General features: G+C 44.6%; 1 protein-coding gene and 2 pseudogenes across 1 annotated transcript; 1 reads left to right on the top strand and 2 right to left on the bottom strand.

Annotated features, from left to right (window-relative positions):
- Positions 1–42,098: 42,098 nt before the first annotated feature.
- On the top strand, positions 42,099–43,973 carry LOC136463518 (U-box domain-containing protein 26-like). The gene has a single exon (XM_066462506.1). The coding sequence runs from the start codon at positions 42,523–42,525 to the stop codon at positions 43,759–43,761; it is 1,239 nt and encodes a 412-aa protein (XP_066318603.1). The 5' UTR covers positions 42,099–42,522; the 3' UTR covers positions 43,762–43,973.
- Positions 43,974–49,010: 5,037 nt separating this feature from the next.
- On the bottom strand, positions 49,011–63,916 carry LOC136465690 (uncharacterized; annotated as a pseudogene).
- A 7,309-nt stretch (positions 63,917–71,225) lies between these two features.
- The window catches only part of LOC136465689 (uncharacterized), a 5,668-nt pseudogene continuing 4,804 nt past the window's right edge, over positions 71,226–72,089 (bottom strand).

Here is a 72,089-nt window from a genome sequence, read left to right as displayed (position 1 = left end):
TATCACCAGCCGTCCCTACTGTTTCATTTGTAGGGGTGGCTTGTATCACCAGTTGCCTCTACTATTCCATTTGTAGGGGCGGCTGGCCTCGTGGGTCCTGAGCACGCCCACTGTAGGGGCGGTTCCATCACCAGCCACCCCTACAAAAAAAATGATCCGTTGCTACAAACGTTTTTTATAGTAGTGAAACATATGAAACAACTGAAATACTTGAAACATGGACTTGCAACATGTCTGAAAAAGCGTCCAACAACACTTGAAACACAGCATCGCCGCGCGGCCATGACCTACCCGGTGGGCAACTGCGGTGGCGTAGGCTTGCTGGATGGTGCGCGCTTGCACGCCCCCGCCACTCCTGCCGTTAGCCGAGGGAGAGGAGACGCTGTTGGATCTAGGGAGGGCGCTGCCGGCTAGGGTAGGGGAAGGTCAGCAGCTTTGCTTGAGCCCGCTGGCCACACGCCAACAGCTTGCTCGAGCCCGCTGGCCAGATCCAGTGGGACGTGGGTGCAGGATGAGACACGGCGCGTGGCACGCGGCGAGCTGGAGCGGGCGGGTGGGGGATGGAGCATGGCGCGGTGACGAAGGGCGCGCGACGCTGGATGGGGGAGCCGCGCAACGTGAGATGGGGTGCACGGCAGGGAAGACGGCAGCAGCCGAGCAGCGAGCGCACGCGTAGCCACACGTGAATAGGCGAGCACATGAGTGGGAGATATTTTGCCGGTCGTTTGAGAGAGAGATGGGGAGACGCAAGGAAGCAGGCCTGTTGGGCCGCGCAGGCCCAGAAAGCGGTGCCCGGCCTGACGGACGCCCGCTCCCAAGCATTATCGTTTCTGTTATCAACGTTGTATATAGGCCCCGTTCGGCTGGTAGAATTTTAGCTGAAACTGGCTGAAAAACACTATTCTGGCTGAATTGTTGTGAGAGAAAAACACTGTTCCGGCTGAAAAAAGAAGTCGAACAAGCCGAATATGGGGTAAGCCGAACGGGGCCATATGTTTTTGAAACTAGGTTATCAATATATTAGGATCCAATTGTGAATCAAATTTTTGGTTTTTATTCCTGCAACCATTTTTTAGGCAAACGACGAACAACTTATTTAATATCGTCGACTCAATTTTCTTACAATCTTGTGTCAATTTTTTTTGGACCCACAACAACACGTTGTGTACCACCTAGTTGTTATACACTTTGATGGCATATAAGGAATCTTCTCGATCATTTATGGCCCATGCCAAATCAGTAAAACATTGTTATCTTGGAGATTTGGTAGCTCCAAGTCCCCTAACCCACCTCAATGAGAAAAAAAAAGTTTCTGAATCCCTCAAATCATAGGATCCCACGCCTCAAATGAAAGGAAGATCTCTCCTCCCAGAATTCACTGTTTTTTTCTCGCGGCTGCTTCAACTACCACTTGCCGCTCCTCCTCTACGTGGCGAATCGAGGTCAACCAACTACATATCAAGATTAAGCACCCACAGATTGATGCGTCAACGAACTGAGTGCCATGGCTGCCCTCTCCTCCAAGGCAACAAATGGGGGCCGAGAGAGATTTGTAGATGGGGAGAGGGAGATACCGATGTGGTTGAGCTCATGCTGCCTTGAGCTTCCTTGTCCTCATGGCCAGCCGTCAGCAAACCAAGTGCCATGACACAGATTAGCTATCGGACAACAAGGCGAGGCAGGGGAAAGTGTATGTGGGTAGCGGAGTGGCATAGGAGGCTATGAGAGGCGTCAGCACCACCGTAAGCGGAGGAGGATGGGACGCCTGAGCGGAGGAGTAGCGACGCGGGAACAGAGGAGGATGGGGTGGAGCCAGCAGTGAAGCTAAAAAAAAATTGGAGGGGGCACCTTAGCCTTATAGATGCTCTACTCAATGGTATTCTATTTCTTCTTGGGTCCATCTGCACCCACAATGTTCTATATAGATTCGCCACTAGGTGGAGCCGTTCATGAGCAATGGGCGGTACATCGGGTGAATAGGCGGCAATACTTGGCAAGAGAAAGAAACGAGGAGGGCAAACAGAAGAGTAAGGTTTTATTCATTGACATATGGAGCCCCTTGTCGAAGAGACATTTGGGGATAAGTTTTCTCGATTTGCTCCAGAGGACACCTTTAAAATCCCAAAAGAAAACTTATTATTTGAAATGAGTATGGAGGGAGTAATTTTTATTATTATTAGTATATGCTACATCATTTTAGTCTAGCTATAGGGCTATTAGTGTGTTGTTTGGGTCCTCAAAATTGTAGAGACGGGACTGGTGGAGTGGCGCGCTCGTGAGCACCTTGTTGCTGTTCCGGTCGATCAGACGGGTCCTTGTGAGTTGTTACCTACTGAGACCGAGCACCGACCGAGGAGAGGACGGGACGAGAGGAGACCGCAGATCAGAAGCGAGCACCTGAAACCGAAAGTGAGCAGAGGCGAGCATCGAACAGCGGCACACCTGCGGGCTGCGGGGGGCGGACCGGCCCGTTCGCGTGGCGTGGACAGAGAGGCACAGAGCTCTTGATTGCGCTGCGCGCGGTTCGCAGTGGAGAGCCGGAGAGCCCAATCTGGCGCATTGACGCTGATCTGAGAGCAGCAGCCTGAGCCGCTGGGCCCAGCACAGGAAGTGGCCGCAACTGTTATTCTATGGGCTATATCTATATGGCACAAAGAGAGGTTGCACGTCACGTCATAAAAACTCAAAAACTTACTACCTCCACGCCAAAATAAGTCTCTATATCACGTCTCAAGAAGTCAAACGATGTCAACTTTGACTAACTATATATAAAAAATATTAATATTTATAATAACAAATAAGCAATATATATTAGATTAATCATGTCATATGTTTGTAGTAAACTTAATTGAAGATACAATGTTTGATATTATTTTCTATAAATTTAGTTAAATTTGAGATTAGTTGGCTTCTCATATTGCTAGGTGGCAACTTATTTTAGGACGGATGGAGTATGCTTGTGTGCGGTAGAGTGGTCCGCACAAATATCTATACTTATTCGTTGCTACAGCATCGAAAAATAGACCAAGCTAATACACAGGTTTGCCCGTGTGATGTACAGTAACAAAAGATATAAGACCAAAGTAGTTCAAGGCTTGTAGCATGATAAAATGTCATGTTTCGAGTTTGATTTTGTAAACATTTGTTTGCAGCCAATGAAACTTTTATATGCACATTAATACCCACGTCTGCAACGTCAACTAGATACATGTTATTATGGTATAATAGATCCAATGACGCTTTTGTCAAACAAGTTTGTTCCAATTGCATAACCATGCTTTGTAGGCAAAAAAAATTTAGATAATGGAAAGAGTTTCCAGCTTCGGACTTTTTATAAAAGAAGCATTTATCAACACCGAGTCATTTCTTAATTGTGAGCTAGATTACCCAATTAACATAGAGCTATATATGGCTCTTATATCAATAGCAAGTGGTTGTGCTTAGCACCACGTAATTAATTTTCACCAATTGTTAGACAAATGAAGAATATGTATCAGTGGTTTAATTCTAGAACACGTAGGGTTGTTTGGTTCCCAGCCATAGTTTACCACAACTAACCTTAGGCAAGTATAGCAAGCCATAAAAAGTGTCACTAGAAAATTTAGAGCCACACTTTGCCATGTGTAAGGAAAATGTCGCTACATGTTTTTACTCCATGATATATGGGGGCCAAAAGAATATTTACTCAAGTTTAGTTGTCAACCAAGCACTCGCTAACTTGGTTAAAGTTGCCTACGGTGAAGTGTGGAAAAGTGTAGTTAGCAACCAAACAACCCCATGATACACAACGCGCCAAAAAATAAATGTGGGTTGCTTCAGATTTGATACAGAAGCATCATGTCTTGTTTACCATTTCAATTTGTCCTAGTAAGGTTGTCTTTTGTGCAATGACGAGCTATATCGTTGGTTATTTCTAGTCTTTTGTTGTTTGTGACGATTGTTCTTAGGGTAAGCAATCGTTTGAGTGCAGTGATATATAGCTTGTAATGTTTTTTCTGGTAAGATAATGTCTCTATTCCAAATTATAAGTCGTTCTTACTTTTCTAAATGCATAGTTTTTTTTATTACGTATACAGACATAATATATATCTATGTGCATAATAAAAACTATGTACCTAGGAAACTCAGAACGACTTGCAGTTTAGAACAGAGGAAGTACCTTGTAAGCTGGTGTTGGAGACTTTTTGTTTGTTTATTACTTTGCCGTTTTGCTTTGGAGAGTTTGCTTTCTATAAAAATTAGCTTACCTTGGTCATTCAAGTAGAAAAAAAAAGAAGCCAAGAATTCCGTAAGAGCTCATTATTTGTGACCACTAATCATAAATCATACAGTGTCATTAATCACGAAAATCAAATTAGAGGTATAAGTGCGTGCAACGAGTCAATATCATCCTGCCTCAGCTCGATTTTGATCTATGATTCCATGTACGGACCTCTCCTCTATGCTGTGCCACGCACATTTTCCAGCAGCTGCAAAAGTAGGTACCCCTAGAGTAGATCGGGGAAGCGAGGCCACATGGTAGACGCGTGTGCTCTCCTGAGAGGAGCGATTGAGCCGTTGAGCCCCCTCCTCTGGTGGAGGGTGGGGAGTGGGCACGTACTACGCTGGCGCGCATGCGCTCGTGAACGCAGTCCCGATCAGACGACGACGAGACGCCATGAGACCGCGGAGCAGCGCTTGAAAGCCAGCAGTCAGCAGAGGCCGCGCATCGAACAGGACGCGGGGGCAGCGCCAAGCATGCGGTTCAGAGCCCCGGCAGGCAAGTACCGCGGCGGCCGCAGGCGAGCGCGACGACCGTCAAAGCCTCATCAAAGGCAGGGAAGGGGGGGCCGGGACCGCCGGACCGGGACGCTTGCTTTCTTTGCTTTCCGCGGCCCCGCGAGCCTCTGCCGGCCCAAAACGGAGGCGGCACGCCCGCTGCCTGTTCAATTCCGCCGTGCCCGCGTTGCCATGCCACGGTCAGGTCCACCACCACGCCGCTGCTTTTTCCCGGGGGCGAGGGGCGATCGCCGATCGGCGATGCTCCTCGCCTAGTCGCCTGTCGCCTCGGTCCCACACGCCACGGGTCTCCGCTGCCTGCCTCCCGTCCCGGTCCCGCGCAGAGGCAAAGGCAGAGCAGAGCTCTGGTGCCTGAAGCCTGATCGGCGCGCAGACGTACGCGTGCGGTACAGCGCGGCCTGACGTGATCGGCGATCTGATGGCCAAGTCGATGCCGCGCGCGACCGTGATGTGAGAGCCACCAGGCCCCCCCGAGTGTTTTGTGTTTATTCATCCGTGCCACGACACGGGCACACACGACAGAGTTCGCGCTCTCTGGAGCCACCGCTGCCTCACAATTGCTCGGAAAACCAAACCTGCCCAGGCTTGCAGTCAAGGTTCACAGGCCGCTACCACTGTATCCATTAGAAAACCATTTCCTCGATCGCTCGTCCAGCAGCAAGCCCCCGGTGGATAGGTGGCCGGCGTCGGTCTATTTATATATGCAATGCAACGCCAGCCTTGCCAGGCGCCTTTAAAATCTCCCAGACCCAGGGCTTATCAGCCAACCAACAATACTTTTCTCTCACAACAAACCAGCATCGATCGGACTTATCAATTCAGAAACCAACTAGTGAACAGACCGTATGCATCCAGAATACCGTAGGGTGGACGTGGACCGGACTGCCACGAGCCCACACGGGGTACGACGACGACGACCTGATGAGTACCAAAAGCTGAAGTAATCCCCAGAGGTTATTTATCTGCACCAGGCACCCCGGGCTGTCCATGCATGCAGATGCAGGCCGTGCGCCAGTGCCATGCATGTGACGTGAAACTGTAAAAGCTCCAGGCCTCAGCAGTCCCGCCAGTCCGTCCACGACGCTGCAGGCCTCAGCAAGACCACTGTCGGCGCTTCACTGCTTGGGATTGGATCGCTCCGTGTCGTCTACTAGCACCTGCCACCTGCACTCGGTGTTGGACCAAGCTGCTAAGACTACGCTATTGGCTGGCACGGCTGATAAACATGTGTCGCACGCCTGATGGGTACGCAGGTTCCAGTTTGATCACTGCACGAGCATAGTTACGTTGCCCGCGCTATGTTCACACCGTGGTCGCTGGTCGGCATACGCGGACACATGCTTATCCTAACGCTGTTTCTTTCTTAGGCTTTGTTATGCCATCCAAATTTCAAGTTTTTTCACTCTCTCTCCATCACATCAATTTTTAGCTGTTTGTATGGAGTATTAAATATAGGTAAAAAAAATAACTAATTACACAGTTTAGTTGGAAATCACAAGATGAATCTTTTGAGCCTAGTTGGTCCACGATTAGACAATATTTGCCAAATAAAACGAAAGTGGTACTATTTATCGGGTTCACTTTTTTTTGCAAGTGAACGAGGCCTTAATTCTTTCTCTAAATTAATGAGTTTTACTACTCCAGTAGCGCTCTGCTCCTGACAACTGCTGAATTTGTCTTTTTTATCAGGTGTATAGAAGATGGTGATTAAATAGTACTGGAGTACGTGTGCTTCGAAGTTGGGATGGCACATATGTCGTCCCTACTACGTCTTTCGATCAAAGAATGAGTACTCAACTCGAGGGTGTATATCTAGTATGGATTCTGTGTTACAACTAGATCAAAGCTAGTTTCGCAGGGTTTTCTCCTCCTCGCAAACATCCCCGAATCTAGTTTCTTTAAGGAAGTATAGCTTCTCTAGCAGCTGAAACTTTAGACCCGTTTGCCACGGCTTCTCTATCAGCTTAAGAAGCTGTTTGGAGCCGTTTTGTGCCACATGGGTAAAACAGCTTCACTCAGGACGCCCCTTAAATCGTGCTCTCACAGAGGTTTGAGGTGGCATGAAGCCAAAAATAGTGGTTTCACCCGGCTTCACCTTGTCCTGGTAGGCCATGTATAGGGTTCTGTGGGAGTATGTTTTATGAGTTTTACATGTGGAGCTGTTTTGCCAAACGATTTACCAAAACGGCTTCAGCTCCACCGATGAAACTGTTCATGAAGCTGAAGCAAAAAAAAACCCGGCTTCACTAGCAAGGGGAGCCATGCCAAACATAGCCTTTTTAGAAAATATATGGCAAAATAGTTTTTTTTCTATATTGTTCGGGATGAATGGAAAGCGCCCAGGGTGTTCTGCTATTTTGCACCACAACTGCGGGGAGATGCTAGCACAAAAGGTGTTATGGGAACAAAGAAAAATGTTCTAAAAAAAAGAAAAAAATCACTCGTGTTTGCTTACTAGAGATTGCATTCTTGGCGAGATTGTAGTGATTCTAGTGCTTTGTGCTTCGAGAGATTACATTGAGTGACACTGGAGATCAAGTTTGTTGTGGATTTGTTTTGTTACTCTTGTGGTTGCCAATACCTAGACGATATGATGCAGCGGGAGTTCGTCGTCAAAGCACTCAATAGAATATTGTGAGATTCTCCGAAAGTGATTTGTGAGGAGTTATTGGGTCCATCCTTGTCGGAAGAGGCAAATAAATCACTCTAGTAGAAAAAGTCCTTGCAGAGCTCCTTGCGATTGAGTCGGCTCAACACTACTGGAAACCAAAAAATTCCTATCGGTAAAAAACCGACAGAAAAAAGCAAAAAACCGATAGAAAAATAAAAAAATAAATTTTCTGTCGGTGTACCGATAGGAAAATTCCGACAGAACTAAAGTGACAGGGAAATAACTTTTTTCTGTCGGTTGGATTATTTTCCTCTCAGTTTACCATTTTTCTTGTCGGTGGGGCATCGACACAAAAATTATGGGTCGCCGGGTCTAAAATTTAGTTCTGTCAGTAAATGACGACAGGAAAATATGTGTACCGACAGGGATTAAAATTTCCTATCAGCGTTGGACCGCCAAAAAATAAATTTGTATCGACAGGAAATATTGCTTTTCTGTTGACGGCGCCGCGACAGGAGAATTACAGTTTTTCCGTTATCCTCTCCCGACAGTATAATTATATAGTACCGACAGGAAATAATTGCAGTCGCCAAGCCACAAAAGAACCTCATTTATTTATAATTCATACAATATTCATGATAACAGTACAGGCACAAACATGACATCTGATTCTATAAGGTTTTCAACTAGAAGACAAATATATTGCACCAATTTATCATCATATCCACGTGCCATACATATAGATTAGATACCCACAGTTGGCATCAACAGCCACAAATAAAGATGTCCATAGGTCTTGCATCAACAACTACATAATTAAGATGTCCATAGGTCTTGCATCCAACATAATTAAGATGTCCATAGGTCTTGCATCCACATCTACATAAGTAATTTCACAAAAGCATCCACTAGTTGATTTGTCTTTCTCAAAAGATGGTATCAACTTCTTGACTGCACCTTTACTATTGAAGGGTCGAGATGGTGGACTAGAGGGGGTTGAATAGTCTTTTCTAAATTTAATCGCGTCGGTTTACCGAAACAAGTGCGGAATTATAACTATCGGTCTAGCCAAGACTACACCCCTCTATCTATGTTCTCTAGCACCTTCCAAAGATACTAATCAAGCAACAAAGGTGCCGGGCTAGCTAGAGCTCACCTAACCAATTCTAGGAGCAAGGTTACATAAACCTATGCCACTAGTACTTTAAGCAACAAGGGATCTCCTACACATGCTAGTAAGCAAGAGCACAAAGCTAACTAAGCTCACTAGCAATGCTCAATAACAAGGCAACCAATGCCTAATTAGAGAGCGCAAAGACTTAGCTACACAAACTAAGCAATGTGACTAACAAGGTTACTAAAACCAAATTAGCCACGCAAGGGAGCTACTTCTATGCTACACAAGCAAGAAGGTAATTAGCAAGCTCCACAAGCTATCTAATTACAAAAGCAACTACACAAGCTTAATATGTATAAAAGTAATGGCAAGCTTGTGTAATGGGGATGCAAACCAACGGGAAGAACAAGGTTGACACGATGATTTTTCTCCCGAGGTTCACGTGTTTGCCAACACGCTAGTCCCCGTTGTGTCGACCGCTCACTTGGTGGTTCGGCGGCTAATTAGCATCACCCGCTAAGCCCGCACGTCGGGCGCCGCAAGAACCTACCCCTTAAGTGAGGGTAGCTCAATGACACGCTTTACTAGAGTTGCTCTTCGCGGCTCCCGCGGGACGAGCACAATGCCCCTCACAAGCACTTCTCCGGAGCGCCGCACAAGCTTCTTGCGGGCTTCCACGGAGACCACCACCAAGCCGTCTAGGAGGTGGCAACCTCCAAGAGTAACAAGCACCACCGGCTTATAACTCAATCACCTAGTACCACTCGATGCAACCTCACGATGCAATCGCACTAGAATCGCTCACTCACACAATCGAATGATCACTATCATGTATATATGTGATGGAGGGCTCCCAAGCACTCACAAGCATGGACACTAAGTCCCCTTTGGTGCTCCACACCAGCCATGGCCGAAGGCCACTTCTATTTATAGCCCCAAGGGCTAAACTAGCCATTACCCCTTCACTGGGCAACGGTCGGGCCGACCGAACGCTCTGGTCGTGTTGACCGGACGCTGGACCTCAGCGTCCGGTCGCCCGCAGACGGCCACGTGTCCTGGTTCCAACGGTCACTTGACTTGACCGGACGCAGCAGCTTTCAACAGACCGGACGCTGAATCCCCAGCGTCCGGTCGTTTCCAGTAAGGTACCGACCTCGACCGGACGCGTCCAGTCACACTTGATCGGACGCAGCCAGTGTCCGGTCACACTCCAGCTTCTGCGTCATCATACGTCAGCCTGACTGGACGCAGCCTGCCAGCGTCCGATGCATTCAGATCCAGCGTCCGGTCAGTTGACCGACGCCAGCATCTTCGCGACCAACTCGTTTTCACTTCTAACTTCATCACCCTTGCTCCAATGTGCCAACCACAAGAACTTGCATCCGGCGCAATAGAAAATAGGCATTCCATTTTTCCGAAAGCGCCGAATCCCGCCTCGCAAGCTCGGGACCCAAACCCATCTCACCCCTGCAAACACCACCTCCTTTGTAAATGTGCCAACACCACCATGTGTAAGTGTGTTAGCATTTTCACAATCATTTCCCAAAGGATGTTAGCCACTCAACTTGCCACGCCACTCGATCCTAGCGACAATGCAAAGTTAGATCGCTCGAGTGGCACTAGATGACCGATATGCAAACAAGTTTGCCCCTCTTGATAGTACGGCCATCTATCCTAAACCCGGTCATAAACTTCTCTACACACCTATGACCGGTGAAATGAAATACCCTAGGTTATACCTTTGCCTTGCGCATTCCATTCCATCTCCTTCAATGTCGATGCAACACATGCACCAACACAATCAACAATGATATGATCCACTTCATATCATCACGTGATCATATTGGTTCATCGATCTTGACTTTACTTGCTCTTTACCGTTGCCATCGTCCATCGGCGCCAAGTCTTGCTCAAGCTTCACCGCCACGCGGTCCATCACTCCAAAGCCTTTGACTTGCTCTTCACGCTTGCAACCGGTCCATCAAGCCAAGTCTTGTCTTGATCTTCTCCACCTTGATCACATGACTCAATGTCATGTCTCATGTGCATTTAAGCTCCTTCATCATCACATGTGTGAGCTTTGCAACATTTCCAAGCCATCTTCACCTTCATGGCATATGTTGCTCACACACATATACATGTGGACTAATCACCTGTGTATCTCACATAAACACAATTAGTCCACCTAAGTTGTCACTCAATTACCAAAACCAAACAAGGACCCTTCAACTATCTAAAGGTCAGAAGTGGCCACTACCAACAGCTTCTACTACGAACCCAAAATGGCATTATCTATTTGTGATGACTCCCACCTTCGTGCATGGTTTCCACTATGGCCGTTCAGTGTTTCCAATGCAGCTCTGGCGGCATTGAGATTGTCTTCATTGTGGCCATCTGCAGCATTGTCATTTGTCGATTCCGAGCCAACATGAGAAGATCCAGTGGCCTATATATATGAAGAGAAATATTAGTTAGATTGGTACAGGGTAGTAGTAGTAATCATAAGTCATGTAGAACAGAACAGTGCTAACTATTTTTAGGGAATCAGATCTATGAAAATTATTAGGCAGTAATTATAAGTGCATGATAACAACATTGGTTCAAAAATCAGTTGGGAGGAGAAATCTGGAGTGATGTCAACTGATGTCAGCTGTGGGCCCTGTTAAAAAAAACGTACCAATGTGGGCCTCTTTTTTTTCCTTTTGGTGCTGGAGGCTACACCAGATTCCTTTTGGGTTTTCGCTTGGTGCCGGATGTTTGGACTGGCGGCAAATTTTGGCGCGTTGGTTTTTTTCTCATAATTTTCCTGTGTGTTAGAAAAATACCGACAGAAAATATATAAATTTTCTTGTGTGTATCAAATATACCGATAGGATATTTACAATTTTTCTGTCGGTTATACCGACAGGGAATTTTGAGTTTCCAGTAGTGCAAGATCTATTGCTCACAATGGAGCCAACCTTGCAAGGTTGTTATGATAGAGGAGTGGTGATCCTAGGACTTGCCTCAACATGGATGTAGGTGTAGCCAACAAGTTTCTAAACCACAGTTCATGAGGATATAACTTTGTGTCTCTCCTTTGTGTGGTACTGGTATCTACTCTTGTGCACATTACTTTGTGATATTTCAATTCCTATAGTAGAGATATTAACATTTGTCATCCTAGGAAACAAAACCTATTTAATCAATTCTAGTGACATGTTTTAGTTTACATTCTTGATAGAAGAATTTGTGTAGGTTGCTCTCACCTCATGCTTGTAACATCATATATATATAGCTAGTGGTAGATATATTAGGGAAACCTTTGTATCTAAGCGTTTTGCCTGATGTTTGTGTGCTTGCACAAATTTTGAATTATAGGCTATTTACTTGCCCCCTTTAGCATCCGAAGATCCTTTCATAGTGGTGAGAATGGGCCAGCTACATCGACAGGCAACCCTACTCTGTCCGGTCAGCACGCGAGGCTGGTCTCATGTAAACCCTTGCCTATTGGCTATATAAGGTAAGGCCGGTCTCATGAAACCTTGCCTACTCTGTGGCAGGCGTGGGATCATTATCATGTTTAAGCCCGCTTACGGATCTAATCTATAACGGGTATGAGTGTCTCTTGGACATATTACCAACGTAGAGTAAATATGATGATGTCACATTTTTTTTGTTGTTTATTACTAGCCAGCGGCGGAGGGAGGGAGGCGCTGAGGGGGGCCTGGCACCCCCAACACGGTGCCTCCATAATGCTTCCTCCTCAATTAGCTAGTTAATTATTCAATTAGCAATATAATGATGCTAATTAGTGCTTTGATTGTTTGTCCTTCTTCCGTAATATATAGGATTAGTCTTTTCTATGCCTTTTAATTTCATCTCTTTTGTTTCTGTTATTATCATGATATTTTTCTGGCCTAAGAATTGGACGGAACGAGTGAAAGTTAGATACCCAATGCTAATTAAATCTTGTCCCCTTCTTCTTTGTAACATGCACTGGCTTTCTTTTAGCTTTTATGTATATCGCAAAATAAACTTTTATTTGGATAGTATCTGCGCTGTTGTCTTGATTGCTGTCGGCTTATATGCTCCCCCTGCGAGTCTAGCCACACAAATCATGCGTTCATGTGGTTGGCGTTTGCGAGTGTCGTGGGATTAGCCTTACAGCTTGGAGCACGAGGACCTGACGCGCCGTGCGTCCGACTATCTCCAGTCCAGCTGGTTCAGTAAAAACCAAGGCGAGAGGACAGGATACAAGAGAGATGCAAGGATAAGATAGCATCGCCATCACAGGCACACAATAAACGAGTAGTAGGAGTAGGAGTAACCCGCACTGGGCCCATTGTGCAGCGGTACGTACGACCACCAATTCAAGTCCAAAGCCGAGCCGAGCCCCCCCCACGCCGCGGTCAAAACTGGAAGCACCCGCGGCAGCTGTCCCACACGTGCGCCCCAGCCCAGCCCTTCCTCCGACCGTCCGCTCGACGCTCCGACCCGGCGCGCTGCCCGGTTGACCGGGGACAACACGAGCCCCACTCATAGGCGCCCCAGGCCCCGCACGCACGCCCGAGCGCGCGACCTCCCGTCGACACGTTGCCCCCGGCCGCGGCTACGGATGAGGAGCGCGGGGCCCGCGGCGGCGAGGCCGGAGGACCGACGACGGAGGGGAGGCGCGCGGAAACCCACGCCCGTGCGGCTGTCCTGTCCGGGCAGAGCTGACGAGCACGCCGGGACCGAGGGGGGCGGCCGGGACGGGAGATGTTGCCATTTGGATAATCTTGGGCACCGCTAGGAGTCTGGGACAATGGGCCGAGCCGACGGCTCTGACAACCGTTGTTTATTTATGCAGTCCTAGTAGGAGATGCTGTGATAGACATTCACTGCGTGCTTGCTCGACTCGATTGGTGCGTTGAACCTGCAGTGTTAATGTAGCTTGGTCAAACACAAACAGGATCCCTTTTTACGATCCTGAACCACCGAAAGACAGCTGTGTTGAACACTGTCGTTGTGTTGCAACTGAGCGAAAATCTGAGGGAAACCACCGAAAGATTACTGTACTAGCATGCTCAACAACAACGAACGAGAGAAAATCTGAGGGAAACCGATTGAAGCGGACAAATAAAAAACTGAATACTGCTCCATTCGTTCTAAATTACGAGACGTCTTTATTTTTCTAGGCTACTACACGCTTAGATATAAACTATATCTAAATATATAGAAAAGCAATATATCTAGAAAAATTAAAACATCTTACAGTATTATTTATATTTAGAATAAATAGAGTAACAGTACAATTAAGGTACAAGTCTATGGATAGACCAAATGCTAGTAAAGGTGCAATGTGGTACTCCATTGGTTTAAAGGCGTACAGTATATCCTAAAAATATTAGGGAATTTTAGTTGTTCTAGGTTAAAATTTCACTAACTTTACTAGAATTGTAAAAACAAATAATAATATTTATAATATTAAATCAAACTCATTAGATATAATATGAAATGTATTTTCGTTATTTATTTGTTTATATAGTAGATGTTAAAACTTTTTAAGTCCTTGTTAAAGTTAAGGTAGTCTAACTTAGGTCAACTAAAAATACATGATATTTTATAACAGAATGAGTATTTTATTTTAGTTTTATACTAAATGACCGATTTATCTATTGTTATTTAAGTTTACAAAAAAAAATACACCTGTATCAATAACAGATTACTTTAACTACATTAACTATTCAATATTACTTTAAAAGGAACAATAGTATGTCTTATCGTGTACTATATCTTTCTAAAATGAGCATTCAGGTTTTCATGACAAATATTAATTTAAGAATTATGACAAAACTTTTAAGGAAACCTAACTGCCACATAGCCACTAAAAGCCTTATCATCTAGTTCAATTTCCCAGCTCTCTTCTATGTTTGTCCGTTTCCATATTTCCGTAGATTTTGTTCTCATTCTCGGCACTCTAAGTCCAAGTCTTGTTTTTTTTATCAAATGAGGAAATGGGAAGGCGACCCTAGCAACCCCACCTCCAACCGGTTCAAAGGTACATCTTGTATTTTTGTTGGTTCAATCTTTTAAGGTCGACTTTGAACATTTTTTCTCAAATGGTAACAATTATAGATGTGCAAACCAACATAGAATAAATCCATTTGGGTAGTTGGACATAGTTATATAACTTTTAGACACTGAAGATACTTATACCATTATTTGACTAAATATTGAAATTAAAGCAAAGATTGACTTTTCTAAATGGACTTGCATTTTTAGACAGATATAATTGTTCGAAAAAAAATATTAATAAACATTCATAGTTCAAGGCAGGATATTGAAGCGCACAACGAGACCAGTTTTTTGTATGTCAAAATCATGCCTTGTATTCTCTCTAGTACAAAACAGAAGATGATCTAGTCCTAGACAAGCCAAATATACGTCTATAATAACTTCAAAGCATCCTTTTGCTCCTTTTCATTTATAACCCTAATTAAATTCATAACAGTAGTCAAATTAATACATTTACCACATATAGCAGTATCTTAACTCTACTATCAATGATTAATAGGCAATATGCATTCTTATGACCAAGTTCAAATGACCTTTTTATTTTGGTTCACGGAGAGTAATTAAATGAAAAACCATACTCCATCCTGAAATTAAGCTATCGAACGTTTAAAATTTGTCCCAAATTATAAGGTAGTATTTTGAACTGCTAAACCTCACCCATGTGGGCTTTCCTTTTAAACCCTATCCATACATAGTTCCATACATACCGTTTAGACATCATCTTGTACAAAAAAAGACTAATGTAGTTGGTAGCCGAAATCAATGTCATGCATGCCTGCCTTTTTAAACTATGCCTTACTAGAAAATCAAGCGCATTAACAACCAAACTAACTAACTGGTGAGGGACAAGTTAGTCTTTTACTAGAATCCTTATTTAGCTGTAAAATTACTTGGATCCCTTGTATTTCAGAATGGAGGGAGTATGTGTCGAATTCTAGCTTTTGTTTTTTAGTCTTTTTTTTGTTTTGCTATATCATGTCCAAGTGAAATACTTTTCTCGTGCATCCGAATTTTATGAGTATGTTACAAGAAAAAAAATAAAGTGTTTTAGAGGACTTTCACACCATATTAAAGGTGTCTTATAATAATTTTGTAAAATATTCGTACCCACACTCGAGTTTTTAGTTACTACCTAGAAATTACATGAAGATAATCATCATAACTTTAGTAGAAGTCAAGTGTAAATCCTCAGCATAAGTGGAGGTGCTAAGCGCTAGGGTCCAATTTCACTCAATACCGAGGGGTCAGGCTCGGTATTGGGATAGGCCCATTCTAGTTAAAAGTCCAATACCAAAGAAATAGGTTTCCAATGCCAAATCTCAATTCTGTGTATACCCAAACAACAACATTGAAGAAATCTAATTCCAATTGCCAATTATAGGCTCCAATGTCGATATTCAAACGGGGTGTAGAGAAAATATATGCGACTAACAAATGGATCGCATAAAAGAGATACTGGTTTAAGCGTTATTGATGGAGTTGAGCTTATAAAAATAAAACACCTAAAAGTAAAGCCCTAAAATGAAAAGTATGACCCCCTGATTTTCAGCTCCTGCTGCTAGAGCTGCTCTTATAATAGTCTGATGATTGAGTAGTAACTCAAATTCGTGTGTTAATTTGACGATTGGAGTAGCAAGCAACAACTCAAATTCGTGCGTTAATCTGTCCACAGATACATGCATAAAATGTGCAGAAACTACTGCAGGCAATGCTGCTCCGATCCGTCCAGCACCACCAATGCACAACAGCCTGTTCGCTTGGTCGTATTTGACTTATAAGTCATGGCTTATCAGCCAACGAATAATATCTTTTTCTCACACTAAACCAGCCAACAGTATTTTCAGCCATGGCTTATAAACTAAACCAGCCCAAACGAATAGGGTGATAGTTGTTGCTTGATCGGTAATTGGCACTACCTATCGATTGAGGCCGGGAAATCAAGGGCCTTGTTTAGATGCCATCCAAATTCACTCTCTCTCCATCACATCAATTTTTAGCCGCTTGCATGGAGTATTAAATATAGGTAAAAAAATAACTAATTGCACAGTTTAGTTCGAAATCACGAGATGAATCTTTTGAGCCTAGTTGGTCCACGATTGGATAATATTTGTCAAATAAGACGAAAGTGCTTCTATTCATCAGCTTGAAATTTTTTCGCAATCTAAACTAGGCCCAAAATTAAGGGAGTAGCTCGTAGGCGCCCAATGTGAACCGGGCAAGGCGGCGACCGACACTTTTCCATTGACTGAAGAAATATCGGTCAAGTGGAGGTGATGCGATGCCGGAACATGCCGTTGATTCTAATTGACTCGTGCATGGTTAATGTACGTAGGAGCATAATCCGCCCACATAAACCGGTACACGTACGAGTCATATATCATGAGCAGCGTACCTTGCTACTGCAGTCGGAGACGAAATCGCAGAGGGCACTGTGGACTGTGGTACATTTCAAGGTACTCCGCCATTTGCCATGGATCGGCATCTACCTGATGTGTATGGGTGTGGAGTGGACTAGTACCTAGCTAGCTGACTAGTGACCACTCTAGTCTAAGCGATGCCCAAACAGGCTAAGCCCGTAGGCTATCCTGTTTCCTATCCTCTTCGTTCCTTGCTGTGCTCTGTTTCTGTAGAACCACCCAAAGCAGCAGGGCACGATCGTTTTTCTAGCGGCAAGCGTAAGGGGAGGAGAAGGAGAAGCCGCCCGTGTGGCCTTGCTAGCGAACGAGGCGCCTGATTTTTTTTATTTTTTAGTCTTTTTTTCTAAAAATTTTCACAAATATGCTTCTGGAAGTATGATTTCAAAATCTGGATCCTTAGTTCGGCGCCATCGTTGCTGACGCCGAGGTCTTGGGCTCGACGCAGACGTGGCGCTAACTTGCCAGGCAGCTCAGCGCTATAGATCCTAGCGGCAAGCTCGGCGTCGTAGATCCTAGCGCCGAGCTTGGCGCCGTAGATCTTGACGCCAATATCTATGGCGTCGAGGTGGTGTTTTAACCCGCCCCCAACCTTTCTGCCCGAGCCATCTTCTTCTTCTTTCTCCTCCCTCTCGGTTTTTTTCTCTCCCCACTTCGCCCTACCTCACGAATCGGCATATTGGACCTTGAAAACTTTGATTTGATCCGTAGATCTTCGAGAGCAAGGTATCATCGCTGTCCTTCTAGTTTTTTTTCGCATCGATTCGGTATATATTAGTCGGATTTTTCAACCTAAGAATCGTCATTACTTATGATTTCGTGTAATTTTTAATATTTGTATTATACAACCGTAGGATGCCAAGGCGTGAAAAAGTTAGCAAACCAAGATAACCTCAGCACATGTTGTTATGTTATGGGTTTATTGTTGTGCATCAAATGAGAAACCTATGTTTAGGATTTAATATTAATTGATTTTGGTTCTTAGAATGAAATGAGTTGGATTGTAATTATGGCCAGATGACCGGAAATGCCTTCGACCCATTGCCTCTACCTAGTGGTGTTCCAGTGCACATGTGCTTTTGCGGCGATTCTTGCAAGGTAGCCAAGTCCGATGAAGAGGACACATATAGGCAGAGGTATTGGATGTGTTCCAATTTTGCGTTTGAGCCTACACTTCGTCAGCGCCACATTAACAAGATGGTGGGGAATTGATGTTTGTGTCATATGGCATCATGCATGATTTTTTTGTTTTATAACAATTATATTTTTTGCAGACCCCTTCACCGCTCTGTGATTTTGAGTAGTGGATCGACACTGAGATCAAGCCTGAAGACAAGGAATGGATGCAGAACTGTTGCAGTGGGAGGCAGAGGACAATGAGATGATGGAGAAGACATGCGGAGAGAAGGCTGCAAAAAAGGAGCACAAGAAAGAGGAGGAAAGGAGGCGTGTTGCTGCGTACAAGGAGGAGAGGGAGAAGAAACTTAAGCGTGCACGCCGAACGAAAGAAGCGATGGAGGAGAATCCCGATGCCCTGAAAAAGAGAAAGTGGTCTCGTTGCACTCAGTAGTCTCCATGACTTGCTAGTTCTATGGTTTATTCATGGACAATGTTGTCTAATATCGGCACGTACTTCTAGTATTATTGTGTTGTTTAATGTGGTATAGTATTGGACTTTTTATTATGTAGTTGTTTTCATTATTTGTGGTCATAATATTCAATATAATAATACAGATGTAGTGAAATATGATTACGTGCTGCAAATAAAATCTAACGAAGTAGGGCATTATATAATTCAACACACAAAACACATGAAATGGCATATGAGAAGATATACCGAACTAGGGTGCAGAGTTCCTTCGACTAAACCTAACATGCATTAGGTAATTAAACCAAGCAACAAACACATGGATGTGCCTAGTGAATAAGATATGGCCGTCCTAGTAGTGTGGCCACATAGCAAATTATGTTGCACCTTCTCCACAGTAGCCTCCTATTGTTGGTGGTGGTGGTGGCGGGGGTGACAGCGGAGGCCCATTGTTCTTGTGGTTAGGGCAGGTGCAATATGGATCATTGCAGAGTGTCTCCTATGAATCGACACCATTATTGTTGTTGTCCTATTCGTCGTCCTTATAACCGCTGCTAACTTCCCTTTCTAGATCGAAGATACGGTCCTACAGGTAGTAGATGTACTCCGCATACGGATAAATAGGTCGAGGATCGACCCACCTAGTGAACCCATATTTTTCTTCGGCCAAGGAAGACTGCAATAAGTATGTCATGTAAGTAGTATAGAAGATGAACATATTGAAGAAACAAATAGTAATAGCAATTACCCATGCTCGTGGGCATTTGAAGAAACAATGACCTCCATCTATTCCCTCGGTGAACATCTACACTAGGCAGTCCTCACCATGCATGTATTTTGACCACTCTTCTTTCCATTCATCATATCCTCTTAGTGGTGCCTCTTTGGTGAAATCACTTTTGCTCTCAACTGGGAACCTCTCATAAAGAGCTTTCTTAAAGAAATTAGGACCAAGAGAACCCTCCCACATAATGGTAATTCCCTTCCCCTTTTCTCTCCCTCTGGATGACCCTCTAGACATTGGTACAGCAACGAAAGAAAATACTGAGGAGTGCTCTTCTTCCTTGTTGTGTGCGTGAATAAGAGGGAGTGAGGGGTTATTTATAGGTTGAGAGGAGAAATGGAGGCCTCTCAATATGCCATGTCAACGATCCGTGTGCCTCTTCACCTCAGCCCTTGGATCAAACATTCATAAGATGGATGGTGGAGATGGAGTGGAGTTGTGCTTCCTTGCATGCCTTCCTATCTTGACCAAACCGCCATTTTTCTGTGAAGGGGACCGTGACACCTAAGAGGGGGGTGAATTAGGTAACTTAAAAATCTAACTCCTAAACTATGGTCTCTTTTTCTAACCCTAGTCAAACCTATACAAAAGATAAACTATCTAAATGTGCAACTACGGTTTTGCTAGTGTGTTGCTATCTCTACCGCAAAAGGAGTAATACAATAAATGTAAATGCAGAAGCTAAAGAGCAAGGTAGAGATATGCAAACTCCCATCGATGACTCTGATATTTTTACCGAGGTATCGAGAAGCGCGCAAGCTTTCCCCTAGTCCTCGTTGGAGCCCTTCGCAAGGAATCCCTCGCAAGAGACAAGCTCCCGGCTGGGTAACTCCTTGGATAGCCTCGGGCCTTCCCCACGCGCAAGTGGGTCTCCGATGTGTCTTTCGGCAAGCCTGTCTCGGATGCTCCTCGCCATCTTCACTATCAAGCTTCCGGCTAAAACGCCGCGGGCCTTGTTCCCTCTGATACACGGTGGCGGCCACACCACAAACTCGGTTGGTGTGATCTTGCAAGACTATAAGCCCCTCCGATGTACAACAATAATGCTCGCAAGAACCGAGTGGTAAGAGGTATGCAAACCTTACTAAACACTAGACCTAAACCTAGAGCAAGCGTATAAGTGGAGGTCTAATCAACCTAAGCACTTCGCAAAGCACCTACGCTAATCACCTAATAAAACACTAAGCACTAAGCAAGTGGAGATCACTAAAATGGTGTATCAACACCCTTGATATGTTTCCTTAGTGCCACACTTACCAAATGGCCGGTTGGGGGTTGTATTTATAAGCCCCACTGAGAAAATAGCCATTGGGGACGAAATCCTGCTTTTCTGCTACTGACCGGACGCTAGAGTCATCCTGATTAGACGCGTCTGGTCGTCCTGACCGTTGGAGGCACGAACAACTGATCGAACGCTGCCAGCGTCCGATCACTTGCCATAGGACGTGTCCGGTCGCAAGTTCGCCGCTCTAGAACCTCTCTGTACTCGATCGGACGTTGTTGTCCTACGTCCTGTCGGTTTGCCGCCAACATCCGGTCCAGCGTCTGGTCGCTGTTGCCATTGCCGAGCCTCTAATCGAAGCATCCGGTCGCTTTTCGTCAGCGTCCGATCTAGTATTCGGTCGTTGCTGCTATTGTTGAGCCTCTTGATCAGAGCGTCCAGTCGCTTTCCTCTAGCGTCCGATCGCTTCTGTGAGCTCGTTTCTTCGTGACCTTGCGTGCGACTTGGTTCCTATCTTCATGCTTGGACTTTGCTTGATATCTTGGGTCTTCTCTTGTGATCCTAAGGTCTTGCTTAAGGTGTTGATCATCGAATCATCATGTCGCCTCTGTCCAAGTCACGTCTTGCATCCTATTGAACTACAAAACAATCACTTGCAAATTCATTAGTCTAATTTGGTTGTTGAAAGCTCTAGTTTGGTTTTGGTTAATTGATAAAACCCTAAGTGCTAACCTAGTTTATCAAAGTGATTATGAGATAGGTAGCACTACTCCATGTGATGAAGCAATGACGAAGATCATGACAATGGTGATGGCATGGTGATGATCAAATGCTTAAACTTGGAAAAGAAGAAAGAAAAACAAAAGGCTCAAGGCAAAGGTAAAATTATAGGAGCCATTTTGTTTCGGTGATCAAGACACTTAGCGAGTGTGATCACATTTAGGATAGATAGCCATACTATTAAGAGGAGTGAAACTCGTATCGAAATGCGGTAATCAAAGTGCCACTAGATGCTCTAATTCATTGCATATGCATTTAGGATCTAGTGGAGTACTAACACCCTTGAAAATGTTCGTGAAAATATGGTAACACATGTGCACAAGATGATACACTTGGTCGTTAGCACACTTGAGAAAGGGTGAAGAAGATAGAGGAGAAAGGAACTCAGTCTCACTGTTTTCACTGTGAGCAGACGCTGGTCTTGGGTGGACCAGTGCGTCTGGTCAGGCGTAGTAGTGAAGATGCCAGCGTCGGTCTATTGACCGGACGCTGGGTCTAAATTGACCGAACACTGGTAGTCTGGGTCCGGTCGAACTGACGGGTCAGCACAGTATCTAGGGTTTTGCACCGAACGCTGAGGTGTGTCTGGTCGAGGTGGACCGGACACGTCCGGTTGAAGAAAACCTAGTTTGGAACCTTACTGTAAATGATCGAACGCTGGGGGTCCAGCGTCCGGTCACTTGTGCCGGAGTGTCCGGTCGCCACTTAGCTGTTGCGATCGGGTGGTTCCTGTTGAATGGATAATAACACATGGCTTACATCAGTTGACCGGACGCTGGGTCTAGAGTCCGGTCAGTCTGACCGGAGCGTCCGATCAGCTCGCATTATGCCTAGTGAAGGGGTACAACGGCTCTATTTGATGGGGGCTTCTATTTAAGCCCCATGGCTGGCTGTAGCTCGCTACTCTTGCACATTTCATTGACATAGCAACCTTGTGAGCTTAGCTAAAGCACTCCCACTCATCTCTATCATTGATCCATCATCTTTGTGAGATTGGGAGAGAAACCAAGTGTATTGCTTGAGTGATTGCATCTAGAGGCACTTAGTATTCGTGTTGCGCTGCGGATTTCGCTTGTTTCTCTTGGTGGTTGCCACCACCTAGACGGTTGGAGCAGCGGTGCAGGATTGGCACGAGTTGGTGATTGTTCGTGGCCATCTCTGGTGATTGTAAGGGGAGTTGTACCTTCCCCGGCGGAGTGCCGAAAGGTAACTCTAGTAAATTGCTTGTATCATTGAGTTACCTCACTTGTGGGTCGGTTCTTGTAGTGTCTTATCGTGTGGACGAGGTTTGTGAAACACCTCTTAGCCGCCGAACCACCAAGTGTTGGTCGACACAACGGGGACGTAGCGTGTTGGCAAGCACGAGAACCTTGGGAGAAAATCGATTGTCTCTTGTCTTTGGCATTCTCCCGATAATTGGCTATATATTCATCTTGTGATTGGTTCATCCCCTACACGGCGGTATAATCACCCTACTCACTTATTTATATTCTTGCAAACTAGTTGATACAAGCTCTTTAGTGTAATTAGAATTGAGAACTTGCTTTATTATTTACATTCAGCTAGTTGAGCTATTTAGAGTAGCAAGTTTGTGTGCCTAAGTAATCATTGCAACTAGAATTGTTGGATAGGTGGCTTGCAACTCTTGTAGAGCTAGAGCAAGTTTGCATTACGCTATTTGTCATACTAATCAAATTGCTCTAGTTGATTTGTAGAATTTTAAATAGGCTATTCACCCCCCTCTAGCCATATTAGGACCTTTCAAGTGGTATCAGAGCCGTGGTCACCGTTTGATTGAAGGCTTAACAACCTCGGTGTTAAATTATGGCTCAAGTTGTGTTCAACCATGTGGGGGGCAAACCACTGTTCTTTGATGGCACATGCTATGGTTATTAGAAGAGAAAGATGAGGATGTATCTTGGTTCAATCAATGATCAAGTATGGGAAGTGACCGAGAATGACTATGCTATCATTGATCCCGATGATCCAACCAATCAAGATAAGATCAACAAGCAATGCAATACAATAGCTCTCAACACCATATACAATGCCATTGATTCCAAGGTGTTTGAGCAAATCAAGGATTGTGATAGAGCAAATGAGGTGTGGAAGAGATTGGAGAAAACATATGAGGGCACACCGACAATGAAGAGTGCTAAGTTGTATATCCTCAAGGATAAATTGACAAGCTTCAAGATGAAGGAAGATGAGAGCATTCCGGAGATATTCCATCGATTGCAAGTCATTGTCAATGACTTGAAGGTATTGGGAGAGAAGATCAAGGATGATGATGTCTCCCATCGATTCTTGATGTGCTTACCTCCAAGATTTGAGATGCTAAGATTACTCATCATAAGAGGAGGATTAAAGGACATTAGCTCGAACCAAGTACTAGGTGATGTCATGACATAAGAGACATACCGTGTGGAAAGGAAGGGGGATGACAAGGATGACAAGAGGGAAGAAGAAGAGGACAACAAGAAGAAGAAGAGTATAACATTCAAGGCTAGCTCATCATCATCCAAGAACAAGGGCAAGTCCAAGAAAGAATCAAGTGACGATGATGATCTTAGTGACATTGATGATGAAGCCATGGCCCTATTTGTACGCAAGATGGGCAAATTCATAAAGAAGAAGGGCTATGGTGCAAAAAAGAGAAGAGATCACACCAAGAGCAAAGAATATGTGAGAAGATGCTACAATTGCAAGAGCCCTGATCATGTTGTAGCAAATTATCCCTACAATAGTGATAATGATGAAGATGAAAAGAAGAAGCATAAGAAAGATAAGAAGGAGAAGAGAATGACCTTCCAAAAGAAGAAGAAGGGTGGAGGCTATGTAGTCACTTGGGATAGTGATGGCTCATCGGATAGTGATGACTCTAGTGATGATGGCAAGAAATCTATCAAGAAAGCACTAGCAAGTATCGCCATCAACAACAAGCCCTCCATCTTTGATACTTCATCGACATGTCTCATGGCAAAGCCTACCAAGGTAAAATATGATGAGAGTCATGATGATGAATGTGAAAGTGACTCTTGTAGGAATGATAATGATGATGAGGAGTACTCCAAGGAGGAGCTCTTGGATATGTGTGAGCAAGTGCACGCTTGCAATGAGATGAAGAGAAAGGAGTACAAAGAATTGTGCAAGAAAGTAAAATTTCTTGAGCAATCCTTTGATGAGCTCAATGCCACTCATGAGGGGCTAATGGATGCCCATGAGAAGCTTGGCAAAGCTCACTCTAAGCTTGAAAAGGCTCACTCCTCTCTCATTTAGCAAGTCAAGAAGGAGGAAGCCAAGAAGGAGCAAGTGATAGTAACATGTGATGTGGGACTAACATATGATCTTATTGATGAATCTTTTCATGAACCTATTATTGTTGCTCCTACTAACACTTCTTGTAGCACAACCATTATCACTCCACCTATGAATGATACATCATTAATGGTGGAAAATGAAATCCTCAAGAAGGAGGTGAATGAGCTCACTCGTGCCTTAGGCAATGCCTATGGTGAAGATGCCTGCTTGCTAAAGTACTTGGGTAGCCAAAGATTTTCTCTCAATAAAGAGGGATTAGGCTATACCCCCAAGAAAGGCAAGGCGACATTTGTCACTCCCAAAGTTAGCTTTGTGAAGGGTAATGGTCAATTTTGCAATAGATGCAAGCAAGTTGGGCATATAGAGCAAAATTGCAAGACTAACAAGAACAAGCTACCTAATGTATCCTCAATCAAATTTGATTCTTGTTACATATTTTATAAGGGTGCCAATGGTGTGAAGGATAAGTTCATTGGTACACCAATTGTGGGCCCAAAGAAGAAGGCTATTTGGGTACCAAAGACTATGGGAACTAACCTACAAGGACCCAAGCAAGTTTGGGTACCTAAAAAGAATTGATCTTCTTTTGTAGGTAAATTATAAAGCCAGCGAAAGGCATTGGGTGCTTGATAGTGGGTGCACACAACACATGACCGGTGATCCAAGAATGTTCAATTCAATCAATGAAAACAAGAGCAATGGGATTGATAGTATCACATTTGGTGACAATGGCAAAGGCAAGGTCAAAGGGCTTGGTAAGATTGCAATATCCAATGACTTGAGCATTTCCAATGTGCTACTAGTAGAGAGCTTGAACTTCAACTTATTGTCGGTAGCTCAATTGTGTGATCTTGGTTTCAAGTGCATATTTAGTGTGGATGATGTAGAGATCATAAGTGTAGATGACTCTAACTTGATATTCAAAGGATTTAGATATGAGAATCTATACTTAGTTGATTTCAATGCTAGATAAGCTTAATTATCAACATGTTTGATCACTAAGTCTAGCATGGGTTGGTTATAGCATAGAAGGCTTAGTCATGTTGGAATGAAACAATTGAACAAGTTGATTAAGCATGACTTAGTTAGAGGCTTGAAAGATGTCACATTTGAGAAGGACAAACTATGTAGTGCATGTCAAGCTAGAAAGCAAGTTGGTTATACACATCCTAAGAAGAGCATGATGAGCACATCTAAGGCATTTGAGTTGATGCACATGGACTTGTTTGGACCAACCACATACGCTAGCATTGGTGGAAACAAATATGGATTTGTGATTATGGATGATTTCACTAGATACACATGGGTATTCTTTCTTATTGACAAGAGTGATGTGTTTACAATATTCAAATCATTTGTCAAAGGCATTTACAATGAGTTTGGAACAACAATCAAGAAAGTTAGAAGTGATAATGGAAGTGAGTTCAAGAACACTAGAATTGATGAGTTATGTGATGAATTTGGAATTAGACATCAGTTCTCGGCCAAGTATACTCCTCAATCAAATGGGCTAGTTGAAAGAAAGAATAGAACCTTGATTGATATGGCAAGATCAATGTTGAGTGAGTACAATGTGAGTCATTCATTTTGGGCCGAAGCAATCAACACAGCTTGCTACTATAGCAACCGACTCTATTGTCACTCCATGATGGACAAGACACCTTATGAGCTATTGAATGGAAGAAAGCCCAACATAGCATACTTTTGGGTTTTTGGTTGTAAATGCTACATATTGAAGAAAGGCACTAGATTAAGCAAGTTTGAAAAAAAGTGTGATGAAGGTTTTTTGCTTGGTTACTCCACTACTAGCAAGGCTTATAGAGTTTAGAATTTAGCTAGTGGCACTCTTGAGGAGGTTCATGATGTGGAGTTTGATGAAACAAATGGTTCCCAAGAGTAAGATGAGAATCTAGATGATGTAAGAGGCACTCAATTGGTCAATGTAATGAAGAACATGGACATTGGTGAGTTAAGGTCTAGAGAGGTGATTTATATTGAAGATGACAAGAATCAAGTGCTCTCTAACTCAAATGTGCAAGCTAGTGGTTCTCATGATCAAATCCAAGCAAGCACTAGTAATGGCAATGTGCAAGATCAACAAATGGCTAGTTCATCATCTCAACCAAGTGATCAATCAAATGCTAGTAATCAAGTGCAAGTGCTTCAACCAACCAATGTTGCAAGAGATCATCCATTGGACACTATCATTGGTGATATTTCAAGAGGTGTGTAAACAAGATCAAGATTGGCTTCATTTTGTGAGCATTTTTCATTTGTGTCATCCATTGAACCTAAGAAGATAGATGAAGCTTTGAGGGATGTTGATTGGATCAATGCTATGCATGAAGAGCTAAACAACTTCACAAGAAACCAAGTATGGGACTTGGTTGAGAGGCCTAAGGATCATAATGTGATTGGAACTAAGTGGGTCTTTCGAAATAAGCAAGATCAAGATGGGATAGTAATAAGGAACAAAGCAAGATTAGTGGCTCAAGGTTACACTCAAGTTGAAGGTCTTGACTTTGGAGAAATATATGGCCCGGTTGTAAGATTGGAAGTAATTAGGATCTTGCTAGCTTATGCTTGTGCCCACAACATCAAGTTGTACCAAATGGATGTGAAAAATGCATTTCTCAATGGGTACATCAATGAGCTTGTGTATGTTGAGCAACCTCTTGATTTTGAAGATGAGAAGAAACCCAATCATGTCTACAAGTTGAGAAAGGCTTTGTATGGATTGAAGCAAGCACCTAGAGCAAAGTATGAGAGATTGAGGAATTTCCTACTCTCTAAGGGATTCAAGATGGGAAAGGTTGACACCACTCTCTTCATCAAGAAGCTTGGAGATGACTTGTTTGTAATGCAAATCTATGTTGATGATATCATCTTTGGATCAACAAATCAAGAATTTTGTGAGGAGTTTGGCAAGATGATGGCAAGTGAGTTTGAGATGTCTATGATTGGAGAGCTTAGTTACTTCCTTGGTCTTCAAATCAAGCTAATGAAGAATGGCACATTTGTGAGTCAAGGCAAGTATATCAAGGATATGCTCAAGAAGTTTGAAATGGATGAGAGTAAAACTATTAGTACACCAATGGGGACAAGTGGAAGCTTAGATAGTGATGCTAGTGGCAATATGGTGGATCAAAAGATGTATCGGTCTATGATTGGAAGCCTACTCTATGTGACCGCATCAAGACCGGATGTAATGTTTAGTGTATGCATGTGTGCTAGATTTCAAGCCTCACCAAGAGAAAGTCATTTGAAGGCAACTAAGAGAATATTAAGGTACTTGAAGCATACACAACATGTTGGATTATGGTATCCCAAAGGAGCAAGATTTGAGTTGATTGGATATTCAGACTCCGATTATGTGAGATGCAAAGTTGAGAGAAAGAGCACATCGGGCACATGTCAACTATTAGGAAGATCACTTGTATCTTGGTCATCAAAGAAGCAAAATAGTGTAGCACTTTCAACCGTCGAAGCGGAGTACATTTCGGTCGGTAGTTGTTGTGCTCAATTACTTTGGATGAAGGCTACTTTGAGTGATTTTGGAATAAGATTCAAGCAAGTGCCATTGTTATGTGACAATGAAAGTGCCGTAAAGCTCACCAACAACCTGGTTCAACACTCAAGAACAAAGCATATAGATGTCCGTCATCACTTCATAAGAGATCACCAACAAAAAGGGGACATTTGCATAGAGAGTGTGGGCACCGAAGATCAACTTGCCGACATATTCACCAAGCCACTTGATGAGAAGAGGTTTTGCAAGCTAAGGAATGAAATGAACATACTTGACTTCTTCAATATGTGTTGATGCACCCCCATTACATGACATGCCTCTCCTTCGAGCAAAGCAAGGTAAAGTTGATTGACATGTCATCCATCCATTGCTAAGGACTTGTTTAGTACATCTAGTCATTTCTATCATGTCCTAGGCTCATTCATGAAAATCAAATGAATTTATTGCTTGTATGGTACCACTATTGCTTGTATGTTTGAAATGATCTAGTGGTAGCATATGACATGTTTATGGGCTTGTAACCTAGTGTTTGATTTAGAAAATGAGCTATAAGTGTTTAACTCAACATGGTACAAGATAACCCTTATTTGGAGGTGTGAAGAAGCTTGTTCTTGGATCAAACCAAGTTAAATATCTTTTGCAAGTAATCTAGATTGAACCAAAATTAGGAAAATGATCCTCTTTTCACATGGTTTTACCCCAACCTATCTATAATTTGAGCTCACCTTTTGTGCTAATTGTTGACAAAGGGGGAGAGAAACAAAGATATGAGTGATAGGGGAGTATTTGACATAAGGGGAGATATATGATAAAGGAAAGGGATCAATTAAAATTTTGATCATACAAGTAGGGGGAGCAAGCTCATAAACTTGTATGATGCATTTGAATGAACATTTCATATATTTGCTTGCATGTTACAAGTTCTTAATTTCAATATCTATGCTTGTGTGGTGTATGCTAGTTATAGGTTTGAATGATGAAATGGAAAAACTAGCATGCATAGGCTAAAGTAACTAGACTCATGTTCATTCTATGGAAACTAGACCCTTGCATGTAATGTTGATCTCACGGGGTATTCTAGTTTTTGTGTATGTCTAGTTGCTAATGATGCTAAGGATGGTATATTGGTGCACTCCGATTGATATCACGCTTCAAAGGTCCATCTCTTATACCTTAGCATCATTTGGTAGAAATTGTCTCCTATATTTCCTATCTAAGCATATGTGCAAGCTACAATCCAAACTCTTAGCACATATGTAGGGGAAGCAATTACTACCATTTGGAGTTCATGAAACTTGTCCATATCCTTTACACATGGTAAATATGCTTGGACAAGCAACGTGAATTCAATTAAATCTCAATTCATATCTTTAAAAAAGGGTTGTCATCAATTACCAAAAAGGGGGAGATTGAAAGCTCTAGTTTGGTTTTGGTTAATTGATGAAACCCTAAGTGCTAACCTAGTTTATCAAAGTGATTATGAGATAGGTAGCACTACTCCAAGTGATGAAGCAATGACGAAGATCATGACAATGGTGATGGCATGGTGATGATCAAATGCTTAAACTTGGAAAAGAAGAAAGAGAAAAACAAAAGGCTCAAGGCAAAGGTAAAATTATAGGAGCCATTTTGTTTCGATGATCAAGACACTTAGTGAGTGTGATCACATTTAGGATAGATAGCCGTACTATTAAGAGGAGTGAAACTCGTATCAAAATGTGGTTATCGAAGTGCCACTGGATGCTCTAATTCATTGCATATGCATTTAGGATCTAGTGGAGTACTAACACCCTTGAAAATATTCATGAAAATATGCTAACACATGTGCACAAGATGATACACCTGGTCGTTAGCACACTTGAGTAAGGGTGAAGAAGATAGAGGAGAAAGGAACTCAGTCTCACTATTTTCACTGTGAGCAGACGCTGGTCTTGGGTGGACCGGCACGTTCCGTCGAGCGTAGTAGTGAAGATGCCAGCGTCGGTCTATTGACCGGACGCTGGGTCTAAATTGACCGAACGCTGGTAGTCTGGGTTAGGTCGAACTGACGGGTTAGCACAGTATCTAGGGTTTTGCACCGGACGTTGAGGTGTGTCCGGTCGAGGTGGACCGGACGCGTCTGGTCGAAGAAAACCTGGTTTGGAACCTTATTGTAAACGACCAGACGTTGGGGGTCCAGCGTCCGGTCACTTGTGCTGGAGTGTCCAGTCGCTACTTAGCCGTTGCGATCGGGTGGTTCCTGTTGAATGGATAATAACACGTGGCTTACATCGGTTGACCGGACGCTGGGTCTAGAGTCCGGTCCGTCTGACCGAAGCGTCCGGTCAGCCCGCATTATGCCTAGTGAAAGGGTATAACGGCTCTATTTGATGGGGGCTTCTATTTAAGCCCCATAGCCGGCTGTAGCTCACTACTCTTGCACATTTCATTGACATAGCAACCTTGTGAGCTTAGCTAAAGCACTCTCACTCATCTCCATCATTGATCCATCATCTTTGTGAGATTGAGAGAGAAACCAAGTGCATTGCTTGAGTGATTGCATCTAGAGGCACTTGGTATTCGTGTTGCGCTGTGGATTTCGCTTGTTTCTCTTGGTGGTTGCCACCACCTAGATGGTTGGAGCAGCGGTGGAGGATTGGCACAGTTGGTGATTGTTTGTGGCCATCTCCGGTGATTGTAAGGGGAGTTGAACCTTCTCCAGCGGAGTGCCGAAAGGTAACTCTTGTAAATTGCTCGTGTCATTGAGTTACCTCACTTATGGGTCGATTCTTGCGGTGTCCTATCATGTGGACGAGATTTATGAAACACCTCTTGGCCGCCGAACCACCAAGTGTTGGTCGACACAACGGGGACGTAGCGTGTTGGCAAGCACGTGAACCTTGGGAGAAAATCGATTGTCTCTTGTCTTTGGCATTCTCCCAGTAATTGGCTATATATTCATCTTGTGATTGGTTCATCCCCTACACGGCGGTATAATCACCCTACTCACTTATTTATATTCTTACAAACTAGTTGATACAAGCTCTTTAGTGTAATTAGAATTGAGAGCTTGCTTTATTATTTACATTCATCTAGTTGAGCTCTTTAGAGTAGCAAGTTTGTGTGCCTAAGTAATCATTGCAACTAGAATTGTTGGATAGGTGGCTTGCAAACCTTGTAGAGCTAGAGCAAGTTTGCATTACGCTATTTGTCATACTAATTAAATTGCTCTAGTTGATTTGTAGAATTTTAAATAGGCTATTCACCCCCCCCCTCTAGCCATATTAGGACCTTTCAGTTGTGTTGGTCATCAAACACCAAAATTCAAAGTAAATGGGCTTAGGGTCCATTTTTCTTACAATCTCCTCCTTTTTGGTGATTGATGACAACACGACCAAAGCAAGCAAATAATAGAATTTTGAAATTAAAAAAACTACCTACTTGCTAGGATGCAATGCAAGGGGCAAGATTATATGATGTTAAAAGATACTACTTGTAAGACTACATAAAAACTTATCTTGCCCTTGCAAATGTCCCCATGTGGTATTATGGATTTAAGCCTTGTTTCCTATAAATTCTTCCTATTACATAGGCTAATCCATAATCCACTATCCTCTCTTTCTCGGACCATCATCACTTATAGACACCACTTGTAGACCATTACCACTTGAAAATGATCTAGCTTTTGGTCCTACTTATTAATGCTTGCTTTTGGTCCTCTAAATTATGCCCTTTTGGAATCAAACACTGAAAAGGAAGACATTAGTAGCACAAGGAAGGGTCAAACTTTATGATCCTTTGAGTGTAGAGTGTAGTAGATCACAAAATTTGACTATCACATTATATAGATTAAGCTCTCGCTAAATATATACATACATATGGTAGAAGACAAAGCATATGTACAATTGGTAATTTTTTTGCTCAAGGGAATTTAATCTATATAATGCATGGAGAAAGCATATAAATATCAAAATGAAATCAACATGATGATATCGGTTTAGAAATACCACATGTGGAAACCAATTTGATTTCTACCACTTGTAATCGGTGGTGGATATTTAAAGTATGATGCTTAACTCCGGGGACTCCATTTTCCTTGCAATGAGACTACTACATACATGATAAGCTTGAAAAGATGTTAGTCTCAAAGCATCCAATTTATAGAGTAGCCTCTCCCTAAATTTTTGCACACAAGTATAGAATACTTGTAGAAAACACGCACATTGATTTTAGAATAAAAAATACCACTTGAAAGATGATATCTCATGAATGTGAGAATCATTTTCGAAGATGATATTCGGGAGAAGTTATCTACAATTTGGACTTTGGCACATATTGGATGAACAATTGTGAAACAAGCTATGTGTCGTGCTCCTAAACAAATTAAACTATGTAGGTTTGCTCCAAGGGTTAAGAATGAAACCGAGCAAGCCTACCATATGATATACCTAGTGTATGCATGACAAAAGATATAAGTATGCAAATACAAACCTAGGCATGAAGAGTAACTAGATGCTAAAAGATGCCAATTGTAGGAAAATTTAAATCTAATACCATTTGAAGAAAATTGAATCTAGTTACCTAACATGAGGAGGGGAATTTGGGTCCATAGTATTCACCAACCCACTTGGTAATGATTTTGTCCATCATGATGCACCCCATGAAATGCATCCATACTTTGCCAAGTCTCCAAATTCCCCGAAGTCCATTGGACTTCTCACTTCCCTTTTAGGATCCAAACCTTCTTGGTGCTCTTCATGTTGGATATGATTTCCTTTGGCACCCAAAAGCGTTTGACCCTATTGTTGGCTTGCTTGTTCACCTTGATGGCCACCACCTTGTCATTTTTCTTCTTCTTTAACAAGTATGGTGTGGAGGCCTTCTTGTCCACCTTATTGGTGTAGGTGTTGGAGAGCTTGCTTCTTTGCTTCCTCTCTTTCTTCTTTGCTCCTCCCCCATTCTTCACCTTGCACTCATAGGACTTGTGACCTTCCTTGTGGCACATATAACAAACCATGGTTTGTCCTTCATCAAGCTTCTTCACTCCCTTGATGGTGTTATCTTGATGAAGTTAGGCTTGCTTCGCCTTGCCTTTCACTTGAGTCAAATCCTTGGAGAGCCGAGCTACTTCTTGCTTTAGTTGCTCATTCTTTTTTGCAACCTCTTGTGTGCATGTATCTACAATAACTTTCTCAATACAAACTTGGTTGCACAAAGATGAGTCTAAACATAAATCATTACAAGAAGTAGAGGCATCCTTTTTAGACATGTTAAATGTAGAGCTTTTCTTTTTAGATGCCTTGGTGGGGATTGTACTAACGGCTTCAAGATTAGCAACTTTATTAGTTAGCTCATCGCAATGTTTGCACATGGTTTCCATTTTAGCAAGCAAACTTTATAAGCATCTTGTGAGCTAGCTAACTTTTCTTTTAATTTTTCATTTTTCTTTACAAGTTGCTCATCATTGATTGTGCATGCATTTGTTGTTGCACTAGCCTCAAGTCGCTCAATTTTAGTAGATAGTTCAACATTTATATTAGCAAAGTTCTTATATTTTTCAAGCAAAGTTTTGTATGCTTCTTGTGAACTATCTAGCTTTTCTTTTATTTTTCTAAGCTTCTTTTGTTGACTAGTGCAAACTTTAGCATAATTAAGATTTTGTTGCACAATTTTTTCATAAGAAGGCATTTCATCATCACTATCACTCTCACTAGAGGATGAGCTTTCGTTACCTCGTGCCATAAGACACACATGAGAAGAGCTTGATGATGAGTGCTTGTGCCCTCGCCTCTTGTGATGGTGTTCTTCTTCATTTGAAGAATCATCCCATGTCTTTATTGATGTGAGGGCTTGGTTCTTACATGGCTTCTTCTTTGTCTTGGGTGTGGGCTTATTTGGACAAACTTCCATAAAGTGCCCCAACTCGCCACATCTATAGCTTCCTCTCTTTCTTTCCTCATTTCTTTGATTGGTGAAAATAAGATCTTGGATTTGGATGGGCACACCCTTGATATTGAGCTTTTGGATCATCTTCTCCACCTTGTTGATTAGTTTGATTGATTCTTCATCAAGGTCGGAGGTGGAGGAGGAAGACTGATCATCACTTGAATCTTCATCATCATCCTTATCCTCATCTTCTTCTTTATCTTCACTTGAGGAGCTTGAGCTTGAGCTTGTCTCAACTTGCTTGCCTTTCATCTTCTTTTTCTCGCGATAAGCGAGAGCTTTGCCTTTGCTTAATGAAGAGGCTTCTTCTTGACCCATCTTTCGTGACATTTCAAATGCAACAATCTTGTCAATGACTAGGTGATGAGTACAGGCCCGATCTTCCGAGAGGTAGCCGGTAAGTTCGATTTGTGGAGATCTCGACGTTGGCGATCCGGCTTCAAATCAGACATGATTCGAACCCTGCAACCATTACACCACTGCTCCGTTGGTTATCAACCAAGCATAACTTGATTGACCTCGCCAAGAAGGCTTTTCCTGCAAGCGAATCGAAGAGCATAAGCAAGAAGGTAAAACAAGCAATCTGAAATTGCAAATATGAATGACGCGGATATCAATAGAGGATTCAAGAACTCGATTCCAAAGGACTAATCGACACAGTGGAGGAGATCAAGAACGGAGGCCCTGGATCACTGTAAAAGGATTTGTCACCACAGTTACAATGAACGATTCAGTTTCTCGATGGAAAACTAAACTCTAAACAAAACCCAATTATGTAGCAGCAGCGGCGGCTGTGTTTATAGTCTAAGACTCGACCTAGGGTTGGGGACGGCCAGGGGTTGGGCGCCCACAACTTGGGCTTAAGGCCCGACACGATACATGGCCAAGTTGACCCAAATAGGTGATGCAACACCTTGCCGTGGTCACACAGAATGATCCACGGACCTTCTGGAGCTAGGACCAGATCCAAAACGACGGCATCGTCGTCCCCTTTCCAACGCATCCAAGAACGACCCATTTCGATGTTGTATGAGGAAGTTATGACCGAAACAATGACGACGTGTCTGCTGAATCCGAGGGCGACGTGGCAGCTGAGTTGGGAACGAATTGGAACTTGGGGAAGACCATGGCGCCGGTGTGTCCAGCGTGGCGATGTCCTCATCATCCTCCCCTTCTCGAATTGGAGTCGTCCTCGACTCCATCTTGGCGATGTCCTCATTACTAGGGCTAGGGTCATGGTGCTCAAGTCCTCTATGTTGTGAAAGATGGTGATGATGCTTGCATACTTCTTTTGTGGTAGCACGAAGATGATCTTCCTCATGATGTCCGCATCATCTAGCTTTGTTAGTCCTATTGAATAGAGCTCATTGATAATTAGATTCAAACGAGAATACATATTACGAACAAGCTCATCATCTTTCATTGTAAAGGAATAATAATTTTGTTTAGCTAGACAATGTTTTTTCCTCATAGACATTAGATGTGCCGCCATGGAGTTCTTGGAGTTTTAACCATATTTCATGTGCCATATTTAAAGTGAACACTTGGTTAAACACATCCATGCTAAATGATTCAAACAAGCAATTTTTTGCTCTAGCATTGAAATGAATTTCCTTTTCATCACTCTTCATGGGTTTATCAGGATTCTTAATGAGTTTCATCCTATCACGAGTGACTCTCCAAACTCCCAAATCAACCGTCTCAAGGTAGCAAGCCATTCTAGCTCTATAATAGGGGAAGTTAGTGCCGTCAAAGTGCGGAGGCCTAGAGGTATCCATCCCAACCACTCTAAATAGCGTCGGCTCAACTACAGTTAAGTCACAGGTCCAAATTGAGCCAACCTGCTCTTATACCAATTGAAAGGGACCGTGACGCCTAAGAGGAGGGGGGGTGAATTAGGCAACTTAAAAATCTAACTCCTAAACTATGGCCTATTTTTTCTAACCCTAGCAAAACCTATACAAAAGATAAACTATCTAAATATGCAACTACGGTTTTACTAGTGTGTTGATATCTCTACTGCAGAAGGAGTAATACAATCAATGCAAATGCGGAAGCTAAAGAGCAAGATAGAGATATGTAAACTCCCGTCGACGACTTCGGTATTTTTATCGAGGTATCGAGAAGCGCGCAAGCTTCCCATAGTCCATGTTGGAGCCCCTCGCAAGGAATCCCTCGCAAGGGCCAAGCTCCCGGTCGGGTAACTCCTTAGATAGCCTCGGGCCTTTCCCACGCGCAAGTGGGTCTCCGACGTGCCTTCCGGCAAGCCTCTCCCAGATGCTCTCCGCCGTCTTCACTATCAAGCTTCTAGCTGAAACGCCGTGGGCCTTGTTCCCTCCGGTACATGGTGGCGTCCACACCACAAACTCGGTTGGTGTGATCTCGCAAGACTACAAGCCCCTCCGATGTACACCAATGGTGCTCGCAAGCACGAGTGGTAAGAGGTATGCAAACCTCACTAAAAACTAGGCCTAAACCTAGAACAAGCGCATAAGCGATGGTCTAATCAACCTAAGCACTTTGCAAAGGACCTACGCTAATCACCTAATAAAACACTAAGCACTATGCAAGTGGAGATCACTAAAATGGTGTATCAACACCCTTGATATGTTTTCTTAGCTCCACACTTACCAAATGGCCGGTTGGGGGTTGTATTTATAAGCCCCATTGAGAAAGTAGCCGTTGGGGATGAAATCTCGCTTTTCTAATATTGATCGAACGCTGGAGTCGTCCTGATCGGACGCGTCCGGTCGTCCCAACCATTGGAGCCGTGAACAACTGATTGAACGCTGCCAACGTCCGGTCACTTGCCACCGGACGCGTCCGATCACAAGTTCGCCGCTCTGGAACCTCTCTATACTCGATCGGATGCTGCTGTCCTGCGTCCGGTCGGTTTGCCACGAGCGTCCGGTCCAGCGTCCGGTCGCTGCTGCTATTGCCGAGCCTCTGATCAGAGCGTCTGGTCGCTTTTCGTCAGCATCTGGTCCAGCGTCCAGTCGCTGCTGCTATTGCCGAGCCTCCTGAATGGAGCGTCTGGTCGCTTTCCTCTAGCGTCTGGTACAATGTCCGATCGCTTCTGTGAGCTCGTTTCTTCGTGATCTTGGCGCGGCTTGGTTCCTATATTCGTGCTTGGACTTTACTTGATATCTTGGGTCTTCTCTTGTGCTCCTAAGGTCTTGCTTAAGGTGTTGATCATCGGATCATCACGTCGCCTTTGTCCAAGTCACGTCTTGCATCCTATTAAACTACAAAAAAATCACTTGCAAATTCATTAGTCCAATTTGGTTGTGTTGGTCATCAAACACCAAAATCTAAAGTAAATGGGCCTAGGGTCTATTTTCCTTACACTCTGTACAATTCTTCTAGAATACACATGCCACGGACGTTGGAGAGGCGGTAAGAAGCACTTGGTCAAGGTTGGGCCCAAGACAAGCCTGTAGGGGTGCTGGCGACCCCAGGAGTCGGTCGACCTCTGGAGACACCATCCTATAGGTGTACTAGGTAAGTGAAGTGATAAATCGCTGTTGTCATCATACTTCTTAGTCTAATGAATTAGACTATACACGTTCTAATGAATTTATATTTAATCTGTGTACTACATTTGTTCCTTTTTAGCAGTGTAGTATAATTAATGATTCACGAAAAAAATCGCAAGAGTTTCTCTTGTTTCAGGAGCATCCACAGTTACAAATAGAGACATAATTATATAATCCAAACATTTAATCTTCCAAAGAGCACAATACAACCACATCGATCATCACAATCAACATAACATGTCCTGCATAGTCTAAATAGTCCACAATGTCCATACAGTTCCAAATAGTTATAGGAAAGAGACTACAAAATCTATAATAGTACATACTAACATCTACCGCAAACCCTCACTGTCTTCTAGTCTTACCCTTACCCTTGTGACCAAGAGCGCTGGTACCTGGAGTGTAAGGGTTAGGTGGACGGCGTCGCCTAGTGCCTGGAGGCTGTGTAGGCTGAGTCGAGGGAGCATCCTAGAGCTGAGAGGGGCCAAGCTCTTCGTGCCTCTGGTCCATGTCATCGTCGTCCTCGTCCCCTGTAGGTGCATGGCTAGAGGAACCTAAGCCTCCTCTGCCTATGGAAGGAACGTACACGTCTTACGTCGTGTCTGTCCTGTAACCACAATGAGCAGTCGCACGACATAGTCGACATGACAGCCTCTGTTGTATAAAATTATGTTAACTGAAAGAATCTAATGTATTAATAATATATTTGAAAGAATATTTTGAATCTTACTTCTAGGAAGCTACGCGTGTCATCGTCCCTGACTCTCGGACGAAAGCGCTCAATGTCTTCAACGGAGCATTTGATGGTATCGCCCTGCAACAAAGTTCTCAGTAATAATACTTCTGAAGAGATAGCAACATGTTTTATTTTCTTTTGTACAAGAATCTAACGTATTATAAGGATGCTATGACTCGAAGGTGGCACTAACTAAAATAGATACCTCTAACGCATAATGTATTGGTATGTAACTTAACATAGAAAAATAAGGCAATTGACTTACCACTCTGTTCAAGATTGGTCCTGCCTCCACCTACCTTCCTGCACGAGTAGATTGGTCGCACGCCGTGTCTTCATCGTCGGAGGACTCGATGTCGGCGTAGTCATCTTCTGTCCATTGTAGCCTCAGCCTACAACGTGTCGCACATTGGTACCAAGCTTGGTATCTCCTGAACTCACGATTCATGTGCGGCTCGTTGTTCTCATCCACGTTGTCGTGCATCTGCTCCCATTGATCAATGTAGTACTGGTGGTGCTTCTCCCAGTCAAAAATCTTTTTGTTCTTCTGATGATCCAACCTGCACGTATGTCATCGTTACTTGAATCCATGTACATGTCACCATATTAATGGAAATGGACCATCATGAAACATTTGAAATAGTAAAACACTTACTTGTGTAAGTCAACGCCAGTCGAGAACGGAGCCGTTGGCCAAAGCTGTCTCACTCTAAATTGGCGTGCAACTCTATCTGGCAGGTGGAACTCGACAACATAGAAACAGATTAGAGGGCACCTCATCCTATAGAAGTCGTCATCGCATCTACACATGTTGCTCAAATAAAAAGGAAGTGCCCCCTCTCCATCGTACGGCTCTCACGACACCTGCAACATGTCCAAACAAGATGTTATATGGTATACTAAACCATTTCAAACCTGCATGGGAAATAAAATTTACTTACACTAGACGCCGTGAGCGTCTCTAGCTTGTTCGAGAACTCAATGTACATCCGCTGTAACCTCGTGTGCGGAACCCTAACCTGGTCCCAAAGGTACGCCCACGTCGGCTGCCGACGTGGAGGTTGACCTAGGAACCACTCACGAGGAGCTAGAACCTTGGGACGACCAACTGGTAGACAAGCCCACATCCACAACTGAAGCAGGTACACACATTCACCAAGTGATGCTATGGACGAAGTCCGATGACACCCCTCGCAAAGCTACCAGTAAAGAAAACCCAAGACTATAGAGCCCTAGCCGCACTGACCCGCTTGGTCCCAGTCACTGAGGCAGTGGATCCACATCCATGACGCAGTGTCACCCGTGGCATCGGGGAAGAGAACGCAGGCAAACAGGTGTAGGATCCACGCCCTGTAGTAGTACCCAAATGTCACCTCATCTGTCACCTCGGGGCACTGTGCGAACTCTTGCCGGAGCCAGGAGATTAGAACTCCAGAAGTACGAGCCCCTTGCTCGCCAACCTCACGTCCAAGAAAGGCATCTACTCGTGCTCTCTAGCCTTCAGACCTGCACTGTCCAGTGACTGCGTTGTCGTGAATCCTCAGGCCTAGCATCTTCTGACAGTCCTGGAGCGTGACCGTCATCTCACCGAAAGATAAGTGAAAGCTGTGAGTCTTCGGCCGCCACCTACATTTTAGATAAAGCAAGATTACATGTCAAAAAGGCAAACGCATGAACAAATGGCCATGAATGGAGGCAATGATTGAAGATAATACATTTCAACCAACGCGGTTATGACCGCTGAGTTGAACTTGGGTAACCCACGACGAACCTGAAAAGAGATGACATCCAGATCAGCTCTTTGCAGGAAAGGAGTGTACCTGTTGTTGTACTGCATGTCCAAGAACCCATTGTGGGTTCTAGGACGAAGGAGCGGAAGGTCCTACATGGAATAAAACATAGTCTCCCGTTACTTCACGAACATATGTACGCTCACAAAAATTTGAACAAAACGTATAAATTATTACATGCCCCTCCGCTATGAGACGTCCTCGGTGAGTCACCTCGTACGTCGGGTCGAACAGGTGGAATTGCGCCATCCTATAAAAAAAAGTCAATTCAATAGAAATTCAATATACAATGCAACATGAACTTAGAAATGTACAAGTGATTGACACAATTACATGCATAAATTGAGACATGCATAATTAATTAAATAAATACGACAAATATGAAAGAATGAAAACAACCAATAGTCGCACCTCACTAATCTGCCAATGGCAAGTACGTAAATTATGACCCAGTCTACCACACTTGCCGTGCTCATACTGCTCGGGGTCAGTAAGAAATGAGGTTCCTCTCCCACGCCTCGTTCTTCCGGGTATCTAATCCATAACCGTCCTGTGCCTCGTCATCTTTCTTGATCCACGCTTGTTCCAACGATAAGCTGTATCCGCAATATACTTTGGCCAATCATATGGAGGCCACTATCCAGGGTCCCGGAAAGGCACGAAGCGGAGGCTCCATGTGTGCACAAGCGTATCGACACTGAACTCGTGAGGTATCCTGCTCTCGATATTATAGTTGCGATGCCTAGCTGCTGCCACATCGGGCTCATACGTAAGAGAGGGCTTGACACCAGGATTGTTGGTGCCGAGCTCGGCGTCAAGATCCATGGTGCCGAGCTGACTGCTATGTCAGCATCCATGGCGCCAACGTGGCCCCGACCTCGCCGCCAACAACAATGACGCCGAGCAGTGTAAGGGTCCAGATTTTAAAAATCATATCTCTAGGATCATATTTGTGATTTTTTTTTAAAAATAACTAAAATATGAAAAATTCGGACTAAGGCGCATGTGACCATGCATGTGTGCCGTGTTACGTAGCTGGTGGGCAGAGACCCCGATCGATCGACTCGATCGATCCCAGCTTGCGTCATCTCCGCGTGCATGCGCAGCTGGGAAAAACTATTGCCCTGGCTGGCCGCAGATCGCGTTGCGTACGCCCGTGTGGGTTGGTGTGTGTGTCTCTGTATATATATATTATTGCCTGTGAGAAGCGAGGTAATAAGGGGTGTTTAGTTCCTTTTCCTAAACTGTAAACTGTAGTCGTTGTTTTATTAGATGTTTGACACATGCATAGAGTATTAAATATAGACTGATTACAAAATTAATTGTATAATTTGCGATATGAATCTTTTACACCTAATTAGCCCATGATTTAACAATATGGTGCTACAGTAACATGTGTTAATAGCGGATTAATTAGTCTTAATAAATTCGTCTCGTGGAGTGCTGACGAATTCTATAATTTATTTTTTATTAGTATCCAAACACCACATACGATACCCATATGTGACACATCCTAAATTTTAGTCACTGGATTCAAACACCCCAAAATACTAGGGCAGAGCCTGCAGGGGATGGCAACAAGCCTTCAAGTTTTTGCTCCATCGTCATCATCGCCTGAGCTGCGCAGCACAGCGCTAGAGCGTCGTCGTCAGCGAGTAATAATCTCAACAAATATTCCCAGATTTGTCTGGCCCGCTGCGCTGTGGGCCCCCGCCGTGTCAGGACCAGGTGGAAGCGTGTGTCGCCTCGGCCCAGTCAATTGGGCTTGACTGACTCGGCCTCAGCCAAGCCGGTTAAAGTTAGAGACGCCGTCGCATTGGCGCCCGCACTGCGCCCAATCGGCATCCGCCAACCGGCAGGGACGTCGCAGCCGCGCCCGTCCCGAGTCCCGACCGGTGGAGCCGCACCGCACGGCCGTCGGACCGGGAGTGCCGGCACGGACTCCCTTCCCGCCGCGGTAGAAGTGACAATGCCGTAATGGTACTCCAAGGATTCCCACTCCCGGCTCCGGCAGTGATCCCCACCCCGCACACGTGCTGGCCACCTCCCGCCTACTTATACCCGGCGCCATTCGTCGTCCTCCAGATCGAATCGAATCGGCCGGTCTCCTTCCTCCACCACTCTCAGTCCTCACCGCACCTGCAGTCAGCAGCCTCCTCTCCACCCATCCCACCACTCGCCAACCACCTCTCGTCTCTCTCCTCCCCCTCACGCGCACCACGTCTCCATCCATCTCCAGCGCGAGCGAGCTAGCTACCTAGCTCTCTCGGCCAAGATCCATCCCAATCGCGCTTGCTCAGACTGCAGCAGCCGCAGCACCAGCGCACGTACGGGGGGAGGGGTTGGTTGTAATGCCGGGGAGCGTGCCGCTGGCTCTGGGCCTGGACACGGCGGGGCTGCAGGTGCCGTGGTACTTCCGGTGCCCCATCTCCCTGGAGCTGATGCGCGACCCCGTGACGGTGTCGACGGGGCAGACCTACGACCGCGCCAGCATCGAGTCGTGGGTGGCCACTGGCAACACCACCTGCCCGGTCACCCGCGCGCCGCTGGCGGACTTCACGCTCATCCCCAACCACACCCTCCGCCGGCTCATCCAGGAGTGGTGCGTGGCGCACCGGTCCATGGGCGTGGAGCGCATCCCGACGCCGAAGCAGCCCGCGGACCCGGACCTGGTGCGCTCCCTCGTCGCGCAGGGCCCGGGCCTCCCCGCGCTGCGGAGGCTCAGGGCGCTCGCCAGGGAGTCCGACAAGAACAGGCTCGTCATGGCCACGCACGAGACCAGGGCCGCGCTTGTGGAGTCCGCCTTCGGCTCCGGGGCGGCTAGCAGCGAGGAGCTGGAGGCGGAGGCCATGGCGGTGCTCGCGCTGGTGGGCCTCGGGGAGGCGGAGGCCGCGGAGGTGGTCGGGAGGGAGGAGAGGGTGGCCAGGCTCGGCAAGGTCCTCGGCGGCGGCGCCGGCGCCGGCGTCCCGCTGGAGGCGAGGGTGAACGCGGGCGCCGTGGCGGAGGCCGCGGCGTCGGCGTCGGGCGCGGAGGCTCGCGCCGTGCTGGGCGCCGCCGAGGGCGTCATGGACGGCCTGGTGGAGCTGGTGGAGGAGAAGGCCAACGCCCGCGCCGTGCGCGTCGGGATCCGGGCCCTGTTCGCGCTGTGCCTGGCCAAGGAGAACCGCCCGCGCGCCGTGGCGGCGGGCGCCGCGTCGGCGCTGGCGCGGCGCGTGGCGGAGGGCGGCGCCGGGGAGCCCGAGCGCGCGCTGGCGGCCGTGGAGCGCCTGTGCCGCGCCGAGGGCGGGCGCGACGCCGTGGTTGCGGGGGCCGGGGGCGGGGCCGCGGCCGTGGCGGCGCTGGTGCGCGCCATGTCCGGGCGCGCGGCGGAACACGCGGCGGGCGCGCTGGTGGCCGTGGTGGGCGGGTGCGAGGCGCTGCAGGTGGAGGCGGTCCGGGCGGGCGCCATGAGCCAGCTGCTGATGTTGGTGCAGGGCGGGTGCTCGGAGCGCGCCAAGCGCAAGGCGCAGCACCTGCTGAAGCTGCTCCGCTCCGCCTGGCCGAACACCGACTGCATCGCCAACTCCGACGACTTCCTCCAACACTACTGATGTGATCATTAATTGGCCATGATTGCCGGCCCCTAGTGTTCTTCGATCTGTTCCCCAAGGCGGAAAGATCCTTCACTTCACTCAGGGGTAGGCCAAGTGCAGAAGCTGCCGCCGGCTTGTATGGCCTTGCTTGCAACCCAGCGTCCGTGGGGCGCCGGCGGCGTGTATGTATGCCGGGACCAGGACGGAGAAATTCTCTCTAAAATTGTTTCCAGTTTTGTACGTACGTAATGTTGGCAGGCAGGGAGGAGGGAGGAGGATGGATTCGTGATTCTCGATCGATCAACAGTAGCAGTAATAGCTACTGTAAGCAGCCAAGGCATTCGCTCGTTTTCCTCCGCTGGGTATTGTTTGGCCAACTAATTGGGTCGTCGGACGGATGGCAAAAGAAAATGTTTGTTTTTTAGTTTTTGGCACTTGGCCCAGGCCCAGGCGCGCGTGCGGGTTTTTGGGTCAGTGAAAGTACAGGCGAAGCAGCGAGAGGGCTGGGGAGATCGCGGGCATTGAAAGCTGGGCTGGGCAGCGGCACAGAGCTTGGCCGGTGGCGCGGTGAGAGGTGGGGCTGCCCCGTCCTGCAGCATGCTTCTGCAGAATGGAATGTTGTTGCCATGAAATTATCACATCCCGCTTTTGACCGGATTGGTGAGCCGAGCTGAGCCGCCCCGCCCGATCGATCACCTTATTATTATTATACGGCCAGGCATCATCAGGCATGCACGACTTGACCGGACTGCTATGTTGTTTGCTTCTCCTTCTCTCCTCCCCCCTCCGTAAAGAATACTGTGCTGGCGGGGGAGCAGCCGGGCAAAGCATAAATAAAGGAGCCGTATTAACGGCCCGGCCCGGTACCCTTCGTCATTGCCTGGTGTCCCGGCACCTCTCTCGCTCGGCACTGCTTTGGCTTGCTGTGCTGTGCACGCAGCAGCTCCATTATCACCACCCACCTCGGTTCGGTCGTCTCCATGGCACTAAGGGAGTCAAGATTGGTCCCTACGATCGGTGCGGGACATGACGGCGATGCTTGCCGCTTGACGTACAGTAGGGAGCACTAATCTAATCGCGTGGGGTACGGTGTTGCTTGAAAGATTAAGTCCATTAAACAAAACAAACAAAGGAGATTCTGATGAGGCGGGGAAGGGAGTGTGTGTGTGTCCGTCCGCATCTGGCATCGCGTCGCACTGACGGGAAAAGCGGCGTGCTCGCCGTGGATGGCGCGCTTCCATTGCTGCCTGGCTCGCTGTCCGATCTACGTTGGTTAGGCTCGCTGGCACCAGGTGGCACCAGCTAGTTATAAATCCTTTTGGCTTGTCTAAATTTTACTACTACTACTACTACAATCACACTCAAAATTCAAGTTGTTTTTAACATGATTTAGAATACCAAGGAGAGATTAATTATGATGTATTTTTTTCTTTGTTTGATGCTATTGGATAGGATTTAGGGTTTCTCCCTTGCAGAAAACTCTCCTTGCTAATAGACTGGTTAACGCTGTGAAGCCCAAAGTGAAAGGCTCTGGGTTCGATCCCGCGCTGGTTGCCTCTAATGTCCTTCACGGACTCAGGGCGCTGGTTGCCTTTAATGTCCTTCACGGACTCAGGGCGGGACACAAGAAGGATCATGGAGATGCTAGTGAGATGCTCCCTCAGTCCTAAAAGAATGCAGTTCTAAAACAGTGTCATGTTTTAATATATATCAAGACTGATTAATTATAGATAAAAAGTATAAATATTTATAATATCAATTAAATACCATTATATTAATTACCAAAATGTATTTTTATAAAAAAATTGATTTGGAGTCATAAATGTAAATACTATTTATTAGAAACTTGGTCAAACATGAAGTACTTTAAATAACACGAAATCTATAGTTATATCCTTTTTGGGACAGATGTAGTAGTTGTTAGTAGGGTGTCCAACAATATCTATTATCTCATGTCGTTGTATCTTCCCAATAGTATTGGGCCTACTCTTACTACTGCTTATCCTTCCTATGCTGCCTACCTAAACCTAGTTGGAAATCTCCTGCCGTTGGCTAGAGATGCCGAGCTCACGCGCCCCCAAGCTTATGCTGCCCGCGCCCGTTGGTAGCATCCCATCCAAGCTCCAGCGGGATGCGAACCTAAGCCCCCATACCTTTCTCCATTTCGTTTGTAACCCAACAGCAAACTTTGAGCACCTGAGCTTAGGAATAAAGTCACCGACCGACTCAAACTGGATGTAGGGCACGTTGCCTGAACCAGTATAAACTCTGTGTCATTGAGTGCTAGGCCACCTCCGATCACAACGTACAACAAAACTACAAATATTTACGTGTTGGTCACTTTCTACACCGACACTAGGGTCGATGCGACAGGGGCTAGGGACAGAGATGATGAGGTGAGGGCTGGGTTGAGTGACGCTGCGGGGAGGATGATAGTGCCGGGAGGCTGGCCGCGTTGCAGGTGGACATTGATGCAAGGTGGTAGTGTGTGTGGAGATAGTGACAGTGAGGCGAGTAGGAGTGCCCAGAGACAGTGGAGTGAGGCGGGGAGTTGAGGAGTAGTGCATGGAGGTGGGGCGTGGTGCGGGACGATGTTATGGACCGGGAGAAGAGGAGAGAGAGAGAGAGAGATAATTTTTTAAAAAAATGTCTAATATAGCACGTACGTTTTCCATGTATCGGAGAAAATTATTGGCGTTCAGTTTTAACATCTTTATCAACAATTAAAAGAAATTTTAGGTCACTTCATTATCACCTTATCAAGAGAGTTGTATTGGCGTATTGATTATAGAATAGCTGCTGAAGATCCTCTAAGCCAAGCGACGAGAGCCAGGGCCAACGATCTCGTGGGCTGCCAGGACGCGAGGAGCAACGGACAGAAGGCAAAGGGAAATGATTATTCTTTGCTTTAGCCAAACTGTTTCGTTTCGTGAGATGCATGCTTTTGAGCTGTGATCATGCAAAGTTAAGCAGCTAGGAGTGTATGAAATGGCCAAATAATAGCATATCCGAATGCAAAGTGAGGAGGAGCTGGAGCGCCAAACTAGTCGTCTGGAGCCCCCACCAACGGAGACCGAGAGGCGTGAGGCGAGAGCCCCATCAGACCAAACGAGAAGAAGGATTTGGTTGTTTAATTAAGTGGGCAGATGGATCGAGTTCGGGAGCGGGATACCGAGACCGGGGTATCTTCTGACAGACAGCTACTTACATTATTATCTATCTACTACTTGCTGTATATATATATCATCATTACGAATGAGCAGAGCAAGATAACATAGAACACAGCGGCAGCACCTTTCTTTCAGAAAGAGGAAAATGATGCTGCTGCGCCCAACACCCCCTGTGCTTTTGGGTTGGGGACGGAGAATATAATCGGTACTGTGTCCATCCGTGGCCTTCTCAGTGGAGTGCTATGCCTACGCTGCTGCCTGCTACCTGCTGCTGCCCTTTCCGATTCCGAGCGAGCTTTTGGCTACGTGCCCTTTTCTTTTTCGTCAGTGGCAGATTACTGTAATCTGTAGGAGGAGGAGCATTGTAGTTGCAGGGGGGAATCCACATCAGAATTTGTGCAGAGAAGACGCTAGCTCCCCTATCATATCTAGTCGTACTCCTACGCAGCAAAAGGAAATTGGGATGGCTACTGCTTGTTCAATTCCCTGCACCTCGCTCGTCAAAGCAAAACGAGCAGTGCAGTGGCATGTGATTCCTTCAACTGCACTAGTATAGCTCGATCTACTGCTACGTACTCACTTCCTAGTGGGCAGTGGCATAGCATAGACGACCCTGATGAGGTTGTCGCGGTAGCATTTGTTCGGCCACTGTTGTTGAACAGCTCGAGAACACTGATGGGAAGGAATAGAGCATGCTAGCCCGTGTGTGGTTTGGTGGTGGTGCGCGCCACGTTGCCGTTGTTGGCCTTGCAATCCTCCGGTCCTCCTCCACGCCTGCGTCTTTTCTCCCTTTTCGGTGCTGCTGTTGCTGCACGCCTTCTTGCCTGCCCTCGCTGGAGGAGGTAGTGGTTGTGTACTACGGAGACGTAGTAGTGCCTGCTGGTGTGTGTGCTGCGTGCGACTGCGAGTCGTCGTCCTGCTAGCTAGGCGCGTAACTACCCTGTCTTTGCACGCAACTTTATCTGTCTCCTCCTCCTGCTGCTCCGTCGTTTAGTTCATTTCTCTCATGGAGAATTGATATATATACACTACTGTATGTATAACATAATATAATATGAAAAGCGCTGCATGCGGCCATGCACTCTGCCTGCTTGGCGCAAATAAAGCTACTGTGTCTGTGTGCATGCATGTGGGAGCGAGGTCCGGATGCCGGGAGCAGGATTAGTGTCTGTGCAGGGCATTTGCTGGTTGGATAAGCAAGCCCTCCCCTTCTTTTCTCCCCCTCTCGGGTCTTTGCATTGACTCCACATGCACACGAGGAGTAAGTGACTCATGGACTGGACGGACCAGGAGGATCATCAGATCAGCACGGTCCATCAACTTGTTTGTTTAACGCTTTTTTTTTTTTTGTTGAGGGGAACGCTATTTGCTTTCTGCTAAGGAGACGACGGGACGACAATCCAACGGGAAGGAAAGAACAATTCAAACCGGCTTAACTTCACTGGGCTTGGCCTATCTGCTACTTTCCACATGGGCCTTCTGGAATAGCCCAGCTTCAACGACTCAAAATGCGGCCCAACCCAAAGCAAGCTCTACGTATGCTCCATCGACCTGCATATTTGTCCACCAGGCGGACCAGGGACGACAGTCGACAGCAACACCAATCCAATAAACACAAGCAAATGTTCCACAAGTTGCTCAAAAGAAGAAGAAGAAGAAGAAGCAAATGTTCAACAAACTGAAACGGTTCAGCAATTTCAGAAGACGACGGTACGACCAGACGATGTAAGTACCCTGCAGGCACACACATGGTGACGCAGTCATGGTTCCCTTCTGTCTTCTGTTCATCAGTTTGCGACCCGACCTGCAGAATGCCAGAATCACACCCGTCGACCTGCAGCACAGGGCACACCAACAGAGCAGAAAAAACCATTTAAACAAACCAACATCCGGAACTTTATTAAAACGGTTCAACAGCAATTTAGAACACACGGTGGTACAACAGTCACGACACGAAGAGACGACGTTGCAAAGCAACGTCGGCACACACAGACGACACGCACGGTACTCAGTTCGACCAGACCTGACGACGAACGACGCAAAGAGACAGTTCTAAAACCTTCAACCGACAGGTGTAGATTAAGCAAACAAGTTTATTTATTTCGGGTTTTTTCGATCGCTCCGGTCCGGAGGCTGCAAGCTGATGAGCAGATCGATGGCATGCATGCAGTGGCGGCGCAGCTTGAGACGCCCTTGAGGCCCTTGATGGCGTCTCCGGCCGGTCTTGTTGTTGTTGTTGTTGTTGTGGAGCATGTACATGATCTCCGACACAGCCCTCTGGTACACTTCCTCTGACGAACGACGATTCTCACCACCTATTCCAGTGACCTGTTATGTAGTAGAAAGATATATGAATGTTACTGAGCTGCCACAAACTTTTACTCACGCAAACAAGCTTGCCGTATGACAAAAAGAAAATGAAAATGTTACCACTTCAATATGCATGTATGAGCAGATTTATTTTCTTGATGAATAGACTTTTGTCAGGCAACGCCTTGCTATATATGGTTCTACAAGTCTCGTGAGCAATGGCACTTGTTTCTGATTGGGTTCGGCCTTTTGGGTGTATATATGCATGTTTCTGATTGCTCCATCGACCTGCATATTTGTCCACCAGGCGGACCAGGGACGACAGTCGACAGCAACACCAATCCAATAAACACAAGCAAATGTTCCACAAGTTGCTCAAAAGAAGAAGAAGAAGAAGAAGAAGAAGAAGAAGAAGCAAATGTTCAACAAACTTAAACGGTTCAGCAATTTCAGAAGACGACGGTACGACCGGACGATGTAAGTATCCTGGAGGCACACACATGGTGACGCAGTCATGGTTCCCTTCTGTCTTCTGTTCATCAGTTTGCGACCCGACCTGCAGAATGCCAGAATCACACCCGTCGACCTGCAGCACAGGGCACACCAACAGAGCAGCAAAAACCATTTAAACAAACCAACATCCGGAACTTTATTAAAACGGTTCAACAGCAATTTAGAACACACGGTGGTACAACAGTCACGACATGAAGAGACGACGTTGCAAAGCAACGTCGGCACACACGGACGACACGCACGGTACTCAGTTCGACCAGACCTGACGACGAACGACGCAAAGAGACAGTTCTAAAACCTTCAACCGACAGGCGTAAATTAAGCAAACAAGTTTATTTATTTCGGGTTTTTTCGATCGCTCCGGTCCGGAGGCTGCAAGCTGACATTACGTCAGATTTGCACATTACTGTCGGCCTCATCACTATCAAATTTATAAGAACTGGCAGTGATGTACCTTCATTGCCTGTTATGAGTTTAAAAAAAAAAATGATTGGTGCTGGGCTAAAACCGACAGTGAAGGACCACATCACTATCGGTTTTTGGCTTGAACCGGCAGTGTTTTGGCGGACACTCGTCACTACCGATTTAAGCCAAGAGCCGACAGTGATTGGGCACTATCATTATCGGTTCTAGCCAAGAACCGACGGTGATAAGTCTACAACACAAAAAGGCTGCAGCCGTCATCTTCCTCCTCCTCTCTTTCATCCCGAGAACAGAGACGTGCGTTTGGACCCTTCTCTCTATTGTTGCGGCTGCTCTTCACCATAAAGCTAGTGCTTGGATTTTAAAGAATAGCTTGATCTTTTTGCTTTAAGGTTAGTAACAAACATCCATTTCTTTGATTTTGTTACTTAATTAGCTTTGTTTTGATGGCTACATTGCTTGATTCTCATTCTAGTTCTTTCTTCATTCTAGAGAACACTTTTTCAATTGGATATTTGTGTAAGGCTCAAATTATGGTGAATGCATTATCTAAAAGGTTAGTGTCTATGAACACATTTAAATTCCTAGCTAATTATTCCATGGTGGTCAAGATCATCATTGTTAGTATGTGATGCTATAATTAGTTCTTAGAAGTAGAGTAGAATAGTTGTTCTTCAGTATTGTGCAATAATTATTTTTTACTACGATTTTTAATTTACAGGGCTGGGACTATCAATTTCAAATTTTCAATAATTAGTGTACAATAATATTTTCCAAAAATGGTACTTTTGAGCTACAATTGTTGTTCATGAAGCTCGATTTCTTATTAATTCTTTGTAATTACTATCTCAGTATTTTTTTTACAGAGATGGATCGAGAGTAGATGCATCTGTTCCGAACGGACAAGCGGTACATACATGGCGTCAGCCAGTTTATCACCGATGTCAAAGCCCATGCTGGGAATGGGAACTCTGTCTTCTGCCCATGCAAAGATTGCAAGAATTATAGAAACTTTCGTTAAATTGAGTCTATATGATCGCACTTGATTACCAGGGGGTTCATGCCAAACTATACGATATGGACTATGCATGGCGAGGTTGGTGTGAATGCTCTGCAGGGAAACGATGATGATGTGGATATGCCTGACGTAGCCATCCATGATGCTGACGAGGAACCCGGTGTCAACATGGAACCTATGGCCACAGTTAATAATGAGTTTAGAAATACGCTAGCTGACGACACCGAGGATAACAATGGTATTTCTCAGCTGCTACGTAATGTAGAGACCGGATGTCTTAGTGAAAGATAGCTAAGAAAGCTAGAGAAAATAAGACAAGATGGCAAAACACCATTATATAGGAATTGTCCAATAAGTAAACTAGAAGCCGACATCATGCTGTTAGAGTTCAAATCGACAAACGGATTGAGCGATAAAGGCTTCGATCAGTTGTTAGGTATAATAAGGAAAATACTCCAAAAAAAAGAGTTGCCAGAAAAGACATACTTGGCCAAGCAAATGATCTGCCCCATTGGCCTCGAGGTTAAAAAAAATCAACGCGTGTTCCAATGATTACATATTGTACCGTGGAGAAAAATACAAAGACTTAGACAAGTGCCCTAAGTGTGAAGCTTCACGGTACAAGGAAGAGCCGTCAGATGAGGGTACCAAGATCAGAGGAGGTCCCGTAAAGGTCGTTTGGTATTTCCCTATAGCTCCCCGGGTGCATAGGCTGTTTGCATGTGCAAAATCAGCCAAGCTGTTGCGCTGGTATGACGAAGAGCGTAAGAAAGATACAATGATGAGGCACTCCGCCGATGGGCATGACTGGAGGACTGTCAATACTATGTTCTATAAAAACATCGGTAGAGAGGTAAGGCACCTTTGGTTTGCTTTGAGCACAGATGTGATGAATCCTTTCGACCAGGTTAGAAGCAATCATAGCACCTGACTAGTGACGCTCTGTATATACAACCTTCCACCTTAGATCTATATGAAGCAGTCATACATCCAGATGCCACTACTGATCCAAGGGCCAAGACAACCTGAGAATGACATCGATGTGTTTCTGGAACTAGTAATCGATGAACTAGTGGAGATGTTTGAAAAGGGTGTGCCGGATGTTTGGGACGAGTACAAAAAGGAACATGCCACGATCAAGGGAGTACTTATCGCTACAATCACCGACCTGCTAGGTCAAGGTTTGTTGTCCAAAGAGAAGACAAAAGGCTATACTGGATATGTCGAGTGCTTGAACGACACCGATGCGGTAAATCTGCCAAATAACTCAAAGATAGTTTATATGGGACACCGTAGGTTCCTACCTAATGATCACCCTTAACATAGGAATAGTAAAGATTTCAACAGTACTATTGAGAAACGCTTAGCTCCAAAATATCGAGACGGGCCTACGATACTTCGAGAACTCAATAAACTGGAGGTTGTCCTTAGGAAGGGGGACAATACAGTAGTAGCGCCTGATGGGAGCGTTTGGAAGGAAAAATTGGTTTTCTGAAAACTACCTTACTGGGCATTTCTGAGTGTACGCCACTGTCTTGATCCCATGCACATCACTAAAAACGTGTGCGCTAACACTCTTAACACCTTGATGGACACCGGAGGAACATCGAAGGATTCACTAGCCACACGCCTAGATATGCAACACTTGGGAATCAGAAAGGAGCTGCATCCCATAGAGTTAGAGAATGGCCAGTTCGAACTTCCGGTTGCGTCATGGACATTGAAGAAGGAAGAAAAACGTGAGCTTATTTCTTTCTTCAATGAACTCAAAGTCTCGACGGGCTACTATGCGAACCCGAAGAGGCTAGTGAACATGAGAGAACTCAAGTTCACCTATGGCCCTATGAAGGCCCATGACTGTCATGTCATTATGACTCAGCTGCTTCCTGTTGCCCTGCGTGGTATCCTCCCCCCAAAGGTCCACGTCCCAATCATAAAGCTTTGCTCGTTCTTCAACACGATCTCGAAAAAGGTCATTGATGTGTCCACGCTAGAGCAGCTATAGCGGGACATAGTCGAAACTCTCGTTAGGCTTGAGATGCATTTCCCGCCGACTTACTTCGATATCTCATTGCATCTGCTCATTCATCTTGTTGACCAAATTAGAGCCCTTGGCCCAATGTACCTGCATCAGATGTTCCCTTTTGAAAGATTGATGAAAGTTTTTAAGAGGTATGTTAGAAACAGATTTAGGCCAGAAGGGGGCATGGTTGAAGGATGGTCAACGGAGGAGGCCATTGAGTTCTACACATATTATCTGGACATCAAAAAGGTCAAAGTTCCATAATCTCGTCACGAGGGAAGACTACGTGGCAAAGGAACGATCGGTCAGAAATCTGTTACAGTAGATGACCCTGTTTCTTTTAGACAGGCACAGTTCGCTGTTCTCTAGCAAGCCGAGGGTGTGATGCCATACATTGATGAGCACAGGCAATCGCTGCAAACTCTGTATCCGAGCAGATCACATGCTTGGTTGGATAAAAAACATAAGGAGGAATTTACCAGCTGGTTACGATGTCGCTGGCTTGGAATAAAGTTGGGTAATCAACTGGATGCTTTAGCCAAGGGACTTTCGAGTACATATCTTAAGTATCAAGGGTATGAGATCAATGGATTCACATTTTACAGAGCACATACCAAAATTGTGGTGTTCGTTTTGATGCTCACGACGAAAACAACAACGTGTAGGCGACATACTATGGTTTCATAGAGGAGATATGGGAGCTAACCTACGGTCCGTTGAAGGCAGCTCTTTTTCGCTGCCAGTGGGTCCGGTTCGAGGAAATCAACACTGACAGCGAAGGGTTCACTACCGTTGATCTCACTAAGACCGCATACAGAGACGACCCCTTCGTCCTTGCAAGAGATATTATGCAAGTCTTCTATGCAAGGGACAACAAGACAAGTAGTCCTAGAAGGGAAAAGGAAGATTATCGGTGTCGATGGAGTGATGGACGAAGAAGACTACAAGGGCTATCAGGAAATACCTCCATTCAGGGCGAACGTACCCCTACCTATCCTTCAAGAGGGTGACGAACATGCTTATGTACGAATTGATCACAATGAGGCCCTCATTGTTGATGCACCTAAAGATAGTTAGATTATTGTTAACTATGTAATCATTATGCAGACGTTGTTTCAGCAATTCGCACTGAATATTTAATTTATATTTTGTGCGCATCTCTACAATTTAATTATTGACTATGTAATTAAATATTAAGATGATGTTCACAAACACTATTATTTGATAATTATAGACCATTAATTAATTATCATAGAATTAAATAATCAAGACACAAATTTTTGTGTTATTTTATAATATAAACTAACTGTATTATTTCTATTAATAAATAAACAAAGAAAAGCAAACTAAGCGAACTCTCTACCCTAGCTCAGCGGTTAAGGCCACGCACTCTGTACTCTGAGACCCACGCTCGAATCCCAGACGGGCCAAGCTTTTTTGATTTTGTATTTATTATTTAGTAGTGCATTACGATGGAATAAAAGAAAAAAATAAAACCATTCTAACCAAACTCCCTATCCTAACTCAGCGGTTAAGGCCGCGCACTCTCGACCCCGTGACCCGCGCTCGAATTTTAGAGGGACCAAACTTTTTAATATTTTTTACAAAAAGGCTATGATGACAGGCTCCAAACCGATATTGTTTTTATATTTTTTTACTAAAAGTTGACGGCAGGGCCCTTTACCGCCGGTTTTGGTTTTAAAACCGACATTGATAGCTTCTATCACAGTTAGTTGCTCAAACCGACACAAAAGGCCCAATTCACTGTCGGTTTTTAAACTAAAACCGATAGTGATGTGTAGATGCTCCTCACATGCCAACAGTGCTCCCATGACCACAATAGTTGGAACACTGCTCCCACCTACTCCGATAATATTGGTTCCACCTACCCTCAACCAGAAGCTAGCCTCTCCATGCATGTTGGTTTCAGCTAGGCCTTATCAACCATGATACAATGTTTTCCTCTCACAACAAGCCATAGATATCATTATGCATCGCAGTCCACTAAAATGGTGCACACATGAGGTACTAGAAGAATGCTACTGAAGATAGAGCAACGCTGAAGATTGGAGATGCCACAAGGTTCACAGAGCAGTGATAGCCACCTTCACTATCTAAATAAATATATTATTATCGTATATATAACTTATTTCTAATTTTTTATAATTTTTTGATGTATTTCATTACTGTCTAAATAAATATATCGTTCTTGTTAAAACTTTCCTACTGTAGTATCTAAATAAATATATCCTTTACATATATGCACCTTCACTGTCGGTTCTATTTAGAAACCGATAGTGATAGCCACCTTCACCGTCGGTTCTATTTAAAAACCGACAGTGATGTTCATGCCCCCCTATATAAAACAAACTGTCAGCCACATACATCGATCCCACCCACCCATGAACTCTCTCGGTCTTATTTCTCATGTTTCACTCTCACAGGCCGAAACTTGGTCAAAACAAGGGCTCTCAAGTGGCCTGGCGTAAGCGCTTCATTAAGCTTGATCATCAATTGTCCTCTGATGATGAGGACGACTGTGAGTCTTCGCCCACCCGTGCTGATCACTCATCATCTCCCAATAGAGATCACTCCCCTCCTCATCCGGAGCTATCACCCCGAGAAGACAGAGGTCTCCTTCTATTCCTCCTCGTCCGACTCCATCTTCATCAGCCCCGAGAAAAGAGACTCCTCCTCCTCCTCCCCCTCCTACTCCATCTTCATCAGCGCCGGGAAAACATAATTCTCGTCGTCATCCTCCTTCTCCTCCTCCACCTCAGCCCAAAATAAGATCAAGGACATCCTCGCAGTCACAGAAAAGATCCTTGGATTCGGTCGCTAATGCTCATAAAGTGGACCAATAGAAAAGAAAAAGGCCGTTCAGTGGCAGCATTACCACCTTAATAAAAGAAAAATTTACAGCACACATCTCGAAGGAAGATTGTGTTAGTTTCTTCAATCTCTGTGCCTCACTGCCTTCGTATTTGTTGAAATCCAAATTCGAAAGGCAAACACAGAATAAATATGCTACAACAAGAGACGAAGAAATACACAATAAAGATTTAAGGAACATACAGAAGTACGTAGAAGACAACCCAGGATTAACCATGGAAGAGGCCGCGACCATTTATTATGATGTACAAGGGGCGACAACACCGGCAATGAAGTATGAAAGTGACAATCTTTTGGTTTCCGATGAGGAGTATAAAAATCTGACAACATATATGCGCTAGTTGCATGAATATTACATGACTCAAGCAACAGAGACGGACGACTTTGGTTTTGAGTTTATTATTCGTTCGCCACATGTTTTCCATTATCCTGAAGAAGAGAAGTTTGATGTCGAGTGGGAGTGCTTGTTTCAGCTATACCAGAAACGCTCTCTCGATGTTCAAATGTTGACGCTGTGGACAATGTAAGTACCCTTCATGCACGATATTACAATTAACTACTCTCTCGAGACAAATTGCTAACTTTTGAGCACTTCCTATGATTTTATGTAGATGTATAGCAAAATTTTGCATTCTAAAAAGCAAATGAGATTATATAGGCTTCTTGGACCCCTTACGAGTCAATGAGAGGACATGTCTAGGCCTCTATGGATGTGACGTGGAAGACCTAAAACATAGATTGATTGCTGTTTTTGATGAATTCACGATGAAAAAGAAAACCCACATACTTCTAGCCTACAACTGCGAGTATGTGTTCTCGGCTTTTAATTTTATGCTTTTTTTTTCATTAAGATTATTCGATAATTAGAATTCTGTGATTGTAGCAACAATTTCATCTTTATTTGTGTCAATGTTGCCAAAAATCTGATTGAGGTGTGGGACTCAAAGAAAAAACCATTTCATCATCTGGATGCACTGATGGCAGTGCTGAATTAGTAAGCGATCCTAATAACATATTATTTTCTAATCACACATACCGCTTTCTAATGTTTCTCCCTTTAATGTTTCTCAGTGTCCGAAGAAGACATATCGGTGGGACGCCGGTCCCATCCAAGGTTGTCGAAATGGAGGGGAAGTACCTGTCACAGCCGGCGAAAAACAATGAATGCGGGTTTTATGTAATGTGGGTAATGCGTCACTACATCGGCGGGAAATTGGAAGAAGCCGATAAGTTCGTGTGTATAATCCCCATTTCATTTATGTCTGTTAATAATTCAACAAAATGATTTAATGTTCCTCTTTGGATATCATCTTTTTTGAACAACAGCGCAAGAAATATAACCACCAAAGACTGTTAGACATGGAGATCGTCGCACTGCAATCGGAGCTCGTAAAATTCATCTTAGCCGAGGTGTTGGAAAAAGATGAAGTATTTTCCATTGCACAATCTGTGAGGTACAAGGACCAGTATGGCCCAGAGCGGCTCGCTAGATTTTTTTAAGAAGTCTGAGAAGCATTGCACAATCTGTGAAGTTCGAGAACAATTTTTTTGAGGGATCGAGATCTGGATAAAAACATTTGAACTGTAACCGTAACATTTATAATGTTTAATATCGTAGCGTATATAAAGCGAAACCCGATTCCACGAAAAAATATAAATTAAAATCAATTATAAAACAATAAAATGTGAATGGGCCATCACTGTCGGTTAGCCACGAACCGACAGTATTGTCTTGCAAAATACTACCGGTTATCAACAAACCGACAACGTTGTCTTGCAAAACACTGCCGGCTTAAGCCATGAACCGACAATGTTGTCTTGTTCAACACTGCCGGCTTGAGCCATCAACCGACAGTGTTGTCTAGATCAGCACTGCCGGCTTGAGCCATGAACCGACAGTGTAGGCATGCTCAACATTGTTGGCTTGAGCCAAGAACCGACACTCTTGAAGCAACCGTCACTGTCGGTTGGGACTACAAACCGGCAGTGTTGTTCAACTAGACACTGTCGGGTGGAGCCAGAAACCGACACTGTTTCCTGCAGATTAGTGTCGGTTTTTAAGAACCGACATTGATATCAACCCCTCGTCACTGCCGATATGCCACTGTTGGTTCAAAATCCGGTAGTGAAGGGGGTTTTTGAATCGACAGTGATGTCTAGATCTGGGGTAGTGTGATGAGCAGATCGATAGCATGCATGCAGTGGCGCAGCTTGAGACGCCCTTGAGGCCCTTGATGGCGTCTCCGGCCGGTCTTGTTGTTGCTGCGGAGCATGTACATGATCTCCGACACAGCCCTCTGGTACACTTCCTCTGACGAACGACGATTCTCACCACCTATTCCAGTGACCTGTTATGTAGTAGAAAGATATATGAATGTTACTGAGCTGCCACAAACTTTTACTCACGCAAACAAGCTTGCCGTATGACAAAAAGAAAATGAAAATGTTACCACTTCAATATGCATGTATGAGCAGATTTATTTTCTTGATGAATAGACTTTTGTCAGGCAACGCCTTGCTATATATGGTTCTACAAGTCTCGTGAGCAATGGCACTTGTTTCTGATTGGGTTCGGCCTTTTGGGTGTATATATGCATGTTTCTGGTCAACCGTGCCGCTGAGCATTCATGTTACTACTAGAGTGAAAAAGTATCATGTGCAAAGTACAAACTCATCTTTTTGGGAAATATGGAATTGTGAGATGGTACATGATTCAAGTAGCAAGTAGCCTTAACTACTACTAACTGACCATTCAAATGGCATACTGCCACACTAATCAAACCAGCAATGGAAAAACAAACCTCTTGGCAATAGACTCTATCTATTTGGACAAGTTTGTAACATTTTTGTGTAACAAAAAGAGTTTAATCATAAAGCAAGTCACATAGTAGTTATTCCTACAAAGCACGAATCCACAGGTGTGCACTCAAGGTATGTGAAGAGTATGAAAATTTGGATCATATTTATATCTAACTTTTTAGTGGTAGGCTTTAGTACTTTCTTATGTCAACTTCTAATAAAGCATGTTTTCCATATACATATACACGCCGCCAAAAAATGGACCTCTAACACATTATTTTTTCTAATAGTTACTGAATCCCGTAACCACAACCTTTGCAAAGACGTTTGCAAACCAATATCTCCAGTTAAAAGGATGAGACTGAATAAGGAAAGGTAACCATAACTGTCAATTAGCTTAGCTAGATTTAGTATGATCGGTATCTAGATCACCTTTTACCATGAAAGCGCGACAAAATAAGGCTCTAAGGTACTACTTCCTTGTGGTTGCTAGAACCATGCGGCGTCAACTTACGTAAATCATGTCGGTATTGGGACCACCACCTTCTTCCAATCGGACATAGTACGATAAAAATAAAGCTCTAACGTATTATTTCCTTACGGTTACAGGATCTACGAAACCTCAACTTATATAGATCCTGTCGGTTTTTGGATCACTTCTTTCCATTAAATAAAGTGCGACAAAAGAAAGCCCTAACATACCCTAATTCAACGGTATTTTGACAGTTTTTTTTGTCGTAGGCTTGCCCACACGAACCCTAATTCAACGGTAAAAAACCCTTTTCAAATTCAAATATTGTGAAGAAATAGGTGGATTCATTTCATTTTTATGTCCGATCAAATCCCCTCGTCCCAACGAGACGATTCTCCTCTAAGAATGTCAACAAATCGCCCATCGTCATGCTCACCAGGTCTACGCAACACATATAAGCTGCTGTAACGACCATACCCCTACGTCTGGCCAACAAAAGCCCGAACCCCGAAGCTATGCTATGAAACCAGGAGGACACTGGATGGATGGAGCAACAATGCTACTTACATGGGCATAGATATGAACAGGGCGCGAACTCTGTCGGACGAGATCTGCGCGGTGATCACGTCGATCCCGTGGTTGTCTAGCACGAACATCACCATGGTCAGGGTGTTAGCGCGCCGTGGCGCGCACACGCTGATGTACACGTTGTCGTTGGCCACGGTCAACACCACGTTTGGCCCCGTCCACGTCTTGCATCTGGGCGGCGACGCTGGCACGGCTGGAGCAGCAGGCGGCACAGGCACGCCGCCCCAGCCACGCGGGACGTCGGAAGCGCACAGGGCCGCCATGCCTTGTGCGGTCTGTGGCATCGCCGTCAAAGAGAGAGAGGAGGAGGCCTCACCCCTAGCGGCAGCCTGCCGCGCTAGCGCCTGCTTCCCAGCATGGCCGCCTTCGCCTGAAGGGCCTTAATGTAAGTGATCGCCTCTCCCACAGTTTTGTGGCGGACAAAAACAACGCCACCGCTGTGGCGAGAAAAACGCTAAAAGCACTGGAAATGAACTGAAGATCGTGTGGCGTGCCACACATTAATTACGAACCAAGCAGCCGCCTGCTTTCCTGTGGCCGCCGAAGCCTAGGCGAGGGCGAGGCGAACCAAGTCCGGTAACCAAACAGCCTCGTATTAATCTCTTCTGGTCACAGATGCGTGCATGCAGTGATGCCAACAGAAAAAATTACAGCGTAAAGGATGTGTAACGTCTCCGGGCGGATTAGCTGTCTTACGGTAAATTCGGCTGTCTTTTCTTTACTGTGACCTGCACTCCAAATGCTCACTCAGTGCTAGATGATCATTCAGCAATGAGTAATTAATGCCTCACAATATTAACATAGATTTCCTTTCAAACAAAGGCCAAACGATATTTACAGCTCTCTACTTGCTGGAGTTATAGGCTAAACGATAGATACACAGGTGCTTAGTGCTCTGGCCAAGCGGTGTCACATTCTTGAGCCATTTCTGTGAGCCTCTGATCACTCTCTGTTCCGAGTGTATCGATTCAGATTCCTTAATTTCGACGGACCAGTAAAACATTCGCGTTGGCGTGTGAGCATTTTCATCAGTTCCGTTACTTCACCTCGTATCTGTCTGCAGTATTTTTTAATATAAAACATCGCATCTATCCTACTTTAGTAACTGACTGCGGCCAAAAATCGGTGCATAGATCCAAGCGAAACCACGTCCTCAGTCTTCATCACCATAGAACAAAAAGGTTATGAAAAAGGGTAGCATCAAAGCGATCTTACTTGTGCCACTGCAAGCATACAAATTCTGTTTTCACTTTATAGCGAGAGCAATTAATAAGCAAGGTTTCACGCACGGCACCCGCCCGACTGTATCTCTCTCGTCGTCACCTTTGCCTATCCCACCAAAACACCTGGCAGGTCTCACCGGGCGTGGCCAGCAAATCAAAGCGCAAAGTTAAATACGCGACCGTGGCGCAGAGTGCGGATGGCGTGACGCGGGCTGCCCCACCCTCTCTCTCTCTCCCTCTCCCACGCGACCAAGCTGCCCATGAGCCCGCGCCCGCACCCCGCTGGAGAGGAAGGAGACGGTGGCAGCGTTAGGATTAGGAAAACTCATCTCAAGCGGCCCTAAAAGGGGGTTCGGGGGAGGCGGCTGCAACACGGCGGTGGTGGTAGGAGAGACGGCGGTGGAAGAAGGTGGTTTGGCGGCGCGGCGGCGGAGGTGTCGTAGCGGAGCTCGCTAGCACCCTGCATTGGGATTAGGGTGGGCGGGGGCAGGGGCGGGGGCGAGGACGCCGCCTGCACGCCACCCTACGGTTAGGGCAGGGCGGGGCGGAGCGGCGGGAGCAGGAGGTGGCCAGCGTGGCCGGCGGCGGGGAAGGAGGCGGGGTTGGGGGAGGAAGGGCTCGAGGTAGACGAGAGGCGAAAAAAAAGACACGTTGGGTGGGTCGCGCGCTGCTGTATTGCACGATGTGTCGCAGCATATCTGCCTCCAGTTAAAGGTGATACCATTCTCTTGATGCATGCAGGCTTACAACTTGGGTCCTTTGGCAGCGAGCGTAACAAGAATTGAAGTTCCACTGCGGCATGCATTATGCCGGTGTTTACCTGTTTCAGTTTTTGTTCGATCGGACTTCTCCTGGAAGAAAGAAAAATATATTAAAGCTTACAACATAGGCAAGTGGCGAGACAAAAGATTGAGGGCCTGGAACAAAAGAATGCAAAACAGAGAAAAAGAAAGAAAAGCAGGAACAAAATATAGATGTTGTGAGAAACCATAGGAATGAAAAAACACAGGAAAGTATAGACGGGGGAATTACGTTCCTTTGGAATTCCTATGATCCAAGGGCCTGAGAGCTTAGCAATGCAGGTCGCTAGCTAGCTAGCTATCCACGTGTGAAGGGAGGTCATCTTTTTGCTCCATTTCTTGGCCTGTGCCTGCAGCTTTTATTTGATCGGCCTTTGCTGACTGTTGTATCTGGTATGCGTGAGCCGTTGTTTTGGCCTTTTGGGGAAGTCGGTGATATGCTTGAACAGAACGCTTATCCCGATAGCCATTGTTGATATAATATGGGCTTGACCCATATAATATTTAATAATTAAATAAAACTTTATGGTGCGTAATATTAAGTGTTGTATGATTTAATATCATACGGGATTTTGACTGAACGCGGACTCAGCTTATATGGTTGGAAATTATTCATCTAAATTGAGAAGCTGAGAAAAGGATAAAGGCGTGCCACGCGCGCGCGCGCCGCTGACCGGGCCGTGGGCGTGGGGCGTGGCGGGCGGGTGTAACAACCTGGGTGTTTAAAATACTAAAACTGCCATATCATCATATGCATTGCAAGGCAATTGGTCATATAAAAAAAAACTTTGAGATGCATACACTAAAACAAGTTTATATTCATGTGGTATGTGTTGAATTGTATTGTTTGACTCAAGTTCAAAGTTTATTTGGATTTTGAATTTTTCGAGAAAACCCTGATTTTCAGCATTTAAATCCTACCCTAAAAATCCATTTCAAAATCTAAGCATATTTTGGGGTTGAGCCCAAAAGCAAAAGTGTAGAGCTTGACAAGTTATACAAAGTTTGTTTTTGGAGTTTTTCAAGTTGTTTAGAAAAATTTTGAGTAATTCAAAAAGGCGTAATTCGTTAAATTTCCCTATTCAAATTCAAAAGTTCATTTCAAATCTAGACCGAATTAGGAGATGTTATAGAAGCAAAGTTGTAGAACTTTTGATTTTGAACAACTTTTGTTTTTGGAGATTTTTGAGTTGTTATGAAAATTTGGGAGTACTTTGAGTTTCTAACGGGATGGTAATTCTGTAATTAAGTGGAACAGTGCCCGCCGCTCAAACTACACCGCCGGCGACCTTCTTCGGCGTTCCAGGCGCGTCGTGGCCGTCCTTGGCGTCGCGTTGGCACGGAAACGGCTCCATCGTGGCTTCCTTAAGCTTCTGAGTCACGTTATAAGAACCGAGACGCCGTCGTCATCGTTTTTCTTCCCCCTCTGTTTTTCCCGTCGCCACCACCGCAGCTCCGTCGAGCTCTCGCCGTCGACCTAGCACCGTTGCCATCTCGGCAAAGCCTGTCCCAGCTTCGCCTATTCCTTGCGTACCCAGCCAACCAACCTTGGTCGCCTGTATTCGCCGAGAACTTGCTGTGCGCGCTCTTCTTCCTCGCGGCCGGCAACATCTCCGTCGTGGCTGCTCCGTCGTGGCCAGCACTCTACGGTGAGCTTCTGACCTCAGGGAAGCATTGTTTCAGCTTCTCCATGGTGCCGTGGTGCTTTGTGCCCTGGTTGATTGACCATTTTGTCCACCACAGTCACCGAAACATCGCCGTCGTCGTTGCGTGCTCCACCGTGGTTGGTGTGAACGTCGACCAGCGCCTCCGTTGATCATCCAGCTCGGCTCTTGGCTCCAACTCGTTCGGGGTGAGCTGTTGGTGCTTCCTGAGCCACCCATTTAAGCTTTACAGGTCTCACATCACCGGCGTAGTGCAGCAGCGCCGTCGTGGCCGCCATGGTCAGCGTAGTGCTCAGTTCAGTCCATAATTGGTCGTGTTAGTGCCATAAATCGATGCGCTGTGACGTAGTGATCATGTTAGTACCCTCGCCATCGCTGTTGGTCTCACCGGCGGCGAGAATTCGCCGGTCAGCACGCGTGCCGCCGTGGTCAACGTCGGAGGTTAGGGATGACAGGTGGGGTCGGGTTGTCAGTGACTCAGCGTTCAAATGGATTTTTTTCTATTTTCAGATTTGAATGAATAGTGTCTGTTTTTGTTATTTTTGTGTAGATTTATTTAGAGATACAAAAATTATGAAAATTTTTGTGTGACTTCTCTGTGATGTATAGTATTTAAGAAAAATATGAAATAATGTTTTTCAGTACTTTTTGAATGTGATAAAAATTGCTCAATTTATTAATAAATGGATTTCCATGATTTTTCTAGGCTTATTTAATTGTCCAAAAATTATGAAATTTGTTTTGCCACTTACTTATCATGTAATGAACATGTACTAAAATGTTGAGTTCAATTAGAATAAGTTGATTTATTTCATAATTTTGAATTAAATAATTAATTCATAAAAGCAAATAGTAACCTTTAATGATTTAGGTTTTGTTTGAAATTTTGGATTGAGTGATGACCTTGGGTCATTAGTTGATAATGATCCTTGGCAATTGATGTATGTGTTATAAAAAAAAGATTTAGTCTGTTTGACTTGCAACTGTACCGCGAAGGAAAGTTGTATTCAAAGTATTAATTTTGCATCCATCATCGAGCATCATGTTTCGTATTCCGCATCATGTTAAACATGGCATTGTTATTACGTGTAGTGAACGAAGGTGAAAACGTGGTAGTTAATCAATTTGTTGAGGAGGTTAATCCGTTTGTTGAGGTCGGATCGAATACTTGTGAAACGTCGCAGGAGCCGGACTTTTCCGTCAACGAAGCAAGCCCCGGATGCATACAACCCTACCTTGTGTTTTACAAATTAATTTCGCTTTTGCTTTCCGTTACCACATTAAGTGATTAGGAGTTAAGTAAGAGCCTAATTGGTGCATTACCAACCTTGTTATTCTAAATTTACCATATTACCAGTTTTAAATTCATATATGCCTAGTTTTGCTTAGCTATGCGTAGAACGTTGAAGTCAGGTGATTAACTGTCACATGCAAGTTTCAAATGGAACCTTGGTTACTTATGTTATCATGTGATATGGGAATGTGGAGTAATAATTCTAGACCAGACGGACTCGGTGTGTGTGAGCCACAAGACATGGAGGTCTTGTGAGCGAGTTCTTTCCGCCTATGTCGATTAAGGCACGTCCGTTGTTGAATTACATGAGGTGAGAATTTATAGTACTAGCCACATACTCTAGTAAGCCTGAACTTGGCGATTCTATTACGAGAATGGCTACTCACGCACTGGGAGTGGAGAGATGGCGGGAATAGCGTGTACCCACGTGGCAATGGGCTGGATTGGTGGAGTACTGTATTCTCAGGTGGCGCGGACCCATTCTTGCTTTAGAGGATCCGAGAGTAGGTTGATATATGTAGGTCAGGGACCTGCATATGTCGTGTCGTCTGGAATCCCCAGCTGGGTTTAATCGGTTCGAATCGTTGTTGCTCCTCGGTTATGGAGACTCAACTCACTGTTCATCATCGTAGTATTAATAACTGGAACTCGAATAAGGCTTGTGAAGGTGTTGGATATAAAGTTTCATGATCTCAACATGGATCGTGTCAGCTTTGTATATAATTCTTATGAAGTTTTCTATATAAAGAATTTTGTTAAAAGAGTTTTACGCAAAAGAACTTTGATTATTGTTAAAGCTATACCTTGAGTCCCTAAGCCTGCATTCCTAAGTTTATTAGTTAATATTTCGGTTAAGTCTTATTGAGTACTTTTGTACTCAGGGTTCGTTGACCCTTGTTGCAGGTAAGCCTCATGAGCAGATCTATTTTGGATCATGCTGCATGACAGTTGTACCTTGTGATGACGATAAGAAGTAAATGTGTGGCCCTTGGGCAGGGCAATTTTATTGTGTGTTTTGTATTATATTATAATGCCACTCCACTATTTCATTTTGTAATAAATCGAACCTAGTTGCGAGGTTTGAAACTACTGTTTTGTAAATTATGTTATTGTAAGACTTCCACTATTTTTACTCTGGTATTAATATTTGAATAAATGTTGTAATACTGCAATGACTCTGTAACGTGATCCTGCTCGGAAATCGTGGATGATTCGGGGTTCCCCGAGGACACCCGACAGTCTTTTTAAGTTAATGGAAACATATGCATAAATGTCAAAGGTTGTCGGACAGAGACAGGTGCATGTGGGCCCTATAACTTAGGAATTAGAGCCCTTGGCCCAATGTACCTGCATCAGATGTTCCCTTTTGAAAGATTGATGAAAGTTTTTAAGAGGTATGTTAGAAACAGATTTAGGCCAGAAGGGGGCATGGTTGAAGGATGGTCAACGGAGGAGGCCATTGAGTTCTACACATATTATCTGGACATCAAAAAGGTCAAAGTTCCATAATCTCGTCACGAGGGAAGACTACGTGGCAAAGGAACGATCGGTCAGAAATCTGTTACAGTAGATGACCCTGTTTCTTTTAGACAGGCACAGTTCGCTGTTCTCTAGCAAGCCGAGGGTGTGATGCCATACATTGATGAGCACAGGCAATCGCTGCAAACTCTGTATCCGAGCAGATCACATGCTTGGTTGGATAAAAAACATAAGGAGGAATTTACCAGCTGGTTACGATGTCGCTGGCTTGGAATAAAGTTGGGTAATCAACTGGATGCTTTAGCCAAGGGACTTTCGAGTACATATCTTAAGTATCAAGGGTATGAGATCAATGGATTCACATTTTACAGAGCACATACCAAAATTGTGGTGTTCGTTTTGATGCTCACGACGAAAACAACAACGTGTAGGCGACATACTATGGTTTCATAGAGGAGATATGGGAGCTAACCTACGGTCCGTTGAAGGCAGCTCTTTTTCGCTGCCAGTGGGTCCGGTTCGAGGAAATCAACACTGACAGCGAAGGGTTCACTACCGTTGATCTCACTAAGACCGCATACAGAGACGACCCCTTCGTCCTTGCAAGAGATATTATGCAAGTCTTCTATGCAAGGGACAACAAGACAAGTAGTCCTAGAAGGGAAAAGGAAGATTATCGGTGTCGATGGAGTGATGGACGAAGAAGACTACAAGGGCTATCAGGAAATACCTCCATTCAGGGCGAACGTACCCCTACCTATCCTTCAAGAGGGTGACGAACATGCTTATGTACGAATTGATCACAATGAGGCCCTCATTGTTGATGCACCTAAAGATAGTTAGATTATTGTTAACTATGTAATCATTATGCAGACGTTGTTTCAGCAATTCGCACTGAATATTTAATTTATATTTTGTGCGCATCTCTACAATTTAATTATTGACTATGTAATTAAATATTAAGATGATGTTCACAAACACTATTATTTGATAATTATAGACCATTAATTAATTATCATAGAATTAAATAATCAAGACACAAATTTTTGTGTTATTTTATAATATAAACTAACTGTATTATTTCTATTAATAAATAAACAAAGAAAAGCAAACTAAGCGAACTCTCTACCCTAGCTCAGCGGTTAAGGCCACGCACTCTGTACTCTGAGACCCACGCTCGAATCCCAGACGGGCCAAGCTTTTTTGATTTTGTATTTATTATTTAGTAGTGCATTACGATGGAATAAAAGAAAAAAATAAAACCATTCTAACCAAACTCCCTATCCTAACTCAGCGGTTAAGGCCGCGCACTCTCGACCCCGTGACCCGCGCTCGAATTTTAGAGGGACCAAACTTTTTAATATTTTTTACAAAAAGGCTATGATGACAGGCTCCAAACCGATATTGTTTTTATATTTTTTTACTAAAAGTTGACGGCAGGGCCCTTTACCGCCGGTTTTGGTTTTAAAACCGACATTGATAGCTTCTATCACAGTTAGTTGCTCAAACCGACACAAAAGGCCCAATTCACTGTCGGTTTTTAAACTAAAACCGATAGTGATGTGTAGATGCTCCTCACATGCCAACAGTGCTCCCATGACCACAATAGTTGGAACACTGCTCCCACCTACTCCGATAATATTGGTTCCACCTACCCTCAACCAGAAGCTAGCCTCTCCATGCATGTTGGTTTCAGCTAGGCCTTATCAACCATGATACAATGTTTTCCTCTCACAACAAGCCATAGATATCATTATGCATCGCAGTCCACTAAAATGGTGCACACATGAGGTACTAGAAGAATGCTACTGAAGATAGAGCAACGCTGAAGATTGGAGATGCCACAAGGTTCACAGAGCAGTGATAGCCACCTTCACTATCTAAATAAATATATTATTATCGTATATATAACTTATTTCTAATTTTTTATAATTTTTTGATGTATTTCATTACTGTCTAAATAAATATATCGTTCTTGTTAAAACTTTCCTACTGTAGTATCTAAATAAATATATCCTTTACATATATGCACCTTCACTGTCGGTTCTATTTAGAAACCGATAGTGATAGCCACCTTCACCGTCGGTTCTATTTAAAAACCGACAGTGATGTTCATGCCCCCCTATATAAAACAAACTGTCAGCCACATACATCGATCCCACCCACCCATGAACTCTCTCGGTCTTATTTCTCATGTTTCACTCTCACAGGCCGAAACTTGGTCAAAACAAGGGCTCTCAAGTGGCCTGGCGTAAGCGCTTCATTAAGCTTGATCATCAATTGTCCTCTGATGATGAGGACGACTGTGAGTCTTCGCCCACCCGTGCTGATCACTCATCATCTCCCAATAGAGATCACTCCCCTCCTCATCCGGAGCTATCACCCCGAGAAGACAGAGGTCTCCTTCTATTCCTCCTCGTCCGACTCCATCTTCATCAGCCCCGAGAAAAGAGACTCCTCCTCCTCCTCCCCCTCCTACTCCATCTTCATCAGCGCCGGGAAAACATAATTCTCGTCGTCATCCTCCTTCTCCTCCTCCACCTCAGCCCAAAATAAGATCAAGGACATCCTCGCAGTCACAGAAAAGATCCTTGGATTCGGTCGCTAATGCTCATAAAGTGGACCAATAGAAAAGAAAAAGGCCGTTCAGTGGCAGCATTACCACCTTAATAAAAGAAAAATTTACAGCACACATCTCGAAGGAAGATTGTGTTAGTTTCTTCAATCTCTGTGCCTCACTGCCTTCGTATTTGTTGAAATCCAAATTCGAAAGGCAAACACAGAATAAATATGCTACAACAAGAGACGAAGAAATACACAATAAAGATTTAAGGAACATACAGAAGTACGTAGAAGACAACCCAGGATTAACCATGGAAGAGGCCGCGACCATTTATTATGATGTACAAGGGGCGACAACACCGGCAATGAAGTATGAAAGTGACAATCTTTTGGTTTCCGATGAGGAGTATAAAAATCTGACAACATATATGCGCTAGTTGCATGAATATTACATGACTCAAGCAACAGAGACGGACGACTTTGGTTTTGAGTTTATTATTCGTTCGCCACATGTTTTCCATTATCCTGAAGAAGAGAAGTTTGATGTCGAGTGGGAGTGCTTGTTTCAGCTATACCAGAAACGCTCTCTCGATGTTCAAATGTTGACGCTGTGGACAATGTAAGTACCCTTCATGCACGATATTACAATTAACTACTCTCTCGAGACAAATTGCTAACTTTTGAGCACTTCCTATGATTTTATGTAGATGTATAGCAAAATTTTGCATTCTAAAAAGCAAATGAGATTATATAGGCTTCTTGGACCCCTTACGAGTCAATGAGAGGACATGTCTAGGCCTCTATGGATGTGACGTGGAAGACCTAAAACATAGATTGATTGCTGTTTTTGATGAATTCACGATGAAAAAGAAAACCCACATACTTCTAGCCTACAACTGCGAGTATGTGTTCTCGGCTTTTAATTTTATGCTTTTTTTTTCATTAAGATTATTCGATAATTAGAATTCTGTGATTGTAGCAACAATTTCATCTTTATTTGTGTCAATGTTGCCAAAAATCTGATTGAGGTGTGGGACTCAAAGAAAAAACCATTTCATCATCTGGATGCACTGATGGCAGTGCTGAATTAGTAAGCGATCCTAATAACATATTATTTTCTAATCACACATACCGCTTTCTAATGTTTCTCCCTTTAATGTTTCTCAGTGTCCGAAGAAGACATATCGGTGGGACGCCGGTCCCATCCAAGGTTGTCGAAATGGAGGGGAAGTACCTGTCACAGCCGGCGAAAAACAATGAATGCGGGTTTTATGTAATGTGGGTAATGCGTCACTACATCGGCGGGAAATTGGAAGAAGCCGATAAGTTCGTGTGTATAATCCCCATTTCATTTATGTCTGTTAATAATTCAACAAAATGATTTAATGTTCCTCTTTGGATATCATCTTTTTTGAACAACAGCGCAAGAAATATAACCACCAAAGACTGTTAGACATGGAGATCGTCGCACTGCAATCGGAGCTCGTAAAATTCATCTTAGCCGAGGTGTTGGAAAAAGATGAAGTATTTTCCATTGCACAATCTGTGAGGTACAAGGACCAGTATGGCCCAGAGCGGCTCGCTAGATTTTTTTAAGAAGTCTGAGAAGCATTGCACAATCTGTGAAGTTCGAGAACAATTTTTTTGAGGGATCGAGATCTGGATAAAAACATTTGAACTGTAACCGTAACATTTATAATGTTTAATATCGTAGCGTATATAAAGCGAAACCCGATTCCACGAAAAAATATAAATTAAAATCAATTATAAAACAATAAAATGTGAATGGGCCATCACTGTCGGTTAGCCACGAACCGACAGTATTGTCTTGCAAAATACTACCGGTTATCAACAAACCGACAACGTTGTCTTGCAAAACACTGCCGGCTTAAGCCATGAACCGACAATGTTGTCTTGTTCAACACTGCCGGCTTGAGCCATCAACCGACAGTGTTGTCTAGATCAGCACTGCCGGCTTGAGCCATGAACCGACAGTGTAGGCATGCTCAACATTGTTGGCTTGAGCCAAGAACCGACACTCTTGAAGCAACCGTCACTGTCGGTTGGGACTACAAACCGGCAGTGTTGTTCAACTAGACACTGTCGGGTGGAGCCAGAAACCGACACTGTTTCCTGCAGATTAGTGTCGGTTTTTAAGAACCGACATTGATATCAACCCCTCGTCACTGCCGATATGCCACTGTTGGTTCAAAATCCGGTAGTGAAGGGGGTTTTTGAATCGACAGTGATGTCTAGATCTGGGGTAGTGTGATGAGCAGATCGATAGCATGCATGCAGTGGCGCAGCTTGAGACGCCCTTGAGGCCCTTGATGGCGTCTCCGGCCGGTCTTGTTGTTGCTGCGGAGCATGTACATGATCTCCGACACAGCCCTCTGGTACACTTCCTCTGACGAACGACGATTCTCACCACCTATTCCAGTGACCTGTTATGTAGTAGAAAGATATATGAATGTTACTGAGCTGCCACAAACTTTTACTCACGCAAACAAGCTTGCCGTATGACAAAAAGAAAATGAAAATGTTACCACTTCAATATGCATGTATGAGCAGATTTATTTTCTTGATGAATAGACTTTTGTCAGGCAACGCCTTGCTATATATGGTTCTACAAGTCTCGTGAGCAATGGCACTTGTTTCTGATTGGGTTCGGCCTTTTGGGTGTATATATGCATGTTTCTGGTCAACCGTGCCGCTGAGCATTCATGTTACTACTAGAGTGAAAAAGTATCATGTGCAAAGTACAAACTCATCTTTTTGGGAAATATGGAATTGTGAGATGGTACATGATTCAAGTAGCAAGTAGCCTTAACTACTACTAACTGACCATTCAAATGGCATACTGCCACACTAATCAAACCAGCAATGGAAAAACAAACCTCTTGGCAATAGACTCTATCTATTTGGACAAGTTTGTAACATTTTTGTGTAACAAAAAGAGTTTAATCATAAAGCAAGTCACATAGTAGTTATTCCTACAAAGCACGAATCCACAGGTGTGCACTCAAGGTATGTGAAGAGTATGAAAATTTGGATCATATTTATATCTAACTTTTTAGTGGTAGGCTTTAGTACTTTCTTATGTCAACTTCTAATAA

Source organism: Miscanthus floridulus, chromosome 7, assembly GCF_019320115.1.
Source record: "Miscanthus floridulus cultivar M001 chromosome 7, ASM1932011v1, whole genome shotgun sequence".
Classification (NCBI taxonomy): Eukaryota; Viridiplantae; Streptophyta; class Magnoliopsida; order Poales; family Poaceae; genus Miscanthus; species Miscanthus floridulus.
The sequence above is the reverse complement of the archived record's forward strand: the minus strand, read 5'-3'. Positions and strand labels throughout refer to the sequence as shown.

Bases quoted from the DNA above. Each gene is read 5' to 3' on its own strand.
- LOC136463518 (XM_066462506.1), top strand. From the start codon at position 42,523: ATGCCGGGGAGCGTGCCGCTGGCTCTGGGCCTGGACACGGCGGGGCTG.